The following is a 60,948-nucleotide window of genomic DNA, read 5'->3' as shown; positions in this document are numbered from 1 at the left end:
ATAGCTCCCGATTACAGGGAGCAGAGATCAGTGACACTTGTCACTAGGCAGAACGGGGAGATGCTTGTTTACATTAGCATCTCCCCGTTCTTCCTCTCCGTGAGACGATCGCAGGTATCCCCGTGGACATCGAGTCCGTGACCCGACTCACGGAGCTCCCGGTCGGCGCGCGCACGTTGCCGGCGGCACGCACGTGATGGGACGGCGGCAAATTCAAAGGGACGTACAGGTATGCCCATTTGCCCAGCCATGCCATTCTGCCAATGTACATCGGCGTGCGCCAGTCGGGAACCGGGTAATGTACACGGGACGTTTTTACAACCTCTCCTGAACAATTTAACTTGACAGATAGTAACTCACGTTTAAAACGTCCGTTTTTACTGCGTTTACATGCCACGTTTAGCCGCGTTTGCGTTTAGAAGCGTTTGAAAAAAAAATTATTTTTTTTATAACATAGGCAAAAATGAAAAACACCTGTAAACGAAACGCGGCTAAAGTTACCGCGTTTAGCCACGTTTAGAAGCGTTTGGCACTTGAAATTCCTCTAAACTCATCTGAAATTCGTCTGAACTCATTTTTTTGCTTTCCAAAAAAAGGCCTCTAAACTCAACTGCCTAAAAACGACATTAAATGAACCTGTGTACAGGTACACATAAGATAACATTGAATGAGTTCAGGGGCAGCTGAACGTCTGTTTACCAGCAGCCGTGTACATGAGGCCTTACATGACTGCGTATTTGTCATTCAAAGTGTGAGACCGCTGAAAGCTGGAAATTGGCCTTGGCAGGAAGGGGGTATCAGTGGCCAGTAGGCAAGTGGTACATTGAACAAGCTGAAGTATACAAAAAAAAAAAAAACATTTTGTTTCCCTTCCCACACCTTGCTTTTTTTGCAGTGTCATTTCCTTCACCTCCTTCTTTTCTTCTGTGGGGCGGAGTTTCCTCTTCTCTGTACAGAGTTTGCACAGTTGTAGTCAGATACTTCGAGGCTACACACCTAGCACAGGATGGAGATCATGGCAGCAGAGGAAGGTAAGTGTCGCTCCTTTTTTGTCCTCAGAGCAGGAACTATCACAGCTCTTCTAAGACACGCTGGGGGGAGATTTACTAAAACTAGATTGTTTAAAATCTGGTGCAGCTCTGCATAGAAACCAATCGGCGCATGGCTTAGTGAGCGGCCGGAATGGAAGCACACTAATGGAGCTCTGTGAATGACACAGCCTAAAACCTGACATCCTGCTTGCTCAGACCTGGAAATGGGCAAACTGCTTCACCAGACCCCACACCCCAAATCCCGTCGTGGACTGGCTTCATCCTGAGCCAGGAGCATCTCCGATCTGCTCAAAGCTCAGCCAGCAGCATGAGGCACGTGGCGGGGCACAAGATGGCGCTGGCCCAGCATGAAGAGGAGGACTTCAGCGAGGACTCCCAGTCTGCTGAAGAGGACACAGGTAGGGGCCAAACACGCTCTAACAATCCCCTCACCAATGCAGACATGTCTGGGTTCGCTGCAGATATCAAATCAACATTACTGATTTGAAATCGAACCTCCTAGTCCTCACTGAAAAGCTGGCGACAGTGGAAGCCACAGGCAGACACAGAGACAGAGCATTACACAGGCTGGAGAAGGTAGCAGATTCTCATGTCTCACACTTCATCGAAATGAACAGACATTTAGAGGATCTAGACAATAGGGGACGCAGAAATAATATAAGTGTAAGGGGGATCCCTGAGACTGTAGAAATCGGCTTCCAGGTTTTATTGTCAACGCTTAATTAAAAAATCGGCGTGCACAGACCTCGGCAGGACCTCCCGCACTTGACTTCCCCCCAGAACTTTGTAGCTCCTCCTGGGAGTCAGAGGGGCTTTTCTTCCTATGCAGGGCTGTTCCCTGAACTGTCCCCTCCAGAGGGCTCCCTTTGCCTCCATTTGTACTCTATATCACACTATAACACTGACGTTTTTTTTCATACTGTTTTACCTTTTGGTAGATGACGGAGGACTTGTTTGTATATTGAATGTGACAAAAGCACCTCATACCGATTGTGGTCTATGTGAACTCTACATTTTATCGTATCTGTTTCAAGCCTTTAAATAAAAAAAAAAAGCTTAATTGAACAAGCTGAAGTTAGAAGCTGATTGGTTACCACCATAAACAACTGCACCAGATTTTGCACTCTCCAGTTTTAGTAGTTCAACCCCAATTCACCTATCTGAAGCTGTTTTTACTGAATTACAGTATATCTCAAATGAAACCAATTACTCTAACATACAGACTGGGACTGCAAGCTTTTAGGCTTCATGTACACATAGCCTATTATGACCAGCGGCCACGGGAAAACGCAAAACGAGGCAAAATCATGCCACGATTTTACTGCAGGCCAGTGGTCAAAAAGTTCCTAACCTGAAAGCAATTCTTCCGCAATCAGGAGAGGGAGGTTGAACCTCCCCTAACTTCAGCAGTTCCTAAAGGATCCTAAAAGCCTACGTGTACATTGACTTTATAGGTTTTTATGGAGTTTAGGAGCTTTGGCAAAAAAAATGCCAACTCAAGTTTAGGAGCTGCTAATGTACATGAAGCCTTTAAAGGGTTATCTGTGTTCTTTTAAGCCCCGTACACACGATTTCCAATGAGAAATGTTGGATGTCAGGCTGTTGGCGGAAAATCCGACCGTGTGTACGCTCCATCGGGCAATTGTTGTCGGATTTTCCGCCAACAAATGTTGGCTAGCATGTCTTCAAATTTTCTGCCAACAAATGTGTGTTGTCGGATTTTCCGATCGTGTGTACACAAGTCCATCCAAAGCACACACACGCATGCTCGGCAGCAGAAGCGGTCGGTCTTGTAAACTAGCATTCGTAATAGAGAATTAACATTCGTGACGCAGCAAATTATGAAATCTCCAAATGCAGCGCACAATTCTCTTCTTCTTTAATGGGATAATAATGAAGCTGCTTTGCTGGTGATACTGATGGAGTTATTGCAAACTAATTTTTAAAGGCTTTTTTTTTCTGGTGATATCAATAATAATATTATTATGTTTTTATTTGGGCAAGTTACCACAACACCATTATCCTGTAGTTTTTAAGATCAAAGATACAACTATGTTGGTGTCCCTTGTCAATTTTACATTGTATTTTTTTTTAAATATAACTGCCGACTCCCAAACTGTCATTTGACGTAAAACACAAAGCCAAGTATTATTCTACACAATTTTTTTATTGTGCATTAAAAAAAAAAAAATTAGACATGTTATCTGCCAACAGAACTTAACCAAAAAGTGCATTCTATGCATCCAAAAATATAGAAAATATAACAAATCGAATCATTATTATTCAACCAAAAAAATAATGTCAAAGCAATAATTCTGAGGCCAATAATAAATAACACGTTATCTCCTCCGATTCCCCAACATGTCTGGTTGATGAACGGGCGTTCAGAAATGAACTGAAAAGCGCGAAAAGAAAAGCGCGAATCAACACTCACCAAACTTCTACTAACACAAAATTAGCAGAAGGAGCCCAAAGGGTGCCGCTAGAGAGCTGAAAAACCACGTAGTACATCACTACATTTGTAATTGTTGGCCGACATTTGTGTGACCGTGTGTATGCAAGACAAGTTTGGGCCAACGCCCTTCGGACAAAATTCCACGGTTTTGTTGTCAGGAAGTCCGATCGTGTGTACGAGGCATTCGTTTTTTTGGGCATTTTTTGTTTCTTTTTTATTTGTGGGTTTTTCTTTAATTCTCTTTGTATTTGATCATTACTTGTGTTCTGTTGCTATCATTTAATAAAAATAAAAAAAAATGAAGATTTCAGAGTTACAGTAGAGTAAAGGAGTAAAAATAAGTAACATGCAGCATTATATACAAAGCAAGGTACAATGAGATTTGCATAGTCTGTAATATCTTAGTAAATGTGTTACAGTTTACATTGGGATGAATTTACTATAGACATAAAGGGTTGATTTACTAAAGGCAAATAGACTGTGCACTTTGTAAAGTACAGTTGCCCACTGAAAGATCAGGTACTCCATGAGGTAAAGGTTTACTTTGCAAAGACTATCCAATCATGTGCTAGGGAAAAACAAAACAAAAAAAAAACAGCTAAGCTCTGGAGCAACTGCACTCTGCAGAGTGCACAGTCTATTTGTCTTTAGTAAATTCACCCCATAGACAGTACACTTTTCAAGTGCAGTTGCTCCAAAGCTTAGCACGTGAGTGGAAGCTCTGCTGACTTCCATCATCCAATCATGGGCAGCCTTCCCACGTTGGCTATAACCTGAGAACTGAGCAATCACGTGAAAGCTGAGCTCCGAGCGGGGGAGGAGACGGGCTCAGCTGTGCACTGAGAGGTGGAGTCAGCTGTCAATCAGGAAGCTGGGTGGATCCTGACAATATCTTTAGAATCCTTCTAGAACTTGGGAGCGGCTCTGCCACGTCAGCGGCTCTGCCACGTCAGCTGATAGCGAGCTTTAGCCCACTGTCGGATGGTTTCGCATCACAGGAGTGCAAAAGTAAGTGCACTCCTGTGATCCACATAAGAAGTATGATAAAAAAAAAGCTTTGGCCATTCTTCTCTTTTAACAAAGGATGCTTCCCAGACCTGCTAACCTTACATTAGGAGCCAACCAGGCCTTGTGGAGAGCCCTTGTGCTGCAGGCAGAGAGTTGGCTCCACACTGAACAGCAAATGTGGTGTCACCCCTCTGGCCGAGGTGTAATTATTGAAGTATCTGGACAGAATTAATAAAAAAAAAAAACATTGTCAGATAATAGCGATCAGGAATAATATATTTCAGTTGTGGATTTATCTGTTTGGCAGGAGATGTGAAAATGTGAAAAACTAAACTAACCAGATAGTGAAATGTATGATAAACCAAAACCAAACAAGTTCCCAGCTCAATTCACCAACCAGTCTGCTACCCAGTGGTGGCTGGTGCTCAAAATTTTTTTTGGGGGGGGCACAAAACATTTTTGAAAAAAATCATCAAATCCTACCACTGTGCCATCAATTACAGCCACTGTGCCATCAATTGCAGCCACTGTGCCATCATATGCTGCCAGGGTGCCCATTAAATGCTGCCAGTGTGCCCCTGAATGCCCCCAGTGTGACCCCCGCCCGCTCGCCGTCTGCCCGGAACTTACCCTGTCTTGGTGGGGCAGCAGGTGATGGCGACGAGCGGGGTCCTCCATGTGTCTCCTGCTGTCCTCATCTCCCGTCTTCTCCTCCTGATAGGTGTCCAATAGCGGCGCCTGTCGTTTCAGCCAATCAGTTGACAGGTAACAGACCGGAGCACCTGATTGGTGGAGAGGCGGTTTAGTGTTAGAAAAACGAATATTCATTTGCTTTTCTAACACAGCTGAGTGACCTGTGAGCGTCCAGCATGGCGCTCGCAGGTCACCTTTTTTGACGCCTATTAGAGCCTATGGCTCTAATCAGGTGCTTCAAAAACACCCCCCGCCGCTGTAATTCAGGTGCCATGCCATGCAATGCATAAATCTATCTATTGGTGATGGAGGGGTGGCAGGAGAGAGGGGGCGGCGCCCATGCGCCCTTAATGCACAGGCCGCCACTGCTGCAACCAACCGTATTATCCTGTCTAACAGTATGCGTTAAAAACAGGGTTTTAGTCTGCACACATTTGCAAATACATGCATAAGCTGGCAGAGCCTCTCCAAGGCACCCCGATATTATCTGCAGGTTTAACTCTTGTAACTTTATACTAATATTACATAGTAGAAGCACATGAATTATAATGGATATGCAGAGAGCAGGTGAGCCAGGAGGAAACCCACCCCTCCTTCAAGACACAGTCCAGTACCACCATCTTCTTCTAAGTGCCGGTCCTCTGGCCTCTTTATTGGCTGGCGGGGGATGATGTCACTCCTGCACATGCGCAGGAGCTAGTCATCCCCGCACTAAGAGACCAGCCCAGTTCTGTAAGCTGAGCTGCACTTGCACAGATCAGTTTACCGTACCAGAGAAGACATGTTTCTTCTCCAATAAAAGCGTGCCTGCTAACTGTTTCTTAAAGTGATATTAAAGGCAGGATTTGTTTTAAAAAGAAAATAAACATGTCTTACTTACCTGCTCTGTGTAATGGTTTTGCACAGATCACCCTCGATCCTCTTTTTGGGTGCTCCGCCAGCGCTCCTGGCTCCATCTCCTAGAGCGGTGCTTGCTTAGGGGGCAGCCAAGCTGCTTGCTCAGGGGGCAGTCATGCGTGCTCACTCCCGAGCCCCTCTCTTAGCTTCCATAGGACACAATGATTGGGGCTCAGCTCCGCACCCCACTCCCTCCTCACTGACTGTGATTGACAGCCGTGGGACCCAATGGCTCCCGCTGCTGTGTCTCAGCCATCGAGGAGACAGAGACCCGAGACAGCGGTTGCTTTCGTGCACAACGTTGGATCGGGATCTGGCTCATGTAAGTATTGAGGGGGCTGGAAGGGAAGCCTTTACAACCACTTTAACCACTTCAGCCCCGGAAGGATTTACCCCCTTCCTGACCAGAGCACTTTTTACAATTTGGCACTGCGTCGCTTTAACTGCTAATTGCGCGGTCATGCAATGCTGTACCCAAACAAAATTTGCGTCCTTTTCTTCCCACAAATAGAGCTTTCTTTTGCTGGTATTTGATCACCTCTGCCGTTTTTATTTTTTGCGCTATACACAGAAAAAGACCGAAAATTTTGAAAAAAAATGATATTTTCTACATTTTGTTCTAAAAAAAATCCAATAAACTCAATTTTAGTCATACATTTAGGCCAAAATGTATTCGGCCACATGTCTTTGGTAAAAAAAATGTCAATAAGTGTATATTTATTGGTTTGCGCAAAAGTTATAGTGTCTACAAACTAGGGTACATTTTCTGGAATTTACACAGCTTTTAGTTTATGACTGCCTATGTCATTTCTTGAGGTGCTAAAATGGCGGGGCAGTACAAAACCCCCCCAAATGACCCCATTTTGGAAAGTAGACACCCCAAGGAAATTGCTGAGAGGCATGTTGAGCCCATTGAATATTCATTTTTTTTTGTCCCAAGTGATTGAATAATGACAAAAAAAAAAAAAATTACAAAAAGTTGTCACTAAATGATATATTGCTCACACAGACCATGGGCCTATGTGGAATTGCACCCCAAAATACATTTAGCTGCTTCTCCTGAGTATGGGGATACCACATGTGTGGGACTTTTTGAGAGCCTAGCCGCGTACGGGGCCCCGAAAACCAAGCACCGCCTTCAGGATTTCTAAGGGCGTACATTTTTGATTTTACTCCTCACTACCTATCACAGTTTTGAAGGCCATAAAATGCCCAGATGGCACAAACCCCCCCAAATGACCCCATTTTGGAAAGTAGACACCCCAAGCTATTTGCTGAGAGGCATGTTGAGTCCATGGAATATTTTATATTTTGACACAAGTTGCGGGAAAGTGACAATTTTTTTTTTTTTTTTTTGCACAAAGTTGTCACTAAATGATATATTGCTCACACAGGCCATGGGCATATGTGGAATTGCACCCCAAAATACATTTAGCTGCTTCTCCTGAGTACGGGGATACCACATGTGTGAGACTTTTTGGGAGCCTAGCCGCGTACGGGACCCCGAAAACCAAGCACCGCCTTCAGGATTTCTAAGGTTGTAAATTTTTGATTTCACTCTTCACTGCCTATCACAGTTTCGGAGGCCATGGAATGCCCAGGTGGCACAACCCCCCCCCCCCCCAAATGACCCCATTTTGGAAAGTAGACACCCCAAGCTATTTGCTGAGAGGTATAGTGAGTATTTTGCAGCTCTCATTTGTTTTTGAAAATAAAGAAAGACAAGAAAAAAAATTTTTTTTTTCTTTTTTCAATTTTCAAAACTTTGTGACAAAAAGTGAGGTCTGCAAAATACTCACTATACCTCTCAGCAAATAGCTTGGGGTGTCTACTTTCCAAAATGGGGTCATTTGGGGGGGGGGTTTGTGCCACCTGGGCATTCCATGGCCTCCGAAACTGTGATAGGCAGTGAAGAGTGAAATCAATAATTCACGCCCTTAGAAAGCCTGAAGGTGGTGCTTGGTTTTCGGGGTCCCGTACGCGGCTAGGCTCCCAAAAAGTCTCACTCATGTGGTATCCCCGTACTCAGGAGAAGCAGCAGAATGTATTTTGGGGTGTAATTTCACATATTCCCATGGCATGTTTGAGCAATATATCATTTAGTGACAACTTTGCGCAAAAAAAAATAAAAAAAATAAAAAGTTGCCTCTTTCCCGCAACTTGTGTCACAATATAAAATATTCCATGGACTCGACATGCCTCTCAGCAAATAGCTTGGGGTGTCTACTTTCCAAAATGGGGTCATTTGGGGGGGTTTTGAACTGTCCTGGCATTTTATGCACAACATTTAGAAGCTTATGTCACATATCACCCACTCTTCTAACCACTTGAAGACAAAGCCCTTTCTGACACTTTTTGATTACATAAAAAAATAATTTTTTTTTGCAAGAAAATTAATTTGAACCCCCACACACTATATATTTTTTTTAAAGCAAATGCCCTACAGATTAAAATGGTGGGTGTTTCATTTTTTTTTTCACACAGTATTTGCGCAGCGATTTTTAAAACGCATTTTTTGGGGAAATAACACACTTTTTAAAATTTTAATGCACTAAAACACACTATATTGCCCAAATGTTTGATGAAATAAAAAAGATGATCTTAGGCTGAGTACATGGATACCAAACATAACATGCTTTAAAATTGCGCACAAACGTGCAGTGGCGACAAACTAAATACATTTTTAAAAGCCTTTAAAAGCCTTTACAGGTTACCACTTTAGATTTACAGAGGAGGTTTACTGCCCTCGATCTGATCTTCGTGGTGATACCTCACATGCATGGTGCAATTGCTGTTTACATTTGACGCCAGATCGACGCTTGCGTTCGCCTTAGCGCGAGAGCAGGGGGGACAGGGGTGCTTTTTTTTTTTCTTTATTATTATTATTTTTTTTATCTTATTTTTAAACTGTTCCTTTCATTTTTTTTTTTAAATCATTTTTATTGTTATCTCAGGGAATGTAAATATCCCCTATCATAGCAATAGGTAGTGACAGGTCTTTTTTGAAAAAATTGGGGTCTATTAGACCCTAGATTTCTCCTCTGCCCTCAAAGCATCTGACCACACCAAGATCGGTATGATAAAATGCTTTCCCAATTTCCCAATGGCGCTGTTTACATCCGGCGAAATCTAAGTCATAAAATGCTCGTAGCTTCCGGTTTCTTAGGCCATAGAGATGTTTGGAGCCACTCTGGTCTCTGATCAGCTCTATGGTCAGCTGGCTGAATCACCGGCTGCATTCTCAGGTTCCCTGTTGAGACAGGAGAGCCAGAGAAAAACACGGAAGACGTTGGGGGGGGCATTCCCTCCCACTGCTTGTAAAAGCAGTCTAGAGGCTAATTAGCCGCTAGGATTGCTTTTACATGAAAGCCGACCGCTGGCTGAAAAGAATGATACCAAGATGATACCTAAACCTGCAGGCATCATTCTGGTATAACCACTCAAAGTCGTGAATGGCGTACCTGAAGACAAAAAAATGGTTAACAATAAAACACAGTAAACGGTAAAGTATAAAAAATTGCATACCTGAAAAGCAAACATGATAAAACATAATAACAATAAAACATTGCAGAATAGAATACAGTAAAAAAGAGCAGAACAATAGAGAGAATAGAGAGAGAGAGAACAATGAAACGACAACTATTTTTTTTTATTTTATATTTTTGTATGTTTTTTTTTTTTTTTTTACACTTTTTTTTGTAACTGTAACTTTTATAACTGTAACCAGTTCCAGGTTCGGGTCTCTCAAAATGCGATGGCATCTTGGGAGACCCTGTGAAAGTGTGCCTAGTCTGCGCAATGCTGTACCCTACGCTAATACTCAACTAGTGAATGGTAGCGTTCAAAACATTCACCAATGCAAAGACCAGGATTGTCAGGACAGGAGGGACAATAATAGCGGGTGTCACGCCTATATCCGCGCTTGCTGCAGACACAACATCTTTTTTGGGGGGGTCGTTGGGTAGGGGTACTCGGGAGGACATAAAGAAAATGCCTCTCATGCAGCTGACTGCATTTGGTTGGGGATGTGAATGGGGGAAGTACGGGCGCTGCAGAAGTGGTGGGTTCCCAATTAGGATTGGCGATTGCAGCAGGAAGGGCACTATGGGCACGATGGGCCTGTGTTTGTCTTCTTGGTGGCAGCGGGACACTACTTGTGCTTGCCACCTCACCAGCTTGAACTGCACTTATGGGACTCGCCACGTCACCAAGTGTTACTGCAGTGCTGGTTTGACTACGACCGGGGTGTACTAGGCCGCTGGTGCTTGCCAGTTCACCAAAACGCTACCAAAAAAAACTGTTAGAGATCGCAGGGATCAGGCCTGACTCTGCGAACGCTGCAGTTATGCGTTTAGTGTTTTGTAAGTGACAGTAATCGATCGATACTGCACTTGGGTGGGCTGGGCCGGGCGGAGGGGAAAAACGCAGGTGCTAGCGGGTATCTGGGCTGATCCCGCTAACACTGCGTTTTTGGGAACCCTAAACTGCTGGGGACGCTAGTATAGATCTGATCGGATCAGATATTGATGCGTTCAGATACTATACCACTAAGGGAGGCGTATGCTGCGTGCGTGGGTGTTAGCGGTACTGGCGCTAATCTGACGCTGCCTGGGGCGACGCATATCACCGCCGGGCGATCAGGGGGCTAAACCTTTATTCGGTAATAAACGGCGGGTGCCCTGACACTATAAAAAATAAACAAACTAACCAGCGTCACCCGTAACAGTTATACGGTGATCAGTGGTGAAAGGGTTAACTAGGGGGCAATCAAGGGGTTAAAACATTTATTAGATAGTATATGGGGGTCCCTGTCGCTATAAAACGCTGACGGCGAACCTACATATTTACCTCACTAACTATCGTCACCAGCGACACTAATACAGCGATCAGAAAAATGATCGCTTAGCGACACTGGCGACAGGGGGTGATCAAGGGGTTAAAACTTTATTAGGGGGGGTTAGGGGGGTATCCTAGACCTAAAGGGGGCTAATACTAACTGTCCCAACACTGTAACTGTCACAAACTGACACCAATGCAGTAATCAGAAAAAAAAAAAAAACCTGCTTGGTGTCAGTTTGTGAAGGGGGGGGGTGATTGGGGGGGGATCGGGGGGTAGCCGGGGGGGGATCGGGGGTGTAATGTGTGCCTGGCATGTTCTACTGTGTGTGTTGTGTTGTGTAACTCACAGTACAGTCTTCTCTCCTCGGCGCCGGAACGGAAAATACCAAGCCGAGGAGAGATGACATCATTTCCTCTGCCTCTGTGTACAATACAGAGGCAGGGAAATGATCCCATTGGCTGGGAGCGATCGCGAGGGGGGGGGCCACGAATGGATGGCCTCCCCCTCACCACCGATCGCCGGGGGAGATTTGCCGACCGCCGCAGGCACCGGGGGGGGGGGGGGTCCGATCGGACCCCCCACCCGCGGGCAGGCAAGGACGTACATGTAAGTCCTTTTGCCTGCCCGTGCCGCTCTGAGGACGTATATGTTCGTGCGGCGGTCGGCAACTGGTTAAGCAGCCCATACATTATGCAACTTTATTTCCTTCTACCATGTATGCAAAACGTATACGCATTTCCTTTAATGATATGGAATTTGGCTATTACCTGCTTTTCAACATATTCTGATACAGTTAAAGCAGAAATACATTCACCTCTGCTCCAGTGATGTGACGTCTGTGAATTCCCTTGCTAGCTTCAAGTCAACATCTTCCACCAGATTCTTCCAGGGTTGGCACTATTGATCATCTTCATTGGCTGAACCGGTCTGATACTACTTCTGTGCATGCGCACAAGGCTTCATTCAGCCCTGCACCTTGCAGATGCCAGAATTGTACTTGAAATAATTTAACAAACATCCCTGGTGGAACAAGTTTGTCTGGTTTGTAGTTTAAAACCAGTTGTATGGAAAGTACATGTACCAAGGCCTATTACAGATATGCAGCCATGGTAGGAGGAAATGAGAAATAGAAGGGGTGCCTTAGGGTTGTTGTAAGATACAGCCTGAAGCACTTTGCAATGGTGTGCATAGGATTCTGAGACAATAACATAAAGATAGAGGTCGGTATTTATACCAGCAGTAATTCAAGTAATTCTAAAGTCTTATGTTTTTTTTTTTTTTTACCATACTGCATTCTCTTCATTAAGGCAAAAAATCTTCTGTGCACAAGATCAAACCCCCCCCCCCCCCCCATTACTTACCTGAGCCCGATGTTGATTCAGCTCTATTCAGGAGAGCAGAGAACTCTTTCCGCTCTCTTCCTCATCACTGGGCAGATTGATAGTAGTGGAAGCCTTTGGCTCCCGTCAATCAAATTCTATGATGAGGGAGAAGGGGGGCAGGGCCGAGCCACACTGTCTGTGTCCATGGATGCAGACAGTGTGGATCGGGATCAAGCCAGCATGAGTGCCCCCATAGGAAGCAGCTTCTTAGGGGTCACTCATTGAAGAGGAGGAGCTGGGAGCACCAGCAGGGGACCCCAGAAGAGGAGGATTGGGGCTGCTCTGTGCAAAATCGTTACACAGAGCAGGTATGTATGACATTATTTAAAAAAAAAAAATTAAGGTTCAGAAGTTCTTTAAAATGACTCTGTCTCTAAAAAAAAAAAAAAAAACAGAAAAAACAGCCTGTAAAAGGAGAGTAATAATACTTGACAGTCCTCCGGTGTTTTGGATACCTGCTGCCCCCCGCTATGCCCTGTGATTCCATCTGCCGGCCCCCACATCATTACTGTGACTGTGCAGAGCTGTAGGGACGTATCTGCCGGTGGGTGGAACCATAATGCACAGCGGGGGCCCCCAGGGGCTGACACAACAGGAAGACTCGGATGATGACTCTTTAGTTGGTGTAGCTCTGCACCAATGATCTTTTTAGCTATCTGTAAGGGAGGGGGAATTCTTACTGATCATTACACTCGTGTAACATGAGTTGTAGATAGAGTAATTATTAACAGTAGTTCCCTGAGACCAGAAAATGATTTCTGTGTTATAAAGGTTGAGAAAGGCTGCTATAGATACACTATATGGCCAAATTATTGTGAACACCCGACCACCACATCTTTATGAGCTTGTTGGAAATTCCATTCCACCATTACTTTGGAGTTGGCCCAACTTTGTGGCTACAGCAGACTTCACTCTTCTGTAAAATAATTCCATAAGAATTTGGAGTGTGCCTTTGGGAATTTGCACCCAATCCAATTCATTTCAAAGGTGTTCAGTAGGGATGAGGTCAGGGCTCTGTGCAGGACACTGGAGTTCCACCACCCAAACCGGTCACACCATGTCTTTATGGAGCTGGCTTTGTACACAGGGGCACAGTCATGCTAGAGCTGGGGAGTTAGTTGCTGTACTCTGACCAGCTGTGAGGGGATTCCCGCGGAGGACCCCTTTATATAGCCTTGCCCCGCTTTCCAGAATGTTCCCACTGATCATGTGACCTTCTGGAACATTCCAGTGAGGTCATGTGACATTCCCTCCTATTCTCCAATGTCACCTGACCCTATTTTCCTGCCTGACATACTGTACATTTTTCTTAGGTGACATGACTTTTTTTTTTTTTCTTATCTAAAATAAATAGGATAGCTGTCCTGGGGGGCGGCCACATGTCCATGCTGTTCGGGCCACGTTCTTTAGCCCTCTCAGGCCATTACTTGTGTTCTGTTGCTATCATTTAATTTAAAAAAGAGACATTTCAGAGTTACAGAAGAGTAAAAATAAGTTACATGCAGCATTATATACAAAGCAAGGTACAATGAGATTTGCATAGTCTGTAATATCTTAGTAAACTTGTTACAGTTGTCATTGGGATGAATTTACTAAAGACATAGTGAGGTTGATTTACTAAAGGCAAACAGATTGTGGACTTTGCAAAGTGCAGTTGCTCCAGAGCTTAGTAAATGAGGTAAAGCTTCACTTTGCAAAGAATACCCAATCATGTGCAAGGAAAAAAAAAAAAAAAAAAAAAAACTCCTTCTGCCCCTTTTTCTAAGCTCTGGAGCAACTGCTCATGCGAAGTGCAACGGCATTCTGCAAAATGCACAGTCTATTTGTCTTTAGTAAATCAACCCCATAGACTGTACACTTTGCAAGTGCAGTTGCTTCAGAACTTAACACATGAGAGGAAGCTCTGCTGACTTTTGTCATCCAATCATGTGCAGCCTTCCCACATTGGCTCTCAGCTGAGAACTGAGCAAACACATGTAAGCTGAGCTCCGAGCGGGGGAGGAGGCGGGCTCAGCTGTGCGCTGAGAGGTGGAGTCAGCTGTCAATCAGGAATCTGGGTGGATCCTGACAATATGTTTAGAATCCTTCTAGATCTTGAAGCGGCTCTGCCACGTCAGCTGACAGCGAGATTTAGCCGACTGTTGGCTAATTTTGGGTCATGTGTGCAAAAGTAAGTGCACTCCTGTGATCCACATAAGAAGTATGATCAAAAAAAGCTTTGGCCATTCTTCTCTTTTAACAAAGGATGCTTCCCAGACCTGCTAACCTTACATTAGGAGCCAACCAGGCCTTGTGGAGAGCCCTTGTGCTGAAGGTAGAGAGTTGGCTCCACACTGAACAGCAAAAGTGGTGAGTGGTGTCACTCCTCTGGCCAAGATGTATACAGTATCTCACAAAAGTGAGTACACCCCTCACATTATTGTAAATATTTTATTCTATCTTTTCATGTGACAACACTGAAGAAATGACACTTTGCTACAATGTAAAGTAGTGAGTGTACAGCTTGTATAACAGTGTAAATTTGTTGTCCCCTCAAAATAACTCAACACACAGCCATTAATGTCTAAACCGCCGGCAACAAAAGTGAGTACACCCCTAAGTGAAAATGTCCAAATTGGGCCCAATTAGCCATTTTCCCTCCCCGGTGTCATGTGACTCGTTAGTGTTACAAGGTCTCAGGTGTGAATGGGGAGCAGGTGTGTTAAATTTGGTGTTATCGCTCTCACTCTCTCATACTGGTCACTGGAAGTTCAACATGGCACCTCATGGCAAAGAACTCTCTGAGGATCTGAAAAAAAAGAATTGTTGCTCTACATAAAGATGGCCTAGGCTATAAGAAGATTGCCAAGACCCTGAAAATGATCTGCAGCACGATGGCCAGGACCATACAGCGGTTTACCAGGGCAGGTTCCACTCAGACCAGACCTCACCATGGTCGACCAAAGAAGTTGAGGTCACGTGCTCAGCGTCATATCCAGAGGTTGTCTTTGGGAAATAGAGGTATGAGTGCTGCCAGCATTGCTGCAGAGGTTGAAGGGGTGGGGGGGTCAGCCTGTCAGTGCTCAGACCATACGCCGCACACTGTATCAAATTGGTCTGCATGGCTGTTGTCCCAGAAGGAAGTCTCTTCTAAAGATGATGCACAAGAAAGCCCGCAAACAGTTTGCTGAAGACAAGCAGACTAAGGACATGGATTACTGGAACCATGTCCTGTGGTCTGATGAGACCAAGCAGGGCCGGCACAAGGGGGGGGCGGAAGGGGCAGATGCCCTGGGCAGGACTATTTACTGGAGGAAGGGGGGCGCAGTAGAAGTGCTGGTGTACCGTCTGCACTACATAAATAACAGCAGCATGTGCCGAGTGCGCTCCTGTACCCGGCACAAGCCTGAGACCAGCCCCGCCCTTCCCCTCACTTCTCTTTCAGGCGGAGTAATCTCACAAGTGAGAGAACACCTGTCAGCTCTTGCAGTGGATTTCTTCCCGCCCTCCCTCTCCTCACTGACTCCAATGTTAATGCGAGTGGCACTCGCACAGCCAGGCCACCAATCTGCTGCCAATTGAAGCGCAGACCAGGTCTCCTGCTTGTCAAAATGACTGAAGTGAGCAGCGCTCCCACCCCCCAGCCCGCCCCTGCTTGTATGCTCACAAAGCTATGCTGACAAAACCCACAGCACAGCAAGGAGATACAGGACGATGTCATACCAGTGCTTGGTCAGCATAGAGAGGGATCTGTGCAGTCACATGCCAATTCTTAGCCAATCATGGTACTTCAGCCCCTCCCCTTTCCACTGCTGACAAATTTGGACAATTTTAAGCAGTAGTTCCAGAGGAGGAGGATGTGGCTAAAATGACCCCTCTGCTCCTCTGAGTCACAGTGAGTTGTTTTCCTTTGCTTCAGGAGTAGAAAGCAGCAGCATGGATAGTCAGTGATACGGAGAGGGGCAGCAGCATGGATAGTCAGTGATAGGGAAAGGGGCAGCAGCATGGATAGTCAGTGATACGGAGAGGGGCAGCAGCATGGATAGTCAGTGATACGGAGAGGGGCAGCAGCATGGATAGTCAGTGATAGGGAAAGGGGCAGCAGCATGGATAGTCAGTGATAAGGAGAGGGGCAGCAGCATGGATAGTCAGTGATAGGGAGAGGGGCAGCAGCATGGATAGTCAGTGATAGGGAGAGGGGCAGCAGCATGGATAGTCAGTGATAGGGAGAGGGGCAGCAGCATGGATAGTCAGTGATAGGGAGAGGGGCAGCAGCATGGATAGTCAGTGATAGGGAGAGGGGCAGCAGCATGGATAGTCAGTGATAGGGAGAGGGGCAGCAGCATGGATAGTCAGTGATAGGGAGAGGGGCAGCAGCATGGATAGTCAGTGATAGGGAGAGGGGCAGCAGCATGGATAGTCAGTGATAGGGAGAGGGGCAGCAGCATGGATAGTCAGTGATAGGGAGAGGGGCAGCAGCATGGATAGTCAGTGATAGGGAGAGGGGCGGCAGCATGGATAGTCAGTGATAGGGAAAGGGGCAGCAGCATGGATAGTCAGTGATAGGGGCAGCAGCATGGATAGTCAGTGATAGGGAGAGGGGCAGCAGCATGGATAGTCAGTGATAGGGAGAGGGGTGGCAGCATGGATAGTCAGTGATAGGGAGAGGGGCGGCAGCATGGATAGTCAGTGATAGGGAGAGGGGCGGCAGCATGGATAGTCAGTGATAGGGAGAGGGGCAGCAGCGTAGATAGTCAGTGATAGGGAGAGGGGCGGCAGCATGGATAGTCAGTGATAAGGAGAGGGGCAGCAGCATGGATAGTCAGTGATAGGGAGAGGGGCAGCAGCATGGATAGTCAGTGATAGGGAGAGGGGCGGCAGCATGGATAGTCAGTGATAGGGAGAGGGGCGGCAGCATGGATAGTCAGTGATAGGGAGAGGGGCAGCAGCATGGATAGTCAGTGATAAGGAGAGGGGCGGCAGCATGGATAGTCAGTGATGGGGAGAGGGGCGGCAGCATGGATAGTCAGTGATAGGGAAAGGGGCAGCAGCATGGATAGTCAGTGATAGGGAGAGGGGCGGCAGCATGGATAGTCAGTGATAGGGAGAGGGGCAGCAGCATGGATAGTCAGTGATAGGGAGAGGGGCAGCAGCATGGATAGTCAGTGATAGGGAGAGGGGCAGCAGCATGGATAGTCAGTGATAGGGAGAGGGGCGGCAGCATGGATAGTCAGTGATAGGGAGAGGGGCAGCAGCATGGATAGTCAGTGATAGGGAGAGGGGCAGCAGCATGGATAGTCAGTGATAGGGAGAGGGGCAGCAGCATGGATAGTCAGTGATAGGGAGAGGGGTGGCAGCATGGATAGTCAGTGATAGGGAGAGGGGTGGCAGCATGGTAGGTTGGTTTGTTAGTGCAGGTGTTCTGCCGAGAAAGTTCCGCTCGGCTGATAAGTTCCCCCCTCTACTGCGCAGGCGCTGCGCCTGCGCAGTAGGATCCGGCGGAAATAGCCGAAGCGGAATAGCTGAATATCAGCTGTACACGGCGCCTGTAAGAGGGCCCCTCGTGGGCTCGCTTCGCTCGCCACGCTTCGCTCGCCACGCTTCGGGCATGGCCTCGCTTCGCTCGGCTCTTTTAGATTCCCCCTCTAGGTCCACTTGGATGGTAGGGAAGGAACCTGGACCCAGGGCGCAGGCGCCGTGTACAGCTGATTGTCGATCTTGAGCTTCGGCTATCTCCGGCGGCTGTTAGTAGTTCGTACTGCGCAGGCGCTGCGCCTGCGCAGTACAGGGGGGGAACTTATTCGCCGAGGGAACTTATTCGGCAAGACACAGGCAGAAGAGAGAGGGGAACAGGATCCGAAGAAGACATGCTCTTACAGTCTGTTCGTGTTCATTCTGACACCAGGCTGTGAAAGATCTCCATCAGAGGGACAGAACACAGACTTGCATTCCTTTAAACCAGCAGAAATCCTGTTTCTTACATTAGATCTCTACCTGGGAGAAAAGAATGCAGGGTCTGTGTGTTCTGTCTCTCTGCTTCACCTTCAGCCTTAGGGCTCATTCACACTCGTTTTGCTTTCTGGGGTGTGAATTAGTTGCCCCAGTGAGAATCATGCATAAGTCGCTGATCCCCATCAATACCAGTTTAAAACATTACTCCAGTGGCAACCAACCTGTGAAGCTCTGGTGACCTCCATGCCCAAGAGGGTTAAGGCAGTGCTGGAAAATAATGGCGGCCACATAAAATATTGACACTTTGGGCCCAATTTGTACATTTTCACTTAGGGGTGTACTCACTTTTGTTACCAGTGGTTTAGACATTAATGGCTCTGTGTTGAGTTATTTTGAGGGGGCATCAAATTTACACTGTTATACAAGCTGTACACTCACTACTTTACATTGTAGCAAAGTGTCATTTCTTCAGTGTTGTCACATGAAAAGATAGAATAAAATAGTTACAAAAATGTGAGGGGTGTACTCACTTTTGTTAGATACTGTATATAGCAACTATATCATATTTAAAAAAAGCTCCACCTTTTAGCACTTAAAAGCAATCTTGAGCTCCAGTCCAGTGGCTTTGTCTAGGCTGGGATGAAGTCATCAGTCTACTACAGGTAGGAGGAAGCAGTTCCTCAGTCTCCTCTCCTCCAGTGATCAGATTACCACACTGTAACTTTGTAGAAAGTCACAAGGTGAGAGGATGCAGCAGGCAATAATTTGTGTCAGACATTGGGGACATGGTTGTGTCAACTGTGAGCGGGCATATCAGTCCAGGAAGTAGATGGTGATCCTGGATGATGCCTGAATAAAGATGGCTTTGTCCTTCTTGTGAAAGAAAAGCAGATGAAGGCATTGTCAGGGGGTGCGCTGTGATCTCTTAGAGAGTTGATAAATACCTGAGAATTTTACACTGACACATTACTTATCATAATGCACTTAACACAAAAATATATCTTGTGGTGGGCCCACCAACAGAGAATCGGTAATGGTTTTGGATCAGTTTCAGTGTAACTATCATTCTCATAAGTAGGCACACCTCCTAACTTATTGAGATGGAAATGAGGGACACTTATTAGCAAAGACCTTAGAGAATACAATGGCAGTTGTTGCAACTTTTTATCTCACACGGTATTTGCACAGCAATTTTTCGAACGCGTTTTTTTTGGAAAAAAAAAACAGTTTTGTGCTTAAAAAAAAAAGCAAAACAGTAAAGTTAGCCCAATGTTTTTGCATATTGTGAAAGATGAAGTTACATCGAGTAAATAGATACCCAACACGCACACGCCAACTTCGGTACATAAAAATCCCCATAGGCGACGCTTTACATTTTTTTTTACTGGTTACATCTTTTAAGTTACAGAGGAGGTCTAGGGCCAGAATTTTTGCTCTCGCTCTATTGTTCGCGGCGATACCTCACATTTATGGATTGAACACTGCGAGCACACAGGGACAGGGGCGCTTTAACCACTTCAGCCCCGGAAGATTTTACCCCCTTCCTGACCAGAGCACTTTTTGCGATTCGGCACTGCGTCGCTTTAACTGACAATTGTGCGGTCGTGCGACGTGGCTCCCAAACAAAATTGATGTCCTTTTTTTCACACAAATAGAGATTTCTTTTATTTTATCGCCTCTGCGATTTTTATTCTTTGCGCTATAAACAAAAATAGAGCGACAATTTTGAAAAAAACGCATTATTTTTTACTTTTTGCTATAATATATATCCCCAAAAAATATATAAAAAAACAATTTTTTTCCTCAGTTTAGGCCGATACGTATTCTTCTACATATTTTTGGTAAAAAAAAAAAATCGCAATAAGCGATTATTGATCGGTTTCCACAAAAGTTATAGCGTTTACAAAATAGGAGATAGTTTTATGGCATTTTTATTAATATTTTTTTTTTTTTTAAATGGCGGCAATCAGCGATTTTTATCGTGACTGCGACATTATGGTAGACACATCAGACATTTTTGACACATTTTTGGGACCATTGTCATTTATACAGCGATCAGTGCTATACAAATGCACTGATTCCTGTGTAAATGACACTGGCAGTGAAGGGGTTAACCACTAGGGGGCGGGGAGGGGTTAAATCAGTACTAGGGAGTGATTTCTAACTGTCAGGGGGATGGGCTGTGTGTGTGAAGTCACTGATCTCTGCTCCAATGACAGCAGAGCAGAGATCGAGTGACACTGTCACTAGGCAGAACGGGGAGATGCTGTTTACATCAGCATCTCCCCGTTCTTCCTCCCCGCGAGGCGATCGCGGGTATCCCCGTGGCGATCGAGTCCGCGGGACCCGCAACCCGACTCACGGAGCTTGCCGCGGCGCGCGTGCGCCCACTGGCTGCCTCTTAAAGGGCAACTTACAGGTACGTGATTTTGCCTGTACGAGCCCTTCTGCCGCAGTATATCTGTGTGAGGCGGTCGGCAAACGGTTAAAAAGTTTTTTTTATTGTTAATTATACTTTATTTTTTTTAGTTTGACACTTTTTTTTAAAAAAAAAACAATTTTTTTTATCACTTTTATGTATATGTAAACATCCCTTGTAATAGGAATATGGCATGATCGGTCCTCTTTACAGTCAATAAGACCCCACATCTCACCTCTAGGCTGGGAAGCCTGAAATTAAAAAAAAATAAAAAAAACGATTCTGGCTTCCCAGCCGATTGTTTGAATGCAGAGGCCGGGCGTGACGTCATAACATCGTGCCTGGCCTCTGACGATCATAGAGACTCCGGCGACCATCTGGTAAACATCCGGGGCCTGCGGATCCATTCTCCGACTTACCGATCGCAGCGTTGAGTCGGTAGAAGCACCGGAGAGCGGCTGGAGGGGGGGCGTCCCCCCCTCTCGCCTCCCGTAAGAACATTTAAGTGGTGGACCAGCCGCTATAATCATTCTTATGGTGTAGGGAATCACCGGTTAAAAAAGATGATATCTGAATGATGTCTGTAGCTGCACCCATCATTCAGATATCCCCGCTCAAAGTCAAGGATATCATATGACAGCCGGCGATCGGGAAGTGGTTAGGAGACTTGTACAAAAAAAAAAAACAAGATTGGTTAAACCCACAAGTGCTTTTTTTTACCACTTCTATTCCTTTATATTGGTTTTTGGAATTTACAAATGCAGCAATTTAGAAATTGGATGAAAGGTTTAGCACTGGGAAACACTTTTTGATAGATAAAAAGTGCATTTTATATACATCTATATAGATCAGACCAAAATGAGGGACAAATGAGGAGGAAAGAGGGACAGAGGGACATTGCTCCCAATCAGGGACAGTCCTTTGAAATCAGGGACAGTTGGGAGCTATGAGTAGGTCAGCAATGAAGCCTCTGTACTTCACTCTGAAATTTGGCTGCAATGGTGAGGACAAGCCCGGGAGATATAACAGCATTGTGTGATTAGATTATTGTGACTATGCCAACCTCGGCTCTGGGAAAGAATATTCAGATTCATACGTATGTGTAACATTTTCTTTACCACTGAGCCCCGTAAGGCTAAACACCACCAGAAATATGTAACAGACACCGATTATGCAGATTTCTATTCATTAATATATCATTAAGTTTATTTTGTTCTCAATGTAACATACAAGCAGTGGACAGTGACTTCCATTCACTCTGAGATCTTCTACTGTACAAGAACCGTATGATGTGTTCATCTGTGACTCCATTATGTTCTCTCTCTCTGATTTCTACACCAATAATGATAAATATCGGATTTATATCCCTCTAATGTCTGATCTCTGATTTGTTTTTAGGAATTCGGCAGAAACTCAGGTCACCCAGAAATCCTTTGCTCTATGTTATAATTGGAGCAATATTAGTAACTGTGATGATCACCATCCCTGCTGCTCTCCATGGAGCGGGTAAGTCTTAATTTCTATCAACTCCACAGAATGTTAAGAATGTCAATAAAAAAACAAGGCAGAACCTGACAAAAGATCAACCAATGTTTCAAAGAGCAATTCCAATCCTCAAAGCCGCGCACACACGATGAGAATATCAGACGAATGATCTTCCATTATTTTGTGTGCTAGTCTCATATCAAAAATGAAGAGGATACTAAAGTTACAAAAATTCTCATATGACAGAATACAACTTCAGAGGTGATGTAATGTGTTGTGTTGTATTGTAATGTATTCTGTCTTTTCTGAGCATGTGTGGTCTTGCTCTTCTGATTTTTTTCGGATGGATACTATACGGATCAAACAAAAATCATACTTTCTGGAGTGGTGCGAATTTTTTTTTTGTGTTTGTCCCTTTGGAAAATTTCACATTTCACACTGTTATGATCGGCTCTGAAAAGTTGTGTACTAATGATAAGATTATCGAACGACTGCTTAGAAAAGTATTTGTCATATGATTTTCTGATTGTGATTACCAGGCTTTATAAAGTTGCTATTGTTAAAGCGGTAGTAAACACGCAGATTTTTTTTTTTTTTAAACCTGTAGGGCAAAAGGCCCCATACTAGCTACCCTAGAACGAGGCGTCGGCAGGTGATCTCGGTCCACGCCGAGAGGGCTGACATTTTCCCTCGGCGTGTCTTCCGGGTATCACGGCTCCGGCGCTGTGAGTGGCCAGAGCCGCAATTTTGTCACTCCCGCACTTTGTCACTCCCGAGACTTCTTTCTGGCAAGGTCCGGCGTCCGCCAGACCTTTCTGCCGGGTAATTCAGAGCGCATGCGCCACTAAAATCAGCGGCTGAATGCAAGGGGAATATCTCCTAAACCATACAGGTTTAGGAGATATTCTTTTTACATACAGGTAAGCCTTATTATAGGTTTACCTGTAGGTCAAAGTAAAAAAAAAGACTTTACTACCACTTTAATAGTACAATGTGTAAAAGATAAGGAAAGGCTACGTCTGAATAAAATTGTCTCATTTGTACATGGAAGCCGGCAGATTATTCCCACCTTTTTTCATTTTTCCTGGCTTGGAGGTCTTAAGCTGGTCATACACTAGTAGGTTTATGATCAAACATTTGTACAGACATTCATAGGAAAAGTTCCCAGTACATTCCAGGACTTGATAAATGTCACTTATGAGTATTTTGATTTGTGTTTAGTTCAATTTTTGGCATGAATTGACTTTTCTGAACTAAAATTACAAGAAAAATGTTTGAAAATCATACTAATGTTCTCAAAACAAAACATTTTGAACAAAATTCTTCTAAGGTATGTCCATCTTTATCCTGGTGCCCCCATTGTGGATCTGAACCGATTTTACCCCCCTTCCTGACCTGAGCACTTTTTACAATTTGGCACTGTGTCACTTTAACTGACAATTGCGCAGTCGTTCGATGCTGTATCCAAATGAAATTTGCGCCCTTTTTTCCCACAAATAGAGATTTCTTTTGGTGGTATTTGATCACCTCTGCGGTTTTTATTTTTTTGTGCTATAAACAAAAAAAGAGCGACAATTTTGAAAGAAAAACAATATTTTTTACTTTTTGCTATAATAAATATCCCCCAATTTAAAAAAAAAAAAATGTCTTCATCAGTTTAGACCGATATGTATTCTTCTACATATTTTTGGTAAAAAAATCGCAATAAGCGTATATTGATTGGTTTGTGCAAAAGTTATAGCGTCTACAAACTATGGGAAAGATTTGTGGCATTTTTTAATTAATTTTTTTTTTTTACTAGTAATGGCGGTGATCAGTGATTTTTAGCGGTATTGCGACATTGCAACGGACAGATTGGACACTTTTGACAAATTTTTGGGACCATTGACATTTATACAGCGATCAGTGCTATAAGTATGCACTGATTACTGTGCAAATGTCAGTGGCAGGGAAGGGGTTAACACTATGGGGGCGATTAAGGGGTTAAATGTGTTCCCTCTCTGTGTTTTCTAACTGTAAGGGGACTGAGTAGGAGAGGAAACATTTCGCTGTTCCTACTTATTAGGAACAAATGACATGTCTCCTCTCCTCTGACAGCACATCGATTTGTGTGCTTATACATGCAAATCCCAGTGCTAGCGCTAGTGCACGCAATGGCGCGTGGCCCGCAGCGATCGCGACCACTGGCCACGTGCATCGGACTCCCCGCCATGCAGCGGGTGCTTGCGCACCCTCTGGCGGCTCTTAAAGGAACCCCATACCCAAATAGGGTTTCGCGCAGGGGAGCCATTCTGCCCCCGTAAAAAGAGCCAGTCGGGAATTGGTTAAAGCACATCTAAACCCCTCTTCCAAAAAATAGTAATATACTGCAGCTTACCAGCCCTTAGATGTAGTGGCTGCATCTGTTTTGTTTTTTTTTTTAGGCTTTTTTTCCCTTTATCTGGTGATTCTGCAAATAAAACTCTCCCTGTCCCTTCATGGCTGCACTCATTTCTCTATGGTATCTATGGAGGGAGCCATGGTTGTCACACAGGATGGACTACAAAAATGTCTGTCTTTGTTCATCTCCTGTACATGGAGGGTTGATGGGGCTTGTAGTTTACACAATATAGACATTTATACAATAGAGATAAGGTTCTTTGTGCTTTTTTTAACAGCTTCTACAGGAAATGACAAGGACTCTGCATCTCCGGAAAGATCACCAGGTATTTTCACTATTCATATCACTGGAACTCACAACAGATACACAATGGGGTTGATTTATTAAAGGCAAATCCACTCTACCCTACAAGTGCACTTGGAAGTGCAGTCGCTGTAGATCTGAGGGGAAGGTCTGAAATGAGGGGAAGTTCTGCTGATTGTATCATCCAATCATTTGCAAGCTAAAATGCTTTTTTTTAAATTTTACTTGTATGTCCCCCTCGGATCTACAGCGACTGCAATTCCAAGTGTACTTGCGGAGTGCACAGTGGATTTGCGGTTAGTAAATAACCCCCAATGACCCTGATTTACTAAAGGAGTAGAGCATGCTCAGTTTTAAAATTAATTTATAATTTTCTTAGTGAATAAGGTGGAACAAAATTAAAATTTACTTTGAAAAGAATACCCAATCGCATACACAGAAAATGTAAAGAAAAATAGATTTTTGCTTACACGTGATATGATGACTCCCCAATGGGTGATGTGACGTGTCCGCATCCATTGTCAGCGGAAATATTGTTTTTTGGTGGACTGACCATTTAACAAGTCACCTTACAAAATGATAAAAACAATGGGAATTATTGAGGAGCTCCCTTAGGGAGAACCAGTCACCAATGGCCAATGTATTTGTAATAATATGAATTTTCACTCTTGAATTGTTAGAATTGTCTTTTATATTTGATTACTTGTATTCTCTCCCTGTCAGGATAGGAGTGTCAGGCTGTAAGGCCCCTATAGAGGTTGTCCTTCTACAGCCTGAGCTCACTCATAGATGCCATACATATTTTTGGTTAAAAAAAAACAATAAGCGTATATTGATTGGTTTGCACAAAAGTTATCGCATCTACAAACTATGGGATAGACTTATGGACTTTTTTTTAATTATTGTTTTTACTGGTAATGGTGGCGATCAGCGATTTTTAGCGGGACTGCGACATTGCGGCAGACAAATCTGACACTAAGTGATATTTTTTGGGGACCAGTGACACCAATACAGCGATCAGTGCTAAAAAAAATGCACTGTTACTGTATAAATGTCACTGGCAGGGAAGGGGTAAACATCAGGGGTGATCAAGGGGTTAAATGTGTTCCCTGGGAGTGATTTCTAACTGTGTGGGGGATGAACTGACAGGAAGAACACAGAGATCTGCTTACAAGGAACAGAAGATCACTGTGTACTTCCCTGTCAGAACGGGGGTCAGCCTTGTTTACATCCCACTCTTTAGATCACCGCTCTGCCTCTCTGGGGAACAATCGCGGACCCGCTGATTGGCTCCCCCTCTGTCAGTGCCCACAGTATCTGTTGCATGAAATGACGTACAGGTAAGTTATTTCACACAATAGAGCTGCCCTGCCACAGTAAATATTCAGTGGGTGATCTTTAATTGGTTAAATAGGTGCCAGTAGTGTGTGCCAAGTCAATTATGTCCATGTGACCTTTTATTAAATTTAAATATTTAAAACCGTCTGTTGCTATGGACTTTAGCTATGTTTGATATCTGTCACTCTCCCATAGGTGGGTGGAGCAATTTAATTGCTCCCCCACTTTCCTTTCTTCATTGCGTCAGAATCCACAGATCAGCACTGGAGTCTATTGCCTGTCATTGAGCGAAAAAAGGCCATAAGGGTGGTTGAACAGAAGTCAGTGGATAGCAGTGGCGGTGCATCCATAAAGGGCGCACGGGCGCTGCCCCCTCTCTCCTGCCACCTCTCTCTCACCATAGATAGATTCATGCATTGCATGAATCTACTATGGTCGCCGCTGCCACCCCCTATTCAGGTGCCCGGCCCCTTTTCGGGCGCGCCGGGCACCTGAATTACGGAAGCAGGGTATTTTTTGGAAGCGCCCAATTAGAGCCATAGGCTCTAATAGGCGTCCAAAAAGGTGAACAGCGGGCGCCATGCTTGGCACTCGCAGTTCACTCAGCGCTGTGTTAGGAAAGCGAATGAATATTTGCTTTCCTAACACTGAACTGTCTCTCAGCCAATCAGGGGCACGGATCTGTTACCTGTCACCTGATTGGCTGAAGCGCAGGCGCTGTGATTGGACGCTCAGGTGTCCAATCATAGCAGAGGATGGGAAGAGAGGATGGGAGAAGACATTGAGGAGCGTAGAGGACACTGAACACTGCTCGCTACCTGCCATCACCCGCTGCCCCACCGAGACAGGTAAGTGCCAGGTGGGCGGGGAATGCACACTGGCAGCAGTTGATGGGCACAGTAGCGGCAATTGATGGGCACACTGGCAGCAATTGATAGGCACAGTGTCAGCAATTGATGGGCACACTGGCAGCAATTGATGGGCACAGTAGCAGAAATTGATGGGCACACTGGCAGCAGTTGATGGGCACAGTAGTGGCAATTGATGAGCACACTGGCAGCAATTGATGGGCACAGTAGCGGCAATTGATGGGCACACTGGCAGCAATTGATAGGCACAGTGTCAGCAATTGATGGGCACACTGGCAGCAATTGATAGGCACAGTAGCGGAAATTGATGGGCACACTGGCAGCAATTGATGGGCACAGGGGCAGCAGTTGATGGGCACACTGGCAGCAATTGATGGGTACAGTAGCTGCATTTGATGCCACAGTGGCGGCAATTACTGGGTACAGTGGCTGCGTTTGATGGGCACAGTGGTGGCAATGGCATAGTGGCTGCGTTTGATGGCACAGTGGCTGCGTTTGATGGCACAGTGGCTGCGTTTGATGGGCATAGTGGCTGCGTTTGATGGGCACAGTGGCTGTGTTTAATGGGCACAGTGGCTGCAATTGATGGGCACAGTGGCTGTGTTTGATGGCACAGTGGCTGCAATTGATGTGTTTTTTTTTTTCAATTTGTTTGCGCCCCCCCCCCCCAAAAAAAATTTTGAGCACCAGCCGCCACTGGTCGATAGATAGATCTAAATCTGTTTACCACAGTGGGCATGCATGGATCAAAATTCATCCAGTGCAGAACCGGCTTAATTTCAATCAATGTATGGCCAGCTTATGAGGACCTTACAGCTTGACCTTGGGCTGACATTTTTGCTTTGGCATGGAAAAAATAACTCCCTCCGGTGACAACTCAACAATTACGCATTTCCCAAAATTTCTGTCCAAATAACAATATCACCGAGACAAACTGACAAGGTGAATCTCCCCACCGGGGACATAGACAGCAATAAGAACGTAGCACATTTTCCATCTCCTTGCAATTCTACTTCTAACCAAAAAAATGTTTTGGGATATCTATCTATCTATCTATCTATCTATCTATCTATCTATCTATCTATCTATCTATCTATCTATCTATCTATCTATCTATCTATCTATCTATCTATCTATCTATCTATCCTTTAATTTTTACTGGAGGTGAGAAGACAGTCCCAGGTGGTGTTGCCACCAGTGTTAATTTTAATCTTAGGACTAAAATGGCATTTTAGTTTTAGTCCCATTTTAGTCTTCTGCAATTGTTTTAGTCATATTTAGCCAACTAAAATCTCCAGTACTTTTCAGTAATTGCAATTTAGTTTTAGTCATATTTTAGTCATCTCAATTGTTTTAGTTTTAGTCGTATTTTAGTTGACTAAAATAGTATTTATTTAGTCAACTAAAATGTTTTAGTCGTTTTAATCGACTAAATTAACACTGGTTGCCACCTTCATCAGTATTGGCATTATTACTTTCTCATAGGACCTTTCACCTCTACACACTAAATACGCCAAGTTAACATTTTGTTATACAATGATGACATGTTGTGTGATAATATTGTTGTATATTTTGCAATTTTAATAGTAATAGAAAAAATGTCTACTAGTTAAAAAGGAAATAAATTGGCTAAAATAAAACTCTCATCTATTTGTAGAAAAGACACCTGAAACAAAAGTGGCAAACAGTTCAACAGCTGCTCAGTGTATGGATGGTTGGGTCCCATACGAGGAAAAATGTTACTATATCTCAGTCCATATGGATACATGGAACAACAGCCAGAACTTCTGCAAATCACACAATTCATCCCTGGCAATTATTGATAATGAAAAAGAAAAGGTGAGTAATAATAAACCCAATTCTACCCATCACCTGACACTCAATATGATCAATATACAAATCTGTTATCCATCATATCAGAATAGAACATTACAGTCTTATGCCCCGTACACACGGTTGGATTTTCCAATTGAAAAAGTGTGATCGGAGCTTGTTGTCGGAAATTCCGATCGTGTGTGGGCTCCATCGGACTTTTTCCGTCGGAATTTCCGACACACAAAGTTTGAGAGCAGGAGATAAAATTTTCCTACAACAAAATCCGATCGTTTAAATTCCGATCGTGTGTACACAAATCCGACACACCGCGTTCAGATTTTCCGACAACTTTGTGTGACCATGTGTATGCAAGACAAGTTTGAGCCAACATCCGTCGGAAAAAATCCATGGATTTTGTTGTCGGAATGTCCGATCAATGTCCGACCGTGTGTACGGGGCATTAGAGTTAGTTGCTTCAAAACATATCTTCAGACAGGCTTTGTTAAAGCTCTCTCAAAGCTCCTGTCACTAAATAAAATGTTTAGCTTACAGTCCTGTTTACATATAGGGGGTTATTTACGAAAGGCAAATCCACTTTGCACTACAAGTTCAAACTACAAGTGCAAAGTGCACTTGGAAGTGCAGTTGCTGTAAATCTAAGGGGTACATCTGAAATGAGGGGAAGCTCTGCTGATTTTATCATCCAATCATGTACAAGCTAAAATGCTGTTTTTTATTTTCATTGCATGTCCCCCTCGGATCTACAGCGACTGCACTTCCAAGTGCAATTTCAGTGCAATTTCAAGTGCACTTTGCACTTGTAGTGCAAAGTGGATTTGCCTTTAGTAAATAACCCCCAATGCGTTTGCTTTACTTCAAAAATTATCCCCCATGCTGCTTTAGTGGTGCTTTAAAGCATTTTCAAAGCCTCAATAGAAGTCTATGACAAAGCACACTTTAACCTCCCTGGCGATATGATTATGTCAGATTTTTGATGCTGAAAGCGGTACAATTGAAATCTGGCGTTTTATATTGTAGGCCTGTAATCAAATCAAAAACACTGAAATCTGCTCAGTTGCAGAATTGTCGCTGTCATTACTTTCAGTGTTTGATGACGAATTTCCCCACAAATCACTATCACTCAATTCTGCGAGTGATTCTAATTTATTATCGCTGTTTTCAAGCTGGTCTAAAAGCACTTTTGACGTAAAGGGACACTTTTTGGTTGCTATGGACAATCTCCAGTTTCCAGACAGAGAGAACAGTATATACAGTGCCTTAAAAAGTATTCACCCCCCTTGGCATTTTTCGTGTTTTGTTGCCTCACAACCTGGAATTAACATGGATTGTTTGAGGATTGGCATCATTTAATTTACAGAACATGCCCACAACTTTGAAGATGCTTTTTTTTTTTAATTGTGAAGCAAACAACAAATAGGACAAAATAACAGAAAAAGTCAATGTGCATAACTATTCACCCCCCTAAAGTCAATACTTTGTAGAGCCACCTTTTGAGGCTATCACAGCTCCAAGTCTCTTTGGAGAAGTCTCTATGATCTTGCCACATCTTACCACTGGGATTTTTGCCCATTCCTCCTTGCAAAACTGCTCCAGCTCCTTCAAGTTGGATTGTTTGCGCTTGTAAACAGCAATCTTTAAGTCTGACCACAGATTTTCTATTGGATTGAGGTCTGGGCTTTGACTAGGTCATTCCAACACATTTACATGTTTCCCCTTAAACCACTCAAGTGTTGCTTTAGCAGTGTGTTTAGGGTCATTGTCCTGCTGGAAGGTGAACCTCCGTCCTAGCCTCAAATCACACACAGAGTGGTGCAGGTTTTGCTCAAGAATATCCCTGTATTTAGCATCATCCATCTTTCCATCAACTCTGACCAGTTTCCCAGTCCGACTGCTGAAAACCATCCCCACAGCATGATGCTGCCACCACCATGTTTCACAGTGGGGATGGTGTTCTTTGGGTGATGTGATGTGTTGGGTTTGCGCCAGACATAGCGTTTTCTTTGATGGCCAAAAAGTTAAATTTTAGTCTCATCAGACCAGAGCACTTTCCTCCATACATTTTGGGAGTCTCCCACATGACTTTTCACAAACTCAAAACGTGCCATTTTGTTTTTTGATGAAAGTAATGGTTTTCTTCTGGCCACTGCCATAAAGCCCAACTCTATGGAGTGTACGGCTTATTGTGGTCCTATGTACAGATACTCCAGTCTCTGCTGTGGAACTCTGCAGCTCCTCCAGGGTTACCTTAGATCTCTGTGCCGCCTCTCTGATTAATGCCCTCCTTGCCCAGTCCGTGAGTTTTGGTGTGCGGCCGTCTCCTGGCAGGTTTGCTGTTGTGCCATGTTCTTTCCATTTGGTTATGATAGATTTGATGGTGCTCCTAGGGATCATCAAAGATTTGGATATTTTTTTATAACCTAACCCTGACTTGTACTTCTCAACAACATTGTCCCTTACTTGTTTGGAGAGTTCCTTGGTCTTCATGGCAGTGTTTGGTTAGTGGTGCCTCTTGCTTAGGTGTTGCAGCCTCTGGGGCCTTTCAGAAAGGTGTGTCTATGTAATGACAGATCATGTGACACTTAGATTGCACACAGGTGGACATCATTTCACTAATTATGTGACTTCAGAAGGTAATTGGTTACACCAGAGCTTTTTATGGGCTTCATAGCAAAGGGGGGTGAATACATACGTACATGCCAATTATCAGTTTTTTATTTCTGAAAAATAGTTTTATGGATATATTTTTCTAATTTTATTTTACCAACTTAGACTATTGTGTTCTGATCCATCACATATAATTCAGATTAAAAAAAACATTGAACTAAAGGCTGTAATGTAACAAAATAGGTAAAAAGCCAAGGGGGGTGAATACTTTTGCAAGGCACTGTATAATATAAAAGTGCATGCAGGGCACTGGACAAAGCATTAGGGACAAAAGGGATGTGAAACTATTTTATACAGTAATGTAATCTGTAAGATTACAGTGTAATGTATGTATTGTGTGTTTTTCACTTTTTGAATTTGGCGCCGTGCTCCGTCCCAGTGTGTCGCACACGGAGCTCGGCACTGTGATAGATCCGGCAGAGGAGGGCTCGCACACACTGCATCAAAGGATCCTGGGGACAAGGTGTGTAACCTGTACATGGATCTTGCGATGCGATCCCGAGTGTGGCTCAGGGTTACCACTTTTGGTACTGAAAATTCACCCCGAGCTACACTCGGGATTACCGCTAAGGCATAGCTCCCAACTGTGCCTGATTTCGAGGGACTGTCCCTGATTTCGAGGGACTGTCCCTGATTTGGAGCAATGTCCCTCTGTCCCTCATTCCTCCTCATTTGTCCCTCACTGTGGTCTGATCTATATAGTTGTATATAAAATGCACTTTTTATCTTTCAAAAAGTGTTTCCCAGTGCTAAACCTTTCATCCAAATTCTAAATTGCTGCATTTGTACATTTTAAAAGCCAATATAAAGGAATAGTAGTGGTAAAAAATACTCTTGTGGATTTGATTAACCTTTTTTTTTTGTGGTTAATTCTCCTTTAAGGGGGTGTGTCAGGGGGTGTGTCCTATAAACAAACCCCAAGGCTCGGTTCACATATTAGCCACATGCGGCTCACAGCAGGGGTCTGGTGTGTCCTGGTTCACCATTTCAGGTCCGATTTCAGTCCGAATTTTAGGCTGAATTTGGACCTGCAACAGACCAAAAGACGCACATCGTTCTTGTGCAATTCGCACCGAAGCCGATGCGGAGATATGTGAACCGTTCCATAGAGAGCCGGTCAAAATATCCTGCTATTGCGAATTGGATGCGGGACACCCACATCCGATTTGCAATGGTGTGAACCCGGCCTTAGGGTGCTTTCACATTGCTCCGTTGAACAAAACACATTAAAAATGAATATGTGTTTTAATGCATTTCCAATACGTTTTCTGGTTGGCATGCACCTGTGAAACATGAAGATATGACTCAAAAAATGCACCAAAAATGTGACTGTGGTGCATTTTGATGCATTTTTTATGCGTTTTTGACATGTTTAATGCATTTCAATGGGGAGCTCTGAGTTTTCGGTGCGGTTTTGAAAAGCGCACCAAAAATACAGCATGCGGGTCTTTTCAAAAAGCGTTGCAGCACAGCACAGTGGTGTGAAGAGTCCTATAGGATTTAGGAGAAATATTTCTTTCAGTGTTTTTAGCAAGGTAAAAATGCAGCAAAAACACATCAGTATTAAAGGGTCCTTAATATAACTGACCACTGGGCATGATCATTCAGAGAAGAGAACTCAAATCTGGCGAACCGCTGAAGATCATCCCATAATTGTATCAAAAATACTTATGCCCTGTACACACGATCGCACATTGATCGCACATTCCAACAACAAACTCCATGGATTTTTTCCGACGGATGTTGGCTCAAACTTGTCTTGCATACACACGGTCACACAAAGTTGGTCAGAAATTCCGAACGTCAAGAACACCGTGACGTACAAGACGTACAACGAGCCGAGAAAAAGGAAGTTCAATAGCCAGTGCGGTTCTTGATTCCGAGCATGCGTGGAACTTTGTGGGTCGGAATTGTGTACACGCGATCTGAATTTACGATAACGGATTTTGTTGTCAGAAAATTTGAGAACCAGATCCCAAATTTTCTGCAACGGAAATTCCGATGGAAACTGTCAGATGGAGCCTACACACGGTCGGAATTTCCGACAACAAGCTCCGATCGCACATTTTACGTTTGAAAATCCGACCGTGTGTACGGGGCATTAGGATGCACCAGCAGCAAACAGCATGCTTGTATCAAAGAGATTCCAGCCCCACACACATGATTATACTTGTCCATGAATGCACTGAAGTTGCCTGGTAGTACCACCTCTCACCACTGGAGACCGTCAACCCGCCTATTCTTTTTGTTTACAAAAATTTATTTGGAAGACAGGAAATAAAACAGTTACAAATGAAGCAGGAGGATCAAACAGGTATGATAAGTATTATAAGGTATACATTATATTGGGTTATAATACCAACCCGCCTATTCAATGCTGCAGTGTCTCGCTTGCCGGCTGTCACTTCTCAGCACTGCTCGCCCTCCTGACACTGTCCACAGACTGTGCATCCCCGTTGTTTGCCACTCACCTTTAGCAGCTTTGGAGTCGGTGAGTGCAGCAGTGGTGTTGGTCACATGTGATGGATCCTTTCAAAGTGTGGAAGTTTTTAACACAAGTTGACACTATTGTTGCCATTGGACTTTATTCACATTTATTTATGTATTTATTTTTGCTTACACTTGCACTATTCATATATTGGATTGTTTTGTGATTTAATATTTTTAATTGGACGTTATTTTGTGTACTTTTGTCTTTTGTGATATAATACTTCTAATTGGACGTTATTATGTGTACTTTTGTCTTTTGTGATATAATACTTCTAATTGGACGTTATTTTGTGTACTTTTGTCTTTTGTGATATAATACTTCTAATTGGACGTTATTATGTGTACTTTTTTTTTGTGATATACCTGTAATATTTTAACTGGAGGGAATTGTTGGCATTTCAGGCGTTGAGCTTTTGCATAGTGTTACACTTTTGTGTTTTGTATACTGACCTGCTGCAGGATGCCTTAAACACTTTAGTGCTGACTTTCCATCACATCCATTGTATGTTACATTACACCTATGTTGCTCTGTGTATGCTTTTCTACACTGTACATACTTCTTACCTGAATCCTTATTTCTGTGCTTTATATTACATAGTCCAGAGGCTGTGCAGTACATACTTGCATCGCTACACTTTGTATGCTGTGCTGTGCCTCACATAATCCAAGCCACTGTTTTTTTTTTGGGGGGGGGGGTAGGTGCCAGACCACCCCCCACACCCCCGTTCGATCATGCAGTCATACAGCCCTGCACTTAGCCCATCTAGGTTGCAGGCGGGCAGCGCTCCTTTGGGCGGCGGACTGCGGCTTCCATCACGTCTCCTAGGCCTCTGCATTACGACGGCTTCCACCGTGCATCTCCTCCCTTCTCCTCCTAGGCATCCAATGGGTCCGTACTTTCAGCCAATTGGGTGATGGGTCTCACGATCCGCTTATTGATTGACCGGGAGAAGAATCAGTGTGACAATAGCAAATATTCATTCGCTATTATCACACAACTGGGTGGGCTCATGGCGCAGTGCTCTGCACCCCGAGGCCCACCCATTTTTGAAGCCAATAAGAGCCTCTGGCTCTAATCACGTTCTTAAAAAAAAAAAAAACCCTCATTGGAATCCATGCGTCTGGCGCCCCGCATGTAGATTGGAGGACCGGGCGCATGGATGGGGGGGGGGGGGGGGGCGGCGGCCCTTATGGAAGGACTGCCACTGCACTGCACTCTGTACACTGTACTGTACACTATATATTCAAATTAGTTTTAAAACCGCACTAATGTCTGTAGTGACTTCAATATAAAAGTGACTGCAGCAGCTAAACCATGTGATATATCCACAGTTCAAAATCCATTATGTCCAAAAAAGCCACGCTAGTTGAAAATGTGATATAAACAATTCAATAACTATTAATTCAACAAGTGAAGTAATTATTGTGGTAAAAATATTCAAGTGTAGAAAGTCCACGTGAAGAAAAAGATCCTCATCAGCAAAAATCTTTAAAGTTCCGACACCAAAATGAATGGGAGCTCCTTAAGTGACACCCACCACCTCAGTTAATAGGGGGGCTTACCGGATCATGTGGACCTTCTATTGCTTTGGTAATAACCCTAGATGGGAAGCTGCAAACAGATATGTCCTCCTAGAGTCTTAGACCCCTGTCACTTATCTCCAGGCCAGCCGTATCGTGTGCCACAAATCAGGGTGTATAACAAGAGAACGCTCCAATAGTGTAAAACAGTATAAACTCTTTATTAAAAAATTTAGATTGCACTTACATGATTCATGTGTAAAAATCGCCTTGTAAAATAATCTTTTGCTGGCAAAGAAAGAGGAATAGTCCAACCGCGCTTCCGGGGTCTGTGGGGACGCAGTGATGTCAGCACTCGGCCTCACCCCACATGACATATTGTACTCTGGACTTCTGCACTATGTATGCTGTGCAGTATATTGCATATTCCAGACCGTATGCAGCTAAAGATGAAGTGTACTGAGAAAAAATGGCATTCCCTTAATCCCCCTTCTTTTCCTAATCATTATGTTACAAAGGTTTTTCTTTTTTTTCATCTAAAACATCTCCTATTTAAAAAAAAAAATTTACATTTTGTGATGTCAGAGACTGACATCATTGGTGGGTCTCGCCTCCTTTCCTCGTGAAATGAGGTGTGTGAGGAGCCAGAAGAAAGACTATTCACCATACCACAGCCATTCACTGGGCTGGCTCTTGGGCATGTACATGCAAACTTCACCCGTCTTGATGGGTGGGCTTAACGGAAGACCTCTGTATGGTTGCATAAGCATTGTCAGGGGAGCAGAGAACTTCCCTGTCTACATCATGAATCAATTTGCTTGAGGAAAGAGTTTGGGATTTTATATGAAGCATGCGGCCGATATGATGAAAAATAGCTTAATAGCATTAGGTCATATCATGTACATAATATCATAGCGAAGACCAAATGCTTACAAATATGTAGTTTATTATATATGAATCAGATAGTAACAAGGTAACATAGTAACATGTGAATACATGGCATTAACAACAATAGTAAAAAAACACCAGACTCTGAGATCCATGTTCACATAATTGTAACAAGACCATAACTGGTAAGGGCCAGTAAAAACAAAGGAGCAGATGCAAAATTGGTATCTATAAACGTATTGTAAAATTATAGTAGGGCTAGCCAAAGAAGATGGAGGGAAAGAAAAAAAGGTGTAAATAATTAGGATGATAACCATGAATCACCCATTGGTTTGGCTAGCCCTACTAAAATTTTACAATATGCTTATAGATACCAATTTTGCATCTGCTCCTGAAGATTGGAGGCTATCCATGAAACGCGTCAAACTATATAGATGCGTACAGTATGATTATACAATCCAAGAGTGTTATTAAATATTTTTCTTTCAAAATCTTTTATTGGTTTTACAAAATAAAAACAAAAGCAAAACAAAATACTGCGAATAACATCAGACTATTACATGACATACCCCTGAGGGGGACGTATATACTGACAACCCCAGGTGTAAAAGTCTATCGTATAACCAAATCAATACACAGGATCTACGGAGCTGCTTCATCTCAAAGAATGTGTAGACCGCCAAGTTTAAGTGCAGTTGCGTAGAGAGGCCCGCAGAGATTCCGCCGGCACCCCAAAAGGGATCAAGCTGTGCGCGGGAGGATCTCCGCAAGCCACCCCCAACTTATGTTTACCATGGAGCCTTGGGGTCAAAGAAAACACTTTGAAGTAGCTGTAGCCTGGTTTGCTAACTTTCTAGAAAAATAAGTAAAAGCTCCTTTCTAGGTATGTTTTACACCCAAGTCGGGAGTTAATAAATATTTTTAATCATTGTTTTACTGGCCTTTACCAATGTGTTATGGTCTTGTTACAATTATGTGAACATGGATCTCAGAGTCTGGTGTTTTTTTATTATTGTTGTTATTGTCATGTACTCACATGGTACTATGTTACTATGTGATTCATATGTAATAAACTATATATTTGTATGCATTTGGTCTATGCTATGATATTATGTACATGATGTGACATAATGCTATTAAGCTATTTTTCATCATATACCCGCCAGACACTCCTTGTTCATATTGCCTAATTCAGCCGAATGCTTCATATAAAGTCCCAAACTCTCTCCTCATGCAAATTGAAAATAGAGATGGAGGCACTTGACATTCCATGTCCTGGCCTCATTGTCAGAAACCATGAATCAGACCAAGACAGAAGTACAGTTAAATCACACTTGTTTAATAATAAAAAGATAAACAGAGTAAGCGTAGTCAAAACATAGCCAGAGTTCAGGAACCAGATCGGATAGTCAGCCAAGCCATATGTCAGAGAACCAGAGATAAACGTAGTAGAACAGCAAGCAGGATCTGGAGCCAGAAGGAACGTCAGCTAAGCAAGTCTTCAACAGGAATGCAGGAGATAGTCTCTGTGATGTTGACCAAGGCGAAGGCAGAGATCATCTGAGGTGGACGGCTTAAGCAGGCAGGACTGACGAGCAGGATTATCAACAGGTGAGTTACTGTGGAGAGATGGGAGCTGGCAATTAGCCAACAGCTGAGCGGCCAGCTCAGAGAAGGAAGGGCTGAGCCCACGTCGACAGTACCCCCTCCTCAACGACCCCTCCCCCTCGGAGGACCACCGGGCTTGAGGGGAAAAAGTCTATGGAAATCACGGAGGAGGACAGGGGCATGTACGTCCGAGGATGAGACCTAAGAGCGTTCCTCTGGTCTGTACCCTTTCCAATGCACCAGGTACTGTATGCGCCCACGGAACCTACGGGAGTCAACAATGTATTGTACTTCATACTCCTTATGGTTCTCAACCTGTATAGGGTGAGGACGTGGCACCGAGGTGGTAAAGCGGTTGCAGACCAAAGGTTTCAATAAGGGGATATGAAACACATTTGAGATACACATACTAGAAGGAAGGTCCAACACATAAACCACTGGGTTAATCCTGTGAAAGATACGGAAAGGCCTAATAAACCGAGGTGCGAACTTCAGAGAAGGAACATGAAGTCGGAGGTTGCGAGATGACAGCCAGACCCTGTCTCCAACCTGGTAGGAAGGCATAGGCAGGCGTCTGCGGTCAGCATGGAGTCTGTACCTATCGTTAGCATGTCGCAAAGCCTCCTGGACTTGTGGAACGAAGACCACGGAGATGCTCCTCTAATGCAGGAATACTCTGCGGAACAAATGAGTCAGGCAACATGGAAGGTTGGAAACCATAGTTCGCCATTAACGGGGACAATCCGGAAGTAGAATTCAAGGTGCTATTGTGAGCAAACTCCACCCACGGTAAGAGGTCTGACCAGTTATTATGGTCAGAAATATAGCAACGTAGGAATTGCTCCAAGGACTGATTGGCTCGTTCTGCGGCCCCATTAGACTGCGGGTGATATGCAGAGGAGAAAGCAAGCTGAATTCCCAACTGTGCACAAAAGGCTCACCAGAACCGTGACACAAACTGACTACCCCTGTCTGAGACAATCACCTTGGGTAGCCCATGAAAGGGAAAGATCTCCCAAGCAAAAATGGAAGCCAGTTCCTTAGAAGTGGGCAACTTCTTAAGTGGAATACAATGAGACATTTTTGAGAACCGGTCAACCACCATAAGGATAACTTTGTTGCCCTGGGAGTTGGGTAACTCCACAATGAAATCCATAGACAGGTGGGTCCAGGGCCTCTCTCCATTGGGTATGGGTTGTAGGAGGCCCACTGGAAGCACACACGGAACAGGCAGCTACGAAGGCGGTTACATCAGCACGTATACTAGGCCACTAGAATTGTTGGAAAATGGCCCAAAAGAGTTGATTCTTCCCAGGGTGGCCAGCTGCCTTGGGATAATGGTTAGTCTGGAGCACAGCAGTATGGAGACTCCCTGGGACAAAGCAGCGGTCACAAGGTTTCTCAGGAGGAGCATCGACCTGAGCAGCAAGAATTTTGTCACCCAAAGGAGAAGTGAGACTTGTGCGAACCGTAGCCAGAATACAATCCGGAGGAATCACAGGAACCGGAACTGACTCCATCTTGAAAGTGGAGGAAAATTGTCGCGACAAAGCGTCAGCCCTTACATTCTTAGTACTGGGTAAGAATGAGACAATGTAATTAAAACTTGACAAGAAAAGAGCCCATCACGCCCTTCTGGGAGAGAGGCGTTTAGCCTCAGACAAGAATGTGAGATTCTTATGGTCAGCAAGAATGAGAACCAGCACAGTGGTACCCTCGAGGAGATGTCTCCATTCTTTCAGGGCTAAAATGATCGCCAACAGCTCCTGTCACTAATCTCGTAATTGCACTCCGCAGGTGACAGTTTCTTGGAAAAGTAGCCACACGGATGCATAGCGCTCTGAGGTAGGACGTTGAGACAGAAGGGCGCCAACTCCAGTCTCAGAAGCATCAACTTCAAGGATAAAAGGCAACGTAGGATCAGGATGTGCCAACACAGGAGCAGAAACAAAGGCAGCCCTGAGACTCTCAAAGGCCTTAATGGAGTCTGGAGACCAACTCTGTGGGTTACCGTCCTTTCTGGTCATATCAGTCAGGGGCTTGACCAGAGAGGAGAAGTTACGAATAAACTTTCGATAATAGTTGGCAAAGCCAAGACTTTGCTGCAGACGCTGTAAACCCACGGGTCAAGGCCACTGTAGGACTGCTGAAAGTTTCTCTGGTCCATCAAAAAACCAGCAGTGGAAATGACATAACCCAGGAATTTAACCTGTTCACAATGGAATTCGTACTTCTCCAATTTACAATAGAGATTCTTCTCTCTTAGTCTCTGAAGCACACGAGAGACATCTATGTGGTGGCTCTCCAGGGACTTGGAAAATATGAGGATATCGTCGAGATAAACCACCACACATATCTGCAACAAATATCGGAGGACATTGTTAATAAACTCCTGGAAAACTGCCGGAGCGTTACAAAGGCCAAAAGGCATTACGAGATACTCATAATAACCTGTTCTGGTATTAAACGCAGTTTTCGACTCGTCGCCCTCCTTAATCCTGACGAGATTGTATGCCCCTCTCTAATCAAGCTTTGTGAAAACCATTGCTCCCTTGAGGCTGTCAAATAACTCTGTAATCAATGGAATCAGATAGGCTTTCTTAATCGTTAAACAATTGAGACCCCTATCATCAATACAAGGTCTCAGTTCACCACTCTTCTTCTTCACAAAGAAGAAACCAGCACCAGCAGGAGACAAGGATTTTCAGATGAAACCTTGAGAAAGTGTGTCTGCAACATACTCCTCCATGGCCTTATCCTTCAAGACCGATGAAGGGTAAACCCGGCCACGAGGGGGTATGGCACCAGGTTAAAGGTCAATTGCGCAATCATACGACCGGTGTGGAGGCAAAGTCCTGGCTTGACCTTTGTCAAAGACATCGCTAAAATCGCAGTACTCCTCCAGCAGGTAGGAGAGTAAAGAGGTGCACAGGACCTTGGCTACCTTCTGGAAGCATCTCTTACTGCATTGTGGCGACCAGGACAGAACCTCAGCACTGAGCCAATCAAAAGAAGGGTTATGCCTTTGTAACCATGGATAACCAATAACCAGCGGAAACTTAGGTGAGGAAATAACTTGGAATTGGATTATCTCATGGTGAAGAGCCCCTACACCCATGGACAACAGAACAGTCTCATGAGTCGCATGTTCAGGCTGTAGAGGTCTCCTGTCAAGAGTCTCAATGGCAAGTGTAATGTCAAGCAACTGCAGTGGAATCGAGTGCTTCGATACAAATGCAGCATCAATGAACAGGCCTGCAGCCCCAGAGTCAATTAGAGCCTGTATCTCGATGGACGACTCAGCCCAAGAAAGGGTAACCAAAACCAGGGGCTTATCCTTCTGAATAACTGGGGACGAAACAACGCCACCTAAGGTATGTCCATGACAGGACCTCAAGGTTCGGGCGTTCCCTGGACGGGTAGCACAAGACTTCAAAAAGTGACCTACCTGGCACAATCTCTCCCTCCTCCTAAGGGCTCTCTCATCCACAGAGAGACACGTGAAGTCCAAGTGCATAGGTTCACCTTCACTGACCGACTCGGTACCAGGAGGCATGGGAGGTGAGGGAGGCAAGGGTGGGACTGCAAAGCTCGGAGACAAATGTACAGGAGGCTTCCGCAAGCGCGCCTTAAAAGAGAGTCTTTCTCTGAGTCTGGAGTCAATGAGGATGGCAAATATGATCAACTTCTCCAGCTCAGTGGGTATATCTCGGGCTGCTATCTCATCCTTGATGTTATCCGAGAGACCATGAGAAAAGGCAGCCACGAGGGCCTCATTGTTCCAAGCAACCTCTGCTGCCAGAGTACGAAATTCAATGGCGTAATCGGCAACAGTTCTCGTACCGATTGATGGACATGAGGCTCTTGGCAGCAGAAGCAGAGCATGCGGGACTGTCAAATACCGTTTTGAAGGAAGCCACAAATTCTGGGTAACTCAGGACCACAGGTTTTTGCGTCTCCCATAGAGGGTTTGCCCAGGCCAAGGCTCTCTCAGAAAGCAAAGATATCATGAAGCCTACTTTGCTTCTGTCCGTGGGAAAAGCCTGGGGCAGCATCTCAAAGTATATCTCAACTTGGTTGAGAAACCCTCTGCATTGAATTGGAACGCCCCCAAATCGCTGGGGAAGCGGAGCGGAACCAGACATACCTCTTATCGAGGTAATACTCGAGGCGGGTGCCTGCACAGAGACTGGAGCAGCAGCAGGGAAGGCCTGCAACACAGGTTGTTCCGGAGCAACCGCAGTGGGAGATTCCAGGTGAGCCGTGCGACTCAGGAGTGTTTGTAACGCTATGGCAAACTGATCCATGCGGTGATCCTGGTCATCCAATCTGGAAAAAATATTACCAATAAGTGGATTGACTGCATCTTCTGAATTCATGGCCTTCGCCTACTGTCAGAAACCATTAATCAGACCGAGACAGAAGTACAGTTAAATCACACTTATTTAATAATAATAATAAAAAGAGAAACAGAGTAAGTGTAGTCAAAACACAGCCAGAGTTCAGGAACCGGATCGGATAGTCAGCCAAGCCAAATGTCAGAGAACCAGAGATAAACGTAGTAGAACAGCATGCAGGATCTGGAGCCAGAAGGAACGTCAGCCAAGCAAGTCATCAACAGGAATGCAGGAGTCTCTGTGATGTTGACCGAGGCGAAGGCAGAGATCATCTGAGGTGGATGGCTTAAGTAGGCAGGACTGACGAGCAGGATCATCAACAGGTGAGTCACTGTGGAGAGATGGGATCTGGCAATTAGCCAACAGCTGAGCGGCCAGCTCAGAGAAGGAAGGGCTGAGCCCAGCCCCGACACTTATACAAAGTCCCAAACCTCTTTTCCTTTATATACATCATGAATCAGCCAGTTGAATGTCTGTTTCGCAGAGTTTCTGTTCCTTTCTATACACACATCAAATGAAAAATAGAAATACTGCCAATTCCAAGCAAAGTTTCTATATCCAGCAGCAGGGAATACATACAGATACACATTGAAATATAAATGTTCTCTTGGATGGGCAGAAATGCAATTCTCAATTCTCAAGATAAACATCATGCGATTCATATGTCATATGCAGAGTACCATTATCCGATTTGTGTGGGCTAAATCGCACCCTCGTCTCTCACATTCTTACCTGTCCCTGCCAAAGATATATGGAGGAAAGGCCTTTCCAGATCCTCTTTATTTTTACGCAGTACATTTGGCTAGAGCACTCTCCTGTTGTACAGACAAATGACTCAAACAATGGCTTGAACTTGGACAATGTTCTGCTGACATCCCACTACAATGCCTTCCATGCTTTGGATCTCCAATTTGCGAGTCCTCAATAATCATCCTCTAATAGAGGCTACTCCTAAAACAGTATAACATTGCCACTATGCCAGACTCCACCCCTTCTCGCCTATATCCAGTTATTAGGAATGGGAACCCTAGTTTTCTCCCAGGGTTAACAGATCCGAGATTTAAGCAACTGGTTCTCCATGGCACTTACCGACTTTGCGATTTTATGTCCCATGGGGAGATGAAGGCTCCGTTGGTTATTCGGGATATGTTCTTGCCACCCTTAGACGATTGGCGGCTACAGCAGCTTATTCACATTCTTAATACCGTAGCTCGCCGTAGAATCAACAACTGTCCTAATACTTCCTTTGAGGATCTTTGTTTGATACCAGACTCCACATCTCATGCGGTTTATGATACCTATAAACTTCTGACTGGTTGACTCTTTTGTACCTCTGTATCTACTAAAGTGGGAGCGAGATTTGGGCAGGGAGTTATTGGCAGAACAACGTGACCATATTATGTACTTTTCCCACCACTCTTCTATGGCAAGCAAATACCAAGAACTGGGCTATAAAATATTCACCCGCTGGTACAGGGTTCCACCCCTTTTGGGTAAGCTCTACCCTGAATAGTCGAATACTTCTTGACATTGCAAGGAGAATGAAGGGTCCATCCTCATATATTTTGGTCATGTAGTAAGCTGACTAACTTCTGGTCTCATGTTAAAGGGTACTATTAAACAGTAGATAGATGTTGGCTTGGAGGGTGACCCAGCCAAGTATCTTCTTCAGCACTCTGACCTATCTAGTAAACAATACAAAAATTCTCTGGTGATCCACCTGGTGAATGCTGCCGGGCATGCATACTGCTTCTCTGGAAACAGGATACTTCCCCATCGCTCTTTATGTGATTTACTAAAATAAAAAGAGAAGTATGGGTTTTTCCCCCCATTATACTTACCTACAGTGGGGACAGAAAGTATTCAGACCCCCTTAAATGTTTCACTCTTTGTTATATTGCAGCCATTTGCTAAAATCATTTAAGTTCATTTTTTTCTTCATTAATGTACACACAGCACCCCATATTGACAGAAAAACACAGAATTGTTGACATTTTTGCAGATTTATTAAAAAAGAAAAACTAAAATATCACATGGTCCTAAGTATTCAGACCCTTTGCTGTGACACTCATATATTTAACTCAGGTGCTGTCCATTTCTTCTGATCATCCTTGAGATGGTTCTACACCTTCATTTACACCTTCAGCTGTGTTTGATTATACTGATTGGACTTGATTAGGAAAGCCACACACCTGTCTATATAAGACCTTACAGCTCACAGTGCATGTCAGAGGAAATGAGAATCATGAGGTCAAAGGAACTGCCTGAAGAGCTCAGAGACAGAATTGTGACAAGGCACAGATCTGGCCAAGGTTACAAAAAAGTTTCTGCTGCACTTAAGGTTCCTAAGAGCACAGTGGCCTCCATAATCCTTAAATGGAAGACATTTGGGATGACCAGAACCCTTCCTAGAGCTGGCCAACCGGCCAAACTGAGCTATCGGGGGAGAAGAGCCTTGGTGATAGAGTTAAAGAAGAACCCAAAGATCACTGTGGCTGAGCTCCAGAGATGCAGTCGGGAGATGGGAGAAAGTTGTAGAAAGTCAACCATCACTGCAGCCCTCCACCTGTTGGGGCTTTATGGCAGAGTGGCCCGACGGAAGCCTCTCCTCAGTGCAAGACACATGAAAGCCTGCAAGTAGTTTGCTAAAAAAACACCTGAAGGACTCCAAGATGGTGAGAAATAAGATTCTCTGGTCTGATGAGATCAAGATAGAACTTTTTGGCCTTAATTCTAAGCGGTATGTGTGGAGAAAACCAGGCACTGCTCATCACCTGTCCAATACAGTCCCAACAGTGAAGCAGGGTGGTGGCAGCATCATGCTGTGGGGGTGTTTTTCAGCTGCAGGGACAGGACGACTGGTTGCAATCGAGGGGAAGATGAATGCGGCCAAGTACAGGGATATCCTGGACAAAAACCTTCTCCAGAGTGCTCAGCACCTCAGACTGGGCCAAAGGTTTACCTTCCGACAAGACAATGACCCTAAGCACACAGCTAAAATAACAAAGAAGTGGCTTCACAACAACTCCGTGACTGTTCTTGAATGGCCCGGCCAGAGCCTTGACTTAAACCCAATTGAGCATCTCTGGAGAGACCTAAAAATTGGTGTCCACCAACGTTTACCATCCAACCTGACAGAACTGGAGAGGATCTGCAAGGAGGAATGGCAGAGGATCCCCAAATCCATGTGTGAAAAACTTGTTGCATCTTTCCCAAAAAGACTCTTGGCTGTATTAGATCAAAAGGGTGCTTCTACTAAATACTGAGCAAAGGGTCTGAATACTTAGGACCATGTGATATTTCAGTTTTTCTTTTTTAATAAATCTGCAAAAATGTAAACAATTCTGTGTTTTTCTGTCAATATTGGGTGCTGTATGTACATTAATGAGGAAAAAATGAACTTAAATGAATTTAGCAAATGACTGCAATATAACAAAGAGTGAAAAATTTAAGGGGGTCTGAATACTTTCCGTCCCCACTGTAGGTGGATGCAGCATCGGCCCGATGCTGCATCTGTCCCCTGGCACCTCTACACTGAGAACCGAGCGATCGAACACTGCTGATGGCTTGTTTCTCACAGCTCCCCGAGCTCTCTCCGCCTGTCAATCTGCAGCTCTCCTGCTCTGCTCCTCCACGCTCATTGGAGCACTGAGCTGTGGAGGGGCGGGGAGCGACCGTCTCAACCTCTCGCTGAGAGGCTGAGACGGCTATCAGTCTAGGCACCTGGCAAATCCAGACTCACAGAGTTGGGATGACGCAGTGCCTGGACTGATATTGGTGACGTCAGCAGAAAGCGGGTCACATGAGTGCAAAACGAATTGCACCCCTGTGACCCTTAGGAGAAGCCCAGCCAAACGAGCCCAGGCTGGACTTCTCCTTTGATGAAATTTACTCCATGGAAAATATCACGGCCTTGCTCCGGTGTAAAGAAAAAATGTAATCGGAAGTGGTTCTATTGGACCCAATTTACTTTCTCAAGTGAATATGCTTCAGCCATTTAAATGGAAGACTGAGATTTCCCCCTCACTCCCCCCCCCCCCTTTTTTTTATTTCCCTTCTATTCTTTTATTCCTGATCACTTCTGTATGATGCTATGTTGTATCTCAGTTATATGCACAAATTTTGTTTACTTGCTGTTAAAAAATCACAGATGAGATTCATGCGCTCTTTATTTTGCCACTTGATCCTTGGCCGTGATGAATAACCTTTCAATAGACAAGAAGGATAATTATTTCTTTTTGTGCAGTATCTTATGTAGCAAGGCTCATAAGTTGGCCGATGTTAAAACTTGTATATGCTTTTTATGCATTCTTATCTGTATGAAAATTTTCTTAACCACTTCAGCCCCGGAGGATTTGGCTGCCAAATGACCGGGTCACTTTTTGCGATTCGGCACTGCGTCACTTTAACTAACAATTGTGTGGTCGTGCGACGTGGCTCCCAAACAAAATTGACGTTCTTTTTTTTCCCACAAATAGAGCTTTCTTTATATACTTTGTATTTGATCACCTCTGCAGTTTTTATTTTTTACGCTATAAACAAAAATAGAGCGACAATTTTGAAAAAAAAGCAATATTTTTTACTTTTTGCTATAATAAATATCCCCAAAAATTATATAAAAAAAACAAATTTTTTCCTCAGTTTAGGCTGATACGTATTCTTCTACATATTTTTGGTAAAAAAAATTGCAATAAGTGTATATTGATTGGTTTGCGCAAAAGTTATAGCGTCCACAAAAAAGGGGATAGTTTTATGGCATTTTTATTAATAATTTTTTTTTACTAGTAATGGCGCCAATAATCGATTTTTATCATGACTGCGACATTATGGCGGACACATCGGACACTTTTGATGTTATTTTGGAACCATTCACATTTATACAGCGATCAGTGCTATAAAAATGTCCTGATTACTGTATAAATGTGACTGGCAGTGAAGAGGTTAACCCCTAGGGGGCTAGGAAGGGATACAGTGTGTCCTAGGGATGTGTTCTAACTGTGTAGGGGCGGGGCTTACTGTGACACGACTAGACATGTGCACACTGAAATATTTTGTTTCGGAATTTTGTTTTCGTCCGAAAAATACATTTATTTAGTTACTCCCGAAGTTCGTTTTTATTTATTTTGTTAAAAAAAAATGCATTCGTCCGAAAATCCAATATAATTAAGGTGGAATCTGTCATTGAAGGCTTATGGTGTCAGTCCAATGTTCTAAGAAGATTCGACAGAGCAGCTAAACTGTACGACGCCGCAATTGTACATTTCCAGTCGAATGTTCCGCCTACAAGCTATAGTAGAATTCTAATGTTGTATGACACTAGTAATAATTATATTTATTAATTATTATTACTAGTCAACCAACATTAGAATTCTTCTATAGCCTATGGGCGGATCATTTGACCATAAATGTCCGCTCGCGGCGACTGCTTCATTGATTCTTTATGTCAAATCTTTTCTCTCTATGTAGAATAATCTTGGACTAATAGAGTTAGGTTGGGCACATTCCACCTTTTTTGCTATTGTCTCTATAACGTCGAATCTTTTCTCTTTATGTAGAATAATCTTGGACTAATAGAGCTAAGGTTAGGCACATTCGACCACAGGTTCCATGGACACAGATCGCTATTTTTAGCGTCATTTTGAATCTCCTATCTATATGGAACTGTTGTCGCAACTAAAACGAAAATAAAGCATTTGTTTATGTCGGATCTTTCGGTTTTCGGATTCTGCACATTCGTTATCATTTGTTAAAATGATAACGAAAATACCCGAAATTCGGACGAAAATGCATTCGGACGAAAACGAATGCACATGTCTAGACACAGCACTGATGAAAGGGAGCAGACGATCAGTGTCCTGTCACTGGACAGAACGGGGAGATGCCTTGTTTACACTCCCCATTCTGCAGCTCTGTGACACGAATTCGGGACACCGGCGGACATCGAGTCTGCGGGTCCCGCGGTCACGGAGCTCGCAGCAGGGGCACGCGCGCCCGCTCGGCGCAAAATTCAAAGTAACGTAAATACATGTTACTTTGCGCAGCCGTGCCATTCTGCCGATGTATATGTACAGGAGCCGGTCGGGAACCGGTTAAAATAAAGAGTGTTAAAAAAAGGAAACAAATGTTGTGCAAAATAATAATTTAAATATAAATGCCATGATTCCAGCATCTGAAGAAGGGCGCAGTCTCTCCATACACACAGATAATACTGTCGTCATTGTTCACATATTACTGAGCTCACACCGATTATTTACATCTAGGAGAAGGTGGGAGTTCAAGATGGATTGTATTTCCATTTAGACATGTGCGGGTTATTTAGTTCCGAATCGAAATTCGGACAAAGTTTTCATTATTCAGAGATTTGGATGTATCCAAATTTTCGAATTACAATAGTAATGAATTTAAGCAAAACAAAATTTTGTTCAAAATAACAAATTATCCAAATTCAAATTGAATTTGAAAACAAATTTTAAATGGAAAAATATTGCTGACTATTGTTAATTTTCTTCAAAGACTGGGTGTATTAGAATATACTGTAGCCATCTTCTGAAATGTCGAATTTTGAAAAACAATAGAATAGAATGAAACAGAATAGAAAGCAAAGGAATAGAAAATAATAGAATATAGATTTAAAAAATATAGAAAAATATAGTCGTGTTCCATAAATCGAATTTCAAAATTTGAATTTAGAGAAGAAAAGAAAAAACATCTTTCGAAATCCAAAAAAAATAGAATAGATTAGAACAGAGTAGAGTAAAACAGAATATAGCCATCTTTCAAAATTCAAAAAGAATAGTATACAATAAAATAGAAATATAATAGAATAAAAAATAAAGGAATCAAATAGAAAATAGAATAGAATAAAATAGAATATAGCGTCTTCCGAAATTCAAATTTTGAATGGAATAAAACCAGCTATTCTCCTTTACAATGAATTGAGATTGATTTGATATTTTCACTTTGATTCAAATACTTTAAATCCATTGGAAAATTCCAATCAGGTCGAAAACGAAAAAACAATTTAAACGAAACAAATTTTCATTATGAACGCAACAAAACTAACTTAGTAACGTAACAAATCGACCTAAAACCAAACACATTTTTTAATTCTGCACATGTCCATTTCCATTCACTCTGGAGTAATGAAGTTTGTTGATGTTTCACTAAATTGTTGCATTTTCTAAACCTTTGCACTAATATCATGTGACATAAAAAATTGGAACTACCACTATTTAATTCTCCAGGGTGCCTGCTTTCAGAAAATATATAATGGGGAGTTTTATGTAATCTTCACGCTCAAAATATTTTTTTAAACATGTATACACAAAATCGCAAAAATGGCTCTGGCAGTGAAAGGGTTAAAGTTTTATGGATTAGTATAATGTATAAATATATGTGTAAAGCACCACCGGAATTGATTCCAGTTCAGTGCTATGTTCTAAGTAATTTTTTTATGGTAAAATAATATCTGTTATTTCAATAGATTGCCTTTCTGTCTTGCAGAACTTTTTAAATCTCCTGAAATCTAATTACTGGATTGGACTGAGCAGGACACAAGATGACTCAGGCTGGGTCTGGACCGATGGAACATTCTACTCAGAAACAATGTAAGTTCAACCCGTAAAATGTAAAAGTCAGCTTTACCTAAAACTGATATTTCAGGTTTGGTTCTACATTATTCCATTCATTTATCCCTTCTTCTATTTCATGGAGGAAACTTTTTTGCAGTAGTTTGGAGTGCCAAGTCTTTGCTTAACTTCCCCAGTGCATTACTAATTGAGCAGTGGATCGAGTACAAAGTCATTATTATCAGACCTACTGGTCCCAGTCCGGTACTGCTAAGGAGAGAGTGGCTTTGCATGCCTTCTAATCCACAGGGCTACTATTAGGATTGTTCTGATATTAGGGCTGGGGAAAAAAACGATTTGAATCCTGAATCGAGTTGAGAGGTCAAATCAATTGAAAATTTCAGCAAATCAATTTTTAAAATTTTTTTTTTTTTTTCACCAGGACCGGCGCTTTGGCCTAGTCCGTGGCGTCCGGCCTCGCAGACTAGGCCGAAGCCGCAGCTTTGCCTAAAAACTCCTGCCCGTAGCTCCTCAGGACCGGCGCGGTGTCCATAAAAAAAAAAAACTTGATTCGAATTGTGAATCGTGATTTTTTTTTTTTTTTGAGAAAATCGCCCAGCTCTATCTGATATCATACATTTAAGACTGCAGATGGATTATGCCAAATTTGTTGTTGTCATGAACATATATTAGATCTGCATTATCAGAGATGGATCTATACACTTCAATAGAGGTCTGCACTCTGTAAAAAGACTTCCTTTAGCAAAGCAGATAAGAATGAACAGCTAAACATGTGAAAACTAGACTACAGCTCCACCTGCTGGTTTCATATGAACATACACAATATTAATATGCTATGTTTCATACTCAACTGACTTTTTGTAATCACCTGTATTTTTTAGTTCTGTCTATAAAACGTATAGAAAAAAATATATGGAAAACCGCTAGATATGTGATCATTATCTAATAACAGCAACATTTTTTTGTAATCTTCTGTTTTGTTCTTTTTTCCAGATTTAATATTTTTAGAAAGCCAACACTCCCTGATGAATCAGAGCATGTTTACCTGAATCATGACAGTTTTAAAAGTGAAAGTGGAAAATATAACAAGAAATGTATTTGCAGCAAGAACAGAGATAATAATAATAATAATAATAATAATAATAATAATAATAATAATAATAATAATAATAAATAATAATATTAATAATCATAATCTTAATATTAATAATCTCAATATTAATAATCTTAATAATCTTAATATTAATAATCTTAATATTAGTAATCATATTAATAATCTTAATAATCTTAAAATTAATTATAATATTAATAATCTTAATATTAATAATCTCAATATTAATAATTTCAATATTAATAATCTTAATATTAGTAATAATAATATTAATAATCTTAATAATATTAATAATCTTACTATTAATCATCTTAATATTAATAATCTTATAATAATAATCATAATAAGAATTAATAATATCAAGAAGAACAACAATAAAGATGATCATATTAACAATAATAATAATAATAAACTTTATAATAATAACAATAATAATAATTCACATAGGTTGGACTTGATGGACTTGTGTCTTTTTTCAACCTCACCTACTATGTAACTATGTAACTATTTAACTAATAATCATCATCATAATAATAATAATCATAATAATAATTAATAATATCAAGAAGAACAATAAAGATGATCATATTAACAACAATAATAATAATAATAAACTTTATCTAAAATTGTTATTTTAACAAGTTATATAGTTAGAGTTTTTTTAGGTCAACCGCCCCATCACACAGATAATAATAATAATAATAATAATAAAAACATTATTATTATTAATAATAATAACATTATTAATATTAATAATAATAACAACAATAACAATAACGCTAATAATAATAAATTATTATTATTATTATTATTAATAAAAATAATAATAAATAATAATATCAAGAAGAATAACAATAATGATGATAATTTTTGTCACAATTCTTTGAAAAATAAAAAAGTAAATAAAATGTGTGTTTTCCCACAAAATTGTTATTTTAACAAGTATAGTTAGAATTTTTTTAGCTCAACCTCCCCAGCACACAGAGATAATAATAATAATAAATAATATCAAGAAGAATAACAAAAATTATGATCATATTAACAATAATAAACTTTATTTTTTATACAGCACCTTTAAAGGTGGCTTCTCAAGGCGCTTTACAAGGAAAACACAAGAAATTAAACATGTAACTTAGTGCATGCAGTCTTTTTTTTTAAAATCTGACTTTATAAAAAAATAGGGGACATGAAAGGACAGACAGAAAATGTTCACATATATAATGTCATGTAGTAGTTGGTCACATTCAACTGGACTTGTTCTGTAAAGTTTAGGTCATTATGAAGCTTATCTAAACAACTTTTTCAAAACTTACGCTGAATTTATATCCTTGTTGAAAAAAAACCTTGTTTTTCTTTGTTTCTGTTATAAAAGTTTGCAAATAAATAATTCCTTTTAATAATTTTAGGCCAAGAAATGTATTTGCAGCAAGAACAGAGATAATAATAATAATAATAATAATAATAATAATAATAATAATAATAATAAATAATAATATTAATAATCATAATCTTAATATTAATAATCTCAATATTAATAATCTTAATAATCTTAATATTAATAATCTTAATATTAGTAATCATATTAATAATCTTAATAATCTTAATAATCTTAAAATTAATTATAATATTAATAATCTTAATATTAATAATCTCAATATTAATAATTTCAATATTAATAATCTTAATATTAGTAATAATAATATTAATAATCTTAATAATATTAATAATCTTACTATTAATAATCTTAATATTAATAATCTTATAATAATAATCATAATAAGAATTAATAATATCAAGAAGAACAACAATAAAGATGATCATATTAACAATAATAATAATAATAAACTTTATAATAATAACAATAATAATAATTCACATAGGTTGGACTTGATGGACTTGTGTCTTTTTTCAACCTCACCTACTATGTAACTATGTAACTATTTAACTAATAATCATCATCATAATAATAATAATCATAATAATAATTAATAATATCAAGAAGAACAATAAAGATGATCATATTAACAACAATAATAATAATAATAAACTTTATCTAAAATTGTTATTTTAACAAGTTATATAGTTAGAGTTTTTTTAGGTCAACCGCCCCATCACACAGATAATAATAATAATAATAATAATAAAAACATTATTATTATTAATAATAATAACATTATTAATATTAATAATAATAATAACAACAATAACAATAACGCTAATAATAATAAATTATTATTATTATTATTATTAATAAAAATAATAATAAATAATAATATCAAGAAGAATAACAATAATGATGATAATTTTTGTCACAATTCTTTGAAAAATAAAAAAGTAAATAAAATGTGTGTTTTCCCACAAAATTGTTATTTTAACAAGTATAGTTAGAATTTTTTTAGCTCAACCTCTCCAGCACACAGAGATAATAATAATAATAATAATAATAAATAATATCAAGAAGAATAACAAAAATTATGATCATATTAACAATAATAAACTTTATTTTTAATACAGCACCTTTAAAGGTGGCTTCTCAAGGCGCTTTACAAGGAAAACACAAGAAATTAAACATGTAACTTAGTGCATGCAGTCTTTTTTTTTTAAATCTGACTTTATAAAAAAATAGGGGACATGAAAGGACAGACAGAAAATGTTCACATATATAATGTCATGTAGTAGTTGGTCACATTCAACTGGACTTGTTCTGTAAAGTTTAGGTCATTATGAAGCTTATCTAAACAACTTTTTCAAAACTTACGCTGAATTTATATCCTTGTTGAAAAAAAACCTTGTTTTTCTTTGTTTCTGTTATAAAAGTTTGCAAATAAATAATTCCTTTTAATAATTTTAGGCCAAGATGTATTCCACGGTTTTGATTTTTTTCTGTAAAAAAAAATGTGCATATTATATGTATTGTGTGAAAGTTATAGTCTACCTACTATGGTATACAAAGTATATTTGAACATTGGTCATTCCTGATGTTATGAAGCCCTAAAATGCCAGAACTGTGCAAATACCCACCAAATCTACAATTTTAGTCAGTCAGTTTAGTAGACAGTCCAAGGTATTTAGTAAGAGGCATGGTGAATTTTATGAAGTTGTAATTTTTGTCACAATTCTTTGAAAAATGAAAAAGTAAATAAAATGTGTGTTTTCCCACAAAATTGTTATTTTAAGTTATTTCTCACACACATCATAGACATACCTATAATTTCACCCTGAAGAACACTCCCTACTCCTCTTGAGTTTGAGGATATCATATGTGTGAGACTTTTTCACAGCCTAGACCAGTGTTTTTTCAACTTTTTTCAAGTCAAGGCACCCTTGAAAAGTATTTAATCTAAGGCTTGGGCAACTGCTTAAAAGTGCCGCATCCCTAAAATATTTTGACAGAAGAAAGTATTTGAGGTACATGGGAATTTTGAGGCACCACACTACAATTTTTAAAAATATATTTGTTCATTTTATTGCTTACTCACATAAAAAGTGCTATTAATCGCTCATCTGTTAACCACTTTAGCCCCGGACCATTATGCTGCCTAAGGACCAGAGCACTTTTTCCAATTTGGCACTGCGTCGTTTTAACTGCTAATTGCGCGGTCATGCAATGCTGTACCCAAACAAAATTTGCGTCCTTTTCTTCCCACAAATAGAGCTTTCTTTTGATGGTATTTGATCACCTCTGCGGTTTTTATTTTTTGCGCTATAAACGGAAAAAGACCGAAAATTTTGAAAAAAATTTATATTTTCTACTTTTTGTTATAAAAAAAATCCAATAAACTCAATTTTAGTCATACATTTAGGCCAAAATGTATTCGGCCACATGTCTTTGGTAAAAAAAAATGTCAATAAGCGTATATTTATTGGTTTGCGCAAAAGTTATAGCGTCTACAAACTAGGGTACATTTTCTGGAATTTACACAGCTTTTAGCTTATGACTGCCTATGTCATTTCTTGAGGTGCTAAAATGGCAGGGCAGTACAAAACCCCCCCAAATGACCCCATTTTGGAAAGTAGACACCCCAAGGAAATTGCTGAGAGGCATGTTGAACCCATTGAATATTTATTTTTTTTGTCCCAAGTGATTGAATAATGACAAAAAAAAAAAAAAAATATTTACAAAAAGTTGTCACTAAATGATATATTGCTCACACAGGCCATGGGCCTATGTGGAATTGCACCCCAAAATACATTCAGCTGCTTCTCCTGAGTATGGGGATACCACATGTGTGGGACTTTTTGGGAGCCTAGCCGCATACGGGGCCCCGAAAACCAATCACTGCCTTCAGGATTTCAAAGGGCGTAAATTTTTGATTTCACTCCTCACTACCTATCACAGTTTTGAAGGCCATAAAATACCCAGATGGCACAAACCCCCCCCAAATGACCCCATTTTGGAAAGAAGACACCCTAAGCCATTTGCTGAGAGGCATGTTGAGTCCATGGAATATTTTATATTTTGACACAAGTTGTGGGAAAGTGACACATTTTTTTTCTTTTTTTTGCACAAAGTTGTCACTAAATGATATATTGCTCACACAGGCCATGGGCATATGTGGAATTGCACCCCAAAATACATTCTGCTGCTTCTCCTGAGTATGGGGATATCACATGTGTGAGACTTTTTGGGAGCCTAGCCGCGTACGGGGCCCCGAAAACCAATCACCGCCTTCAGGATTTCTAAGGGCGTACATTTTTGATTTCACTCTTCACTGCCTATCACAGTTTCGGAGGCCATGGAATGCCCAGATGGCACAAAACCCCCCCAAATGACCCCATTTTGGAAAGTAGACACCCCAAGCTATTTGCTGAGAGGTGTGGTGAGTATTTTGCAGCTCTCATTTGTTTTTGAAAATGAAGAAAGACAAGAAAAAACATTTTTTTTTTTTTCTTTTTTCAATTTTCAAAACTTTGTGACAAAAAGTGAGGTCTGCAAAATACTCACTATACCTCTCAGCAAATAGCTTGGGGTGTCTACTTTCCAAAATGGGGTCATTTGGGGGGGGGGGTTGCCACCTGGGCATTCCATGGCCTCCGAAACTGTGATAGGCAGTGAAGAGTGAAATCAAAAATTCACGCCCTTAGAAAGCCTGAAGGCGGTGCTTGGTTTTCGGGGTCCCGTACGCGGCTCGGCTCCCAAAAAGTCTCACACATGTGGTATCCCCGTACTCAGGAGAAGCAACAGAATGTATTTTGGGGTGTAATTTCACATATTCCCATGGCATGTTTGAGCAATATATCATTTAGTGACAACTTTGTGCAAAAAAAAAAAAAAATTTGTCTCTTTCCCGCAACTTGTGTCACAATATAAAATATTCTATGGACTCGACATGCCTCTCAGCAAATAGCTTGGGGTGTCTACTTTCCAAAATGGGGTCATTTGGGGGGGGTTTGAACTGTCCTGGCATTTTATGCACAACATTTAGAAGCTTATGTCACACATCACCCACTCTTCTAACCACTGGAAGACAAAGCCCTTTCTGACACTTTTTGTTTACATGAAAAAAAATTTTTTTTTTGCAAGAAAATTACTTTGAACCCCCAAACATTATATATTTTTTTAAAGAAAATGCCCTACAGATTAAAATGGTGGGTGTTTCATTTTTTTTTTTCACACAGTATTTGCGCAGCGATTTTTCAAACGCATTTTTTGCCCAAATGTTTGATGAAATAAAAAAGATGATCTTAGGCCAAGTACATGGATACCAAACATGACATGCTTTACAATTGCGCACAAACAGTCAGTGGCAACAAAATAAATACATTTTTAAAAGCCTTTAAAAGCCTTTACAGGTTACCACTTTAGATTTACAGAGGAGATCTACTGCTAAAATTACTGCCCTCGATCTGACCTTCGCGGTGATACCTCACACACATGCATGGTGCAATTGCTGTTTACGTTTGACGACAGACAGCTGCTTGCGTTCGCCTTAGCGCGAGAGCAGGGGGGGCGACAGGGGTGCTTTTTTTTTTGCTTTTTTATCTTATTTTTAAACTGTTCCTTTCATTTTTTTTTTTTTTATCATTTTTATTGTTATATCAGGGAATGTAAATATCCCCTATGATAGCAATAGGTAGTGACAGGTAATCTTTTTTGAAAAAATTGGGGTCTATTAGACCCTAGATCTCTCCTCTGCCCTCAAAGCATCTGACCACACCAAGATCGGTGTGATAAAATGCTTTCCCAATTTCCCAATGGCGCTGTTTACATCCAGCGAAATCTAAGTCATGAAATGCTCGTAGCTTCCGGTTTCTTAGGCCATAGAGATGTTTGGAGCCACTCTGGTCTCTGATCAGCTCTATGGTCAGCTGGCTGAATCACCGGCTGCATTTTCAGGTTCCCCGCTGAGACAGGAGAGCCAGAGAAAAACACGGAAGACGGTGGGGGGGGGGGGGCATTCCCTCCCACAGCTTGTAAAAGCAGTCTAGAGGCTAATTAGCCGCTAGGATTGCTTTTACATGAAAGCCGACCGCTGGCTGAAAAGAATGATACCAAGATGATACCTAAACCTGCAGGCATCATTCTGGTATAACCACTCAAAGTCGTGAATGGCGTACCTGAAGACAAAAAAATGGTTAACAATAAAGCACAGTAAACAGTAAAGTATAAAAAATTGCATACCTGAAAAACAAACATGATAAAACATAATAACAATAAAACATTGCAGAATAGAATACAGTAAAAAAGAGCAGAACAATAGAGAGAGAGAATAGAGAGAGAGAATAGAGAGAGAGAGAGAGAGAACAATAAAATGACAACTATTTTTTTTTATTTTATATTTTTTTTTTTTTTTTTTTTTTTACACTTTTTTTGTAACTAACTTTTATAACTATAACCGGTTCCAGGTTCGGGTCTCTCAAAATGCGATGGCATCTTGGGAGACCCTGTGAAAGTGTGCCTAGTCTGTGCAATGCTGTACCCTACGCTAATACTCAACTAGTGAATGGTAGCAGAGACGTATCTAGTGAAAATGGCGCCTATGGCAAGCACTGAAACTGCGCCCCTGTCAAAACATTTGAAAATCATCTTTCAGATAACCTAAAGGGGGTGTTGTTAGAGTCTCAGATGAAAGAAGGAGAAGGGAAAGAAAGAAGGATAGAAGGATAGCAGGCCCAGATCCTAGACCACAATAGCAATACAGTATGTGTATTCCAGAAAGTTTAATAATCAGCAGATAAAAGATACTCCAAACACCATCCCCCTAGGCAGATCCCATCAGATACAAGAGATTGTTAGAGAATGTGCAGACATTAAACAGGAGATCAGAGACTGCAGTTTCTGTCTTACTAACAGTCCATTTGCCAAGCACAGTTAGTAAGACCATAAATGGTTAATAAGTCTGTGAAGATCCAAGCCTGACCAGCCTAAATTCTGAAAGGCAATATAAAAACAAACAAATCACGCAGAGCACACTGGACTTTGGCACCAAGAGCTCTTTAGAAACAGCTGCAAATCATGATGAACACGGTCACACTTTTGGGTCTTCCAGAAGTCTAATCATTATCAGTGTGCTCACCTGTCCTGTGTGCAGTGTAAAGAGAAGAGCAAGGGGAATCATTTCCTAACCAGTGTGAGCTTTGGCTGATCTGCATATAGGACAAGAGAGCTGCTGCTTAGACATCTGCAGCTGGCATCTTGTGTGTGAGAGAGAGAGACTCAGCGCTCCTCCATCCTCTTTAGGTGTCACATAAACAATGGAAGCCCCTCCTTGTATCAGCTCTATAATGAGCTCCCACCTTCTCCAGCCATCACATTATCTAGCAGAGCTCCATCTCTTCCTCCCTCCTACAGTCAGCCTGTATTGCTCACCCTTCCTTCTGCTTGATGGTGTCAGGTGTCCATCAGTGCAGCCCAGGATACAGCGTCCCCCCTCTCCTCCTGGGCACAGTGCTGATGCTCCCAGAGAGCGTTCTCCAGATAATAGACACATCAGGGCTGAGGGAACCAGCAGCATGCAGCAGGTGGCAGCCATCTTTCTTGTCATGTGATGGCAGTCAGCTGACACCTGTGAGGGCGGAGCCTTCTGTATCCCGGGCACTGCTATCTTTTTAGCTAGTAGCTAGCTGTTAGCATACTGTGTGGGCGGCGCCAGGTGATGATGAGCTGGAGCAGTTCATGTTTTTTAGAGGGGGGATCAGACAACTCGACCCAGTCCATCCTTGCCTGGGACAAAAACTATTTTTAGGGAAACTACCCGGGATGGCCACAGCCCAGAAATGTCCTAGCAAAATTTTGACTGTTGGCAGGTATGCCCTGGAAAGTGCCTTGCTGCCCAGCCACTCACCAGCGCCCCCTTCAGGTGCCATACCCTAGATACGCCACTGAATGGTAGCGTTCAAAACATTCACCAATGCAAAGACCAGGATTGTCAGGACAGGAGGGACAATAATAGCGGGTGTCACGCCTATATCCGCGCTTGCTGCAGACACAACATCTTTTTTGGGGGGTTCGTTGGGTAGGGGTACTCGGGAGGACATAAAGAAAATGCCTCTCATGCAGCCGACTGTATTTGGTTGGGGATGTGAATGGGGGAAGTACGGGCGCTGCAGAAGTGGTGGGTTCCCAATTAGGATTGGCGAATGCAGCAGGAAGGGCACTATGGGCACGACGGGCCTGTGTTTGTTTTCTTCTTGGTGGCAGCGGGACACTACTTGTGCTTGCCACCTCACCAGCTTGAACTGCACTTATGGGACTCGCCACATCACCAAGTGTTACTGCAGTGCTGGTTTGACTACGACCGGGGTGTACTAGGCCACTGGTGCTTTCCAGTTCACCAAAACGCTACCAAAAAAACTGTTAGCAATCGCAGGGATCAGGCCTGACTCTGCGAACGCTGCAGTTATGCGTTTAGTGTTTTGTAAGTGACAGTAATCGATCGATACTGCACTTGGGTGGGCTGGGCCGGGCGGAGGGGCAAAACGCAGGTGCTAGCAGGTATCTGGGCTGATCCCGCTAACACTGCGTTTTTGGGAACCCTAAACTGCTGGGGACGCCAGTATAGGTCTGATCGGATCAGATATTGATCCGTTCAGATACTATACCACTAAGGGAGGCGTATGCTGCGTGCGTGGGTGTTAGCGGTACTGGCGCTAATCTGACGCTGCCTGGGGCGACGCATATCACCGCCGGGCGATCAGGGGGCTAAACCTTTATTCGGTAATAAACGGCGGGTGCCCTGACACTATAAAAAATAAACAAACTAACCAGCGTCACCCGTAACAGTTATACGGTGATCAGTGGTGAAAGGGTTAACTAGGGGGCAATCAAGGGGTTAAAACATTTATTTGGTAGTATATGGGGGTCCCTGTCGCTATAAAACTCTGACGGTGAACCTAAATATTTACGTCCCTAACTAGCGTCACCAGCGACACTAATACAGCAATCAGAAAAATGATCGCTTAGCGACACTGGCGATGGGGGGTGATCAAGGGGTTAAAACTTTATTAGTGGGGGTTAGGGGGGTACCCTAGACCTAAAGGGGGCTAACAGTAATTGCCCTACCACACTAACTGTCACAAACTGACACCATGCAGTAATCAGAAAAAAAAAAAAAAACACTGCTTGGTGTCAGTGTGACAGGGGGGGTGATTGGGGGGGGATCAGGGGTGTTTTGTATACCTGGCATGTTCTACTGTGTGTGTGTGTGTTGTGCACTCACATTGATGTCTTCTCTCCTCGGCGCCGGAACGGAAAATACCGAGCCAAGGAGAGATGACATCATTTCCTTTGCTGCTGTTTAGCATACAGCAGCAAAGGAATGTTCTGATATGCCGGCGGCGATCGCGAGGGGG

General features: G+C 42.3%; 1 protein-coding gene across 1 annotated transcript; it reads left to right on the top strand.

Moving 5' to 3' along the window:
* Positions 1 to 466: 466 nt before the first annotated feature.
* LOC141106640 (natural killer cells antigen CD94-like) lies at positions 467 to 51,222 on the top strand. The gene is made up of 6 exons (XM_073597583.1): positions 467 to 1,031; positions 22,076 to 22,183; positions 24,820 to 24,867; positions 28,710 to 28,891; positions 49,960 to 50,063; positions 51,039 to 51,222. The coding sequence occupies exons 1-6, from the start codon at positions 1,007 to 1,009 to the stop codon at positions 51,220 to 51,222; spliced, it is 651 nt and encodes a 216-aa protein (XP_073453684.1). The 5' UTR covers positions 467 to 1,006.
* The last annotated feature ends 9,726 nt before the right edge of the window (positions 51,223 to 60,948 follow it).

The sequence above is a fragment of the Aquarana catesbeiana genome, linkage group LG08 (genome assembly GCF_042186555.1).
Source record: "Aquarana catesbeiana isolate 2022-GZ linkage group LG08, ASM4218655v1, whole genome shotgun sequence".
NCBI classification, from domain to species: Eukaryota; Metazoa; Chordata; class Amphibia; order Anura; family Ranidae; genus Aquarana; species Aquarana catesbeiana.
This window is presented reverse-complemented; position numbering and strand designations above follow the sequence as displayed.

Excerpts from the sequence above, each read along its gene's own strand:
- LOC141106640 (XM_073597583.1), top strand. The coding sequence starts at position 1,007 with ATGGAGATCATGGCAGCAGAGGAAG. Across the intron at positions 24,868-28,709 it reads ATCTCCGGAAAGATCACCAG|AAAAGACACCTGAAACAAAA; the intron begins GTATTTTCACTA and ends ATCTATTTGTAG. Across the intron at positions 28,892-49,959 it reads TTGATAATGAAAAAGAAAAG|AACTTTTTAAATCTCCTGAA; the intron begins GTGAGTAATAAT and ends TCTGTCTTGCAG.